Source organism: Zosterops lateralis (genome assembly GCF_965231275.1).
Source record: "Zosterops lateralis genome assembly, chromosome: Z".
NCBI lineage: Eukaryota > Metazoa > Chordata > Aves > Passeriformes > Zosteropidae > Zosterops > Zosterops lateralis.
In genome coordinates, this window is record NC_139800.1 from 19,629,857 (window position 1) to 19,701,945 (window position 72,089).

At 42.1% G+C, this 72,089-nt stretch overlaps 1 protein-coding gene across 1 annotated transcript; it reads left to right on the forward strand.

Moving 5' to 3' along the window:
- Positions 1-14,678: 14,678 nt before the first annotated feature.
- On the forward strand, positions 14,679-59,132 carry NPR3 (natriuretic peptide receptor 3; the record flags this gene model as incomplete). Its single annotated transcript, XM_083883079.1, has 8 exons — positions 14,679-15,384; positions 19,941-20,063; positions 23,975-24,141; positions 40,813-40,948; positions 44,756-44,850; positions 48,540-48,675; positions 50,143-50,230; positions 53,123-59,132. The coding sequence occupies 8 exons, from the start codon at positions 14,679-14,681 to the stop codon at positions 53,232-53,234; spliced, it is 1,563 nt and encodes a 520-aa protein (XP_083739205.1). The 3' UTR covers positions 53,235-59,132.
- Between the last annotated feature and the right edge of the window lie 12,957 nt (positions 59,133-72,089).

Genomic DNA, 72,089 nt, shown 5'->3' on the forward strand with positions numbered 1-72,089 from the left:
CTATGTTGGACGAACTCCCAACTGCCTTTGAGAAAAATTGGCTACACACATCTGCCTAAAAAGATCTGTCTGATGTTGGAAGAAGAACAGTATAACAATTGAGGTTGAAGACAAAAATAATTAAACCCCAATATTTTCTGTCCCTTTTTTAATGTGAAATCTGTTAGGAAAATTTAAGAGGAAAAAGGAAGTGCAGAATTGCTTACTTCTTCAGAAAGATGTCTAATTTCTGCTAACATTTCCAAGATTGTGCATGTTTGCTCTTTCTGTCTGCTTTGGCAGCAAAAGACATGAAGAAGTGTATTTTTTAAAAAATACAAGGAATGCTTATGTCCTTTTGACTGTAGTGTACATACAGGAGAAGAGTTAAATATTTTCAAGAAGGTTTTTTGTCTGCATGTGTGTCATAAAAACACACTTGCGGTGGGCGGCTTCTGCCCAAGGGAAGCGGCTCCGGCCAGCCCTGCCGCCACCACAACCCGGGGGCCTTTTAGCCAGAGGGCCGAGCAGACCCAGCAAGCAATCGCGGGAGACGTGGAGAACAGAAAGGCGGGACTCTCGGAGTACGTAACCAAGGGGTGCGAGATTCCCAAGGCTGCGTCCCAGAGAGACAGCAACCTGGGATTGCCACGGCTTTTTATTGATGAGCAGCAAGGGGTGGGATAAGGGGTGGTCTCTCTTAGAACGAATCAACAACTATTAACAAACTTTAACAGTGGGGTGATCAAACTTTGGACCAATGGGGAGAAGGTGGTTACATAACTGGGGGTGGAGGGATTATATAACTTGGAGATTGACAGATAACGAAAACTTGGTAAACAACTATTCTGGGATGTAAGTAGCTATAGCAACGGGGAAAGGCGGGAAAGCATGAGGGAAGGGGAGGCCATCTTGAATAATAGAAATACATGTAATTAATAAAACACAACTTCATAACATTAAAACAATAAACATTAACTTCTGGTCGGAATCGCAATGACACGCCACCACATCTCCCCCTTTTTTGTTTTTTGATGTTCGGTCTCAGTACTGCCGGACAGGGGGATAGATTTCATCAAACCACTCCCTCTGTGTGGGCCACCTATCATCCTCGTCTTCCGGGATGAAATCTTCTGAGTCCAACTCTTCTTCTTCTTCCCATGGCGGCAGCTCGTGCATCTCGATTTCTTCCGCCGGGGGAGCGGAGGCCCAAACATTGTTGACACTCAAAGAAGATGTGGCTGCGGTAATTGCTCGTTGCGTGAAACGTCGTATCAGTCCGAAGGCGATTCCAATCAGGAAAAGCAGTAGCAAAATTAACAATGCGGTTTTCACGGCTGAGTTGACCCAGCCGGAGAGTCCCCAGTTACCAAATAATTGGTCAAACCAATCCTTAGTCTCTTGCTTTATGTTGTGCACCATGTCCTGGATCTTTCTGATGGATTCGCGGACGTTCTCAGCCCTGGAGGACAGATTGAAACAGCAAAGACCCTCAAACTCCTCGCACGTGTGGTGATGGAGGAGTAAGAGGTAGTCTATTGCTGCCCGATTCTGCAGCGTCGCCTTTCTGGTTATTTCCTCATCTGCTAGGAGGTCGGCTAAGGCGGAAGACGTAACATTTGCTTGCTTTGCAACCCAGCACTCCAAACGACCTAATTCCCCCATAGATTTTGCTATGGCGATCCAAGGCAGAAAAATAGTTATGGCAGTTGCCTTGGCCTTGGACCAATGAATAACATCCGATTCACAATCCGGGTCGAGGTCGGTCAGCTCTCTTTTTTGGATTGTGTGACTTGATGAATTTTTGACAATCCAATCCATAATCATCGTTTTGTTTGGGGTAAGCAAGCTCAATCTTCCGAGAGTACATGGGCCTCCTAGAAGGCAAGAGGGGATGCCGCTGAAAGCCCTGTCACCACAGATTAGGAACATGCCCTTAGGAAGGGTAAGGGGCTTATAGGAGAGGGTGGAGGCCATTTTCACGTGGGCAATCTGCTTGCACCACGGAGTAGCGTAGTACGCTTTCTTGATTTGCAGTAAGTTGTAAAACCGCTTGGCCTCCGAAGGGGTGGGAACGTAAACAAACTGAATGCAGTTTGGGGCAGGGGAAGACCCCAGGAGTTCCAGCTCCTGGGGCTCGTCGGGAGAAACGGGAAGGACACCGGAGGCTATCCAGTCCCTCCAAAGAATCAACGGGTTGGTGATGGGATGGGGAAGTACGCGGTCAACGCTATACTTGCGGGTTTGTGGTGGAAACGGGTTCTTGTTAAACGTGGCTTTCCACTGCAGGAGCTCAGGGGGGAGCTCTGACTCCTGAGACGGGATCCCCACCAGACACGACGCTATCGGGTCCTTGGTCGAGCCCTGGGACAGGCAAATGTGATCCTGTCCCATGGCTCGAGCAAGTGTCCTCCAGACGTTAGCCTTGGGCTGAGGGACGACCCAGGACACAGCCGGACTAAGGATGGCGAGGACGACGACCAGGTGGAGAAGGCGCCGTCCTCCTGGGGCTCTCAGGTGGAACATAGCTGGGCCAACCTGTAACTTAAACATAAGATAAATAAATTAATCAAAAAGCCACTGAGGAATGGAAAAAACAGGAGCTGACCTCTCCTTCTCTGCCGGGCGAACGGGCCTCTTTCTTTTTCTCCTCAGGGCGACGTTTTTCACCTGCTGGCTAGGCTTCTCGGAGGCCTTGGGAATATAAGGTCGCACCCACTTGGCCGGCACCCATTTAAGCCCGGTGGGTGTCGACACGCAGGCATAGCCGCGTCCCCAAGTGATCAACTCGTGCGGACCTTCTATCCTCATGGTCTCCGGATCCTTAACGAGGACAGGCGGTTTCTTTTCTAATTTTACATTTGGATTCCCTCCGAAGTGCCGGATGATCGGAGGGTTCATGGATTCGAATGAGCAATTTAGAAAATTGAGGGTGTAGAGTACCCTGGCGAGTCGAATTTGCGGTGTCTCCAATTTTAAAATTTGGTTCTGTTGGTCGAGGACTCTTTTGATGTTTTGGTGAGTCCTCTCCACAATTGCCTGGCCTGTCGGGGAGTAGGGGATGCCGGTTTTGTGTTCTACTCCCCATCGCTGCAGGAAGTCGCGGAATTCCCATGAAGCATAGCTTGGCCCGTTGTCCGTTTTGATCTCTCGCGGTATGCCCAGAAAAGAGAAGGCCAGGAGAAGGTGTTTGATGACATCCACCGCCTTCTCCCCTGTGTGAGCAGAAGCAAAGACAGCGCCGGAAAAGGTGTCCACTGACACATGGACGTACTTCAGCCTCCCAAACTGGGAGACGTGAGTAACGTCCATCTGCCACACCTCGTTGCTGCTCAGCCCTCGGGGATTGACCCCGCAAGTTAGAGAGCAAGTTAAACAAGGCAATGTTGGACACCTCTTGCAACACTGAATTTTCAGCCCTGGAAACTACACCTGTAGCTTGAGTCTGTGACCAGATTGAAGGGTTCAGAGAACCTCTCGAAAGCCCTAACGACTGCGGCCAACTCAGCTATCTGAGGGGATCCTTCCACCTCAGCAACGTCACTCTCCCACCGCTGAGTCTGAGGATCCTTCCAAGTCACTACGGACTTGTGAGACCCTCCGGACGCGTCTGTGAAAACAGTCAGGGCATCGAGCGGTCTTTTGCTCTGAACGCTTTTTAAACTTAGTTTAAATTGGACATCCGAATTGAAAATTTTGTGGGCAGGCCGAGTTATTGAAATTTGACCAGGGTAGCTATCCAAGGCAAATTGCAAGGCTTCGTTGTCTTGAAGTAGATGTTCCAACATTGCTTTGGAAATTTGGCCCGTACTTATCTTAATTGGTACATGGATCACTTCAAAGTCGCAGCCGGCTAGGTCTCTAATCCAGACTCTAGCCTTCCGGATTAGCTCCGCCATGAGCTCCTGTGGGCGACTCATTCTTTTGGACCGATGATGGCTAAGGAAGACCCACTCAATGATAATGAGAGGATCCTTCCCGCCGCGGTCCTTCCGGGGCATGCTGGTCACCCCGCTGTCCCACTGGAAGATGACTCCATGGAGGTGCGGCAGATTACCTAAAATGACAAACCGAAATGGCAGGTCAGTTCGACATCGGTTTGCCTGTCTAGTGGACAACAGTTCTTGGACCTTTTCCAGGGCTTTCCGTGCCTCCAGGGTGAGTGACCTAGGGGAACTCAGCCCCTCTCCCCCTTTCAATAAATTGAAAAGAGGCGCCAGGTCCTCGGTGGTCAGACCCAGCCAAGGCCTCACCCAATTCAAAGCCCCACACAGCTGATGCACATCCGCGAGAGTTTTGATGTTAGTATTAATAGCCAATTTTTGCGGAACAATGGTCCGCTTGTTGATTTCAAGGCCAAGATATTTCCACGGCGGCATCTTTTGTATCTTACTTTCCTGCAACTCGAAACCTGCAGCGACCAGTGCAGTCACTGTCAGGTCAAGCGCTTGTGCCAACAGATCGTCGTTGGGGGCGCACACGAGTACATCATCCATATAATGATAGATGATGGCCTGGTGTGCAGCTGCACGGACGGGGGTCAGCAAAGAAGACACATACCACTGGCAGATGGCGGGAGAATTTTTCATTCCCTGCGGAAGCACCTTCCAGTGGTATCTCTTCCTTGGGGCCTCTCGGTTGATGTTAGGCACCGAGAAAGCAAACCGTGGAGCGTCGTCAGGATGCAGGGGAATTTGGAAGAAGCAATCCTTGATGTCAATCACAGCCAATTGATAATTTTGTGGCAACATGGCGGGGGAAGGCATCCCTGGTTGCAAAGAGCCCATGTCCTCAATTACATTATTAATTTGACGGAGGTCCTGGAGAAGCCTCCACCGGGTCTTATCCGATTTCTGGATGACGAACACTGGAGTGTTCCACGGAGAGGTGGTCTCCTCCAAATGACCTTTGTGGAGCTGCTCCTCCACGAGCTCGTTCAGCGCCTTTAATTTTTCCTTAGACAGCGGCCACTGCTCAACCCAGACTGGAGAATCTGTTAGCCAATTCAGTTTTTGGGTTGGGCGCTGTTCAATGGCCGCAGCATAAATACACTTTGGGGAGTCCGGTAGCTCAATTGTGGCTCCCCATTGGGACAGGACATCTCTACCCCACAGGGGTGTCTTATATCTCAAAACAAAGGGCTTTACATTCGCCAATCGCCCCTTGGACCCCTTAATTTGGACCATGTGCTTCGATTGTTTTGCCAATTGGAGACCCCCTACGCCCTCCACTTGCTCTGCTACGGTTTGCAGGGGCCACCGTGACGGCCACAGGTGTTCTGGTATGACGGTCACGTCCGCCCCCGTGTCAAGGAGACCTTTGATGGTGGTGGTCTCCTCCCCCACTCTGAGCTTGCACACCTCCTCAGGTCGGCTTTGAGTGATACGCATCACTGGTCTTACCTGGGGGTGGCACTTCTCACAATCGCCCTCTGGACATACTCTCTCCGGCAATGATGGAATCGCTTGGGCGATGATCTGTCCCTTTGACAGATAGGTGGGTGGGGCCGTGCAGCGAAGCCAGAGTTCAAACCACTCGGGATCCGCAGGAGTGGTTTGGGGCACAATCTCGATCTCTGGCGGTGTAAATTTGCAATCCCCAACGACAACATAAGTAGTGCCAATTTTGTGCCAGGTACCTCTAAATTTTCCAACCGCCACGCGGCGCCATTCGTCATCTCGGATCCACATGCCTTCTGTGATTTGAAGATGGAATGGGACGCCATCGCTCGTGGTCGTTAAGGATCGATCTGTAACGACAGGTACAGTGGTATTGGTCCCAGCAGGTGAAAGGCTCCGCAAATGGGAGTCATCCGTCACGTCCGGTGAAATTTCCTTCGGACACTGCAGAGTGCCACTCTGCTGCCCTTTAGGAGAAAAAGAAGAGTCCGTTATAATGTCATGTCCGGCTATGCTCAAATCTCGTCTTTCCATTCCCCCTCCCCCGGCTCGGACCGCCCGATTTGGGTCCACGCACTGGGCGGCCCCGCGCTCTCTTTCCAGTTTTTTGATAGAGAGCCTCCTCCCCTCCCGCCTTCCTCTTCTCCCCCTTTTATTTGCTTAAATTGCTGGAATTCCTGCCGCAGCGGGCAGGCTTGCCACCAATGTCCATGCTTCCCGCAAAGGGCACATGTCCGGTCTGCACCACCCCTCGATGTCTGTCTCCATGGCTTGGGTGTTTTTGGCGTTTTGGGCGCGGTGGCTGTGTTGTTTGGCTGGGTGGGTATTTCTGCTGCATTAGCGTGCTTTCTTTTTATCTCAGGTTTTTCTGTTTTACTGGGTGTCATCAGTGGGGCAACTTCTGTTACTACTTCTATGTAGTCCTGAAGGGACGGCCTAGGCTTGCGAGGCAGCGTTAGCATAGCCTGTTTGCATACATCATTAGCATGCTTAAACGCTAACAAAGTCACCAGCTGTCGCCTAGCCGCTTCGTCCTCTTCTTGTTGTTCAACGGCGATCGTTAATCGTTCCACAAACACCAAGAAGTTTTCTTGTGGCCCCTGAAAAATATCTAGGTACGATTCCATTATACCCATAGGTTTCATTGTAGAGAAAGCTTTCACAGCCAATTGAGCAATTCTTTTCATCAGGGGTTTTGGAAGGCCCTCTGCCTGCTTTTGGGGCATCTCCCAATCCCCTTCACCCAGCAAGTGAGATAACGTAATTAAATTGCCCTCATTGTCCACGCCTGTGTCCGAGTCTTCCAACAAACCTGGGAGGGCGTCCTGCAAGCATCTCTTCCAGGTGGCATACCAGAGCTGAAATTCAGTTCTGGAATGTAAACACCTGAAGAGATGCTTGATGTCGTGGGGGACGACATCACTCCCGGTGATTTGGCCATCTAACAAACCAAGAAAGTATGGACTGGTGCGTCCATACTCCTTGTAGGCCTTCATGAGATCTCGGATCACATTTTGGGACAGCTGTTGCCATTTTGTCTCTTCATGCCCTCCCCTACCCCTCCTATAGGTCACCGGGGCCAGGGAAGGAGTATGAGGGCCTTCATTTCCGGAATCCCACCCCTCCTCTTCCGGACCCAAAGCGTGGGAACCAGAAGAAGGGGCGTGAGATCCGGAAGATTGAGGGCGGGGCCGACCGCGCGTTTCCGGGGGGCGTGACTTGGTGGAAGTGGGCGTGTCATGGCGTGGGAAAGACACGCCTCTGGGGGAGTGGTCAGGGGCAGAGAGTTGGGAGGAGCGATAACTGGGAGGGTCCTGGGAAAGAGGTGGAGCTTTGCGAGATTTGGGAGGAGAGGTAGGAGGGGTTTCCGAGGGGGAGTGGCCTTCTAGGGGAGGGGCCCAAAAGGGATTATTGGGAGAAAGGTTCCAAGGGAAAGCGGCGGGCAGGGAGGACATAGAGGAGGACCGTGCCACGTGGTCGACGCCATCTTGTCGCCCCCTGGACCGGGCGCCATTTTGAGGGAGATCACCTCCACTAACAGAAAACCGAACTCTTGGCTTGTTAGGGTATGAGCGGGGAAGGGAAAGAGCCTCGGGAGCTTGGCCAGAGCTCCTTTGGACATCCCGGGCAGACTGCCTTGTCTGACCCGGGCGGGGGACCGGTTTCCTGAGGGGGCCAGGGCTGTCGGGCTGGGTTTTACCCGCTGCACCCCTGAGGATTCCGCGACGGAGAGACGGGGAACGGGACACACAACGGGATGAACAGGGGGAAACAGAACGAGAACGCGGAGGCTGCCCTTTTTGCACTCCCTTTAGTGAAACCATTGCGGTCCTAATCTGTTTGGACCAAAACAAGAATTTTGCCGCCTTTTCGTCCCCTGAGGCAGCCAAATCGGAAAATTTAGAAATGACAGGCTCCCAAAAACGGGGCTCTGTCACAGCCTCAGGGGTTGTTTTCGGGAAGTGTAAAAAGAGCTTGCGGACGAACCGCTTGAGCTCTCCGTTAGAAAACTTAACTTTATCAACTGTTAAAACTCCTACAAAACACCTATAAACGCCTTTCTGCTCAGCGCTTAACCGTGCACCCATTTTTCTTCACCGGAGCTCACCACAGAACGTAAAACCAAAGTAAAACACAAAACCTCAGCACTTAAAACCCCGGTCAGGCAGTGTCCCCGTCACTGCCCCCGCCCCGGGAGTGCCACTGCACCAACACAAATCCCGCCACAAACTAGAGCCACAGCAGACACCAAATCCGCTACAAACCCTGCCCGTGCCCGTGCGCAGACTGACGGGATGCAAACGAAGCACAACCAAACCAAAACAACACAAGAGCAGGAACCAATAAATCCCAAAACCCGGGAGAAAGAAACGCCTTCCCCCCGAGCACCGCGCGGTTAGCTCCCCACAGCCAGCCTCCTCTTTCGAGGGCGCTGTGGCTAAGCTCCTTAGGGTAGGGGAGGGTTCAGGGGACAGCCACCTACCCTTTCCCTGGCTCCTGCGCTGCCAACGGGTGAGTCCGGGAACCCGCGAGAGAAGAGGACCTCCCTGGATGCTGGAGGCTGCCCTCTTCGTCCTCTTGGGAGCGCACCCGCAAGGGCTGCTACCACCAAAGAGGCGCGACACCAGTGGTAATCCGAAAGGTCCCGATGGACCGGACTGCCACCGAGCTCTCTTCCGAGGGCCCGATGCCAGAGATGTCGCCGCTGGACCGTGAGGTTTTAGCTTGACCTTGGCTGCCCCACGTTGGGCACCACTCTGTGGTGGGCGGCTTCTGCCCAAGGGAAGCGGCTCCGGCCAGCCCTGCCGCCACCACAACCCGGGGGCCTTTTAGCCAGAGGGCCGAGCAGACCCAGCAAGCAATCGCGGGAGACGCGGAGAACAGAAAGGCGGGACTCTCGGAGTACGTAACCAAGGGGTGCGAGGTTCCCAAGGCTGCGTCCCAGAGAGACAGCAACCTGGGATTGCCACGGCTTTTTATTGATGAGCAGCAGGGGGTGGGATAAGGGGTGGTCTCTCTTAGAACGAATCAACAACTATTAACAAACTTTAACAGTGGGGTGATCAAACTTTGGACCAATGGGGAGAAGGTGGTTACATAACTGGGGGTGGAGGGATTATATAACTTGGAGATTGACAGATAACGAAAACTTGGTAAACAACTATTCTGGGATGTAAGTAGCTATAGCAACGGGGAAAGGCGGGAAAGCATGAGGGAAGGGGAGGCCATCTTGAATAATAGAAATACATGTAATTAATAAAACACAACTTCATAACATTAAAACAATAAACATTAACTTCTGGTCGGAATCGCAATGACACGCCACCACACACACTGCCAGCAAGAGCAAAATATAAAACTAATGCAAAGAACAAACAAGCTCTTAGGAAATGCATGATAAACTCCACATAAAGAATATATAAGTTTCCAGGTGTTTCTGTTATCAATATGCAAATAGAAGCCACATTTCCAAAAGACCTTTCTCTGTTTGCATAGAGCTTGAGGACACCTCCATTTCCTCCCACTCTGCCTCTGGCAGAGGTGACCACTACTGAGTTCCTGCCTTCTAGCAGGAAGTAGAACCTGTGAAGTGCTATTCACTTTATTTTTTGAGCCCTTATCCATCTTGGTATAATAAAATCATATTAACTGATGTGTGAAATGGCCAGTTTGGTATTAATTGTAAGATCTTCTTTTTTGGTCTGCTTTGTTGTATCTCATTGTTGACTATTGGCATTTCACTCTGCTCTGTACTTTGTCTTCCTCCATCCACTCATCTTTTCCTGGAGCTTTTGTCCTCACTCAGCAAACTTATTTGTTCCCATTCCTGTGAAGTGATGACAAATGACAACTGTGTATTCCACCAAGACCTTATTTTTTTTTTTACCACATTAGTGCTTTAATAAACTAGAAATTACAGAACTCCTGAAGCACATTCTTACTTATTTTTTTTATTTAATTAAATATTTTAAATATTTTTGTATCAGCTCATTGGAATAAGATCTTCAATAGTATTAAAAATGTTTTTTCCATCCATTCTCTGTGATTTAATCATTATCTAACATGCAAGAGAAAAGACATACAGAGATCTCGGTACTGATTTCCACTAAGGAGTTCCTGCCTCTCATCTTTAGCATCTTGGTGCACTTATTTCAGATCAATTGCTCCACTGCACCAACACAACCGCAAACCATATCAATGAACTGATTTGGTTTAAAAAATAATTCACATTTTGCCTCAGAATATTCCTAAAGATCAATCAGCTCCTGAGATGATATTACTGTGTAAACTGACACATCCTGCAGAGCTGAATATCCAGATAAAGCATAGATGTCTGGTTTCTTTGTGTTTTGAGACTTCTGTTCCTCTTATATGGGAATATATGTGAAAGTAGACTTTGGAATAGCTCCTGTCTTGAGATTACATGTAACAGCAATGCAGCTCCTTGGTTGTCAGTGGACTGGGATATCTGATCCCAATTCTTTCTGAGAGACACTGATAGTATTTCTTACTTTTCTTTTACAAGCAATATAGGTATCTATTGTAGGGTTAGTAGATCTCAAGCAGAAATGGTCTTTTAAATCCTCTGGACCTTTTAAATCCTCTGGACAGAAATGCCATGATATTGGTAAGGCACAGCTGATGTTTTTGTTTATCGCTCTTTATCTCAAACTACGATACAGTTGTTTGCTGGAGGCAGATGCACACAATGAATAAGGTGTCCACCATCCTGTGCACTCCAGTGACCATCCAGTGCTGACCTTTCTAAGACATGGAAATGAAAACAAAAGTAAAAATCACAGGAAGAACTTAGATCCAAGACAATTTAGTTTAGTTAGAGCCTCCTAATTTAGTTTAGTTAGCAAAAAGTCTGTTCTATACCCACACATTATCTATATTCAGATATTTCTCGAAATACAGAATTTTGTTGCCAAAACAAAGTGAGTATTTTATAACATAGTCCAGTCAGAAGAGAATTTAGCAGAGGCAATGAGTCAAAGTAATGTATAAGGTTACTCTGTTAAAAAGAATGCAACTGTTGCATTCTTAATATTACTTTCCTGACTACAAGGCCTCCAAAATAGGAAATGTAGGGATGCTTTTTTAAGTGCAAATAATTGCAATAACATTGTTATTCTTAGAAATAGAAGTTATCTGGAAGGTTGTGATGTCAACATCTGATAATAATGTTATTTCATAGGCTTCAGTGGAATCACAGGTGTTCTGTAAAAACACTAATGCAACTAGTCTTTGCTGTGTATAAAGCTGCATTTTGCCCATGTTGCATGTTGTCTGGAGTGGCAGCCAGAAGAAAAGAAGTATTGTTCCTCCTTAAACATTCATGACAAGAAGTTTAACCTTTATTATTTATGGAAAATAGTAGGGGCAGTCTTTTAATCCTAGCATCTCATTCATAAAATCAGAATTACATCTACCTGCCTGCCTTTATTTTCTGCTGTGAAATGGAAGCTGTTCAGAGAGCAACAGTAGCAAAATGTTATTACTATGCATGTGGGCGTGTATATATATATATATATATATATATATATATATTTGTGTGTATGTATATCCATGTTTTCTGTGCACTTTTGTGATCTTGTGGTTCTTACATGTCCACAGAATTTGGTGTCATCAAAAGAAAGAAAAAAAATTCCATTTCCATCTTTTTTTACCATCGGATTGGCTCATCTTGGGTTTTCATGCTGCAGTATTTTCACCTGCAAACCATATTGATTTTTTATGTAACAGAAGTATTTGAAGGTAAGGTCACAGAACACAAAAAGGATTTTTAAATGATGCACTTAGAAATCCTTTAAGTGCACTCCAAAAGAGTATAGATTCCTTAAAAGAAGAAGATAAGATATTTCTTGAAAAACAGGGAAAGGGTTTGAAAGTCTGAGTGTCAGGCTGTTTGCAGTATGTTTGCAGTACAGACGATGTTAAAGCATTTCATCTTTTCAGCCTGTAGGTGGGACTGTGTTTTCAGTGAACCCATCTGTGAAAAAAATTCTGAATTGGCATCAGGCAGCTTAAGCTGCTGCTAACACTAGTTGGAGTGAGTCAAGTGATTTTTGTGTTTGAGTTATTTCTGGGGAGAAAATAGCCTATGTCCGAAATTACTTTAGTCCTAAAGGGCTATTCTGAAATCTCTGTTTTCACGGCAGTCTGTGGGCATTCTGCCTGCTACAAATCCACAACTACAGGATTTGTTCCTATTAAAAAACATTTACGTAGCTGAAGAAAATAATGAATGTGGAGAAATGTTGAATTTATAACTATGGAAAATGCTGTAAGTGAACTGATGATGGTGTATTAAGTGACATTTTGAATCAGGATTAACAAGTAAATTCTCATGCATAACTTTTTGGCTCAGAAAAGTAAGTCAATCACAGGCTGGGATTCTTCTTTATAAAAACACTTAGGGCAAAGGGGAACAGAAATGTTTATAGCACTCTAGGCCCATAGAGACACTGACTCCCATAACACTGAATGCAGTTACTCAGGTGAGCAAGAACCACATACTGTGGGCCAAATATTTTTATGAAAACACTGAAATTAGACTCTGACACAACTACTGCTACACACTACTGGCTGGATGTCTTTTGTTTCTTGTTTTACCTCGTGCTGGCCCTGCTTTGTCCCACTCTTACTCATTCCAAGCAGTACTTTACCTCATGAGGAGCAGCCCGTGTAAAGGGGCAGCAGCTCTGTGATGTACAGGCTTACTATCTCTTCTGTTGTGTTTGCACAGCTTACACTCAAATAAGACAGCTAGGCGAGTATGGAGCTCACATGTAAAATGAAAAAGATATTCTGCTGGGGAAAGAAGGAAATCAAGAGAGATCTGACCAGATTTTGGTGCTGTAAACACATCTGTAGGGTCACCATAAAGCTGTGACTACAAAGGTCAGCATTTCAAAATGTGTCTTAAGAAAATGTTTTTGCAAGCTTTGTGGTAAAGATGGCTGGCATGTTGTATATTGTAACATCCTGCTTAATCTCCTCTATGTTATACGGAGTCATTTACAACAAAAAATGCCTGACATAACTTACAGCACAGGAACACACAAAACCAGCTTCACCAGGGTGGATGTTTATGTAATCTTCAAGAACACTCTGAAGTTTGATTCAGTAATCAAATAAAACTATGAGAGGCACATTTCTCAGAGACACTACCCATCTTTGAATTTCTGAGCTTCTTTATTTTACCGAGCCTTGTTAGATAAATGTTGATGATTATTTCTGTACATCGTGTTATCTGCTGTTTTCATTCCACTTCTCGGTTGTAATTGCACAAGCGCTTTGAGCTTTCTTTATTTAATTGAGGCATCTTAAAGGTGAGCAGATGGTCACCACAGGAGTGCAGGTTTCCCATTCATAGCCTTTACTGCGAAGGCAACAACAAAAGTTAAGTTTACACATACTGCCCTGGCAATGACCTCTGTGCTGAACTAAACAAACCCCTTCTGTAAAGCCAGGAGCAGTTCTCTTACCTTTCAAAACGCAAACCTGGCACTCTCTAGCAACCATAAAACATCAAACCATGCAGCCCTGCTCTGGCTTTCAGGATGCATACTGCTACAGGGCACACCAAGCTCCACAGACCACCATCCTTTAGGATATTGCAGTCAAAAAGCATCAGGTGTTCCAAAGCCTCTTTCACAAAACATCTTGAATATTTCACATCACTTTATTCCATAAAAGGCTAACAAAGTCTGAAGCATAGCACTTTTAGGCCAGTGAGTATAACTGAACAGGGATTTTCTTAGGACTAGGCAGCGTTGTCCCAGTAATTCCAAAAGTTCCTTTTTTTTCCCCAATAAAATAATCTCAGACCTCACCTTCACTGGGGTTAACCTCTGTTGCTTGGGACATGAAACTGCCTCTCAACACAATGGGAAATGACAAAACCTGGCATCCAGATCTTCTTGCCACGAGGGGCTCAGAAAGATCCCAAAGGGGCACAGCGGGGGTCACAGATCCACTGTCAACTTCCCCATCGACTTATGCTGTGCACGGGCATCTTTCTGGGTGAGGAGATGGGAGCAGGGCAGCCCTGCCTGTGCCCTGCCGCAGCGCCCTTCAGGCTGCCGCCTGCATCCCCTGGTGCTGATGCTGCAACCCCTCCTTCCCTAAATCCCACAGCCCTGCCGAGCGCCGAACCCCTAAGCCCTCTGGGTGCCTCAAAAGCCTTCCTCATGCAGCAAACAACAGCTTAAGCGGGCTGGAGCAACCCCCAAAAATATTTAAGAAAGAAAATAAATTGCAGTGGGATCCTTTACTCCCCGGGCCGGACTGCGAGGACTCGCTTGGCAAGGGAGAGGGCAGCAGCCGAGCAGGAAGGTACGCGAAACACACACATCAATGTTAGATGTAGGCGATAAGGACACCCCCCCGCCCGCCCGCGGAGGTGTGCGGGGCGGGGGGGCCGCAGGGAGGGGGCGGGCGGGAGGGAGCGCCCGGGCCGGCTCCTCCCTGCGCACAAAGCCGGGCGTGCGGAGACGCCGCCGCCGCTCCCGCGCTACTTAAGCGGGCAGGGCGCAGCCCGGCAGCCCCGCGGCGGGATCCGGCGTGGGGTGGGGAAAGTGATCGTAGTAATAGTCATCCATCTATAAGAGAACGAGAAAAGCGGAGCCGAGATGCTCCGTCCGTGACCCGCAGGCGGGGTGGGGAGGGGCAGGTTGTGAATCCGCCAAACACCTGAGCAATAAAGCACGACCGAACAATTTCGAGGCGGGCGGGGAAGGGGGGGGCCGAAAAGTTTGCCGGAGCTCGGGCGTCTCCGGGGGGGCGGGCGCGATGCCGCCCTGGCTGCTCGGCAGCCTCTGCTGCGTGCTGGCGGCGCGGGCGGCGCTGGGCGGCGGCCCCGCGGGCGCGGAGGAGGAGGAGGAGGATAAGCTGATCCGGGTGCTGGTGCTGCTGCCGCAGGACGACGCCTACCTCTTCTCGCTGGGGCGGGTGCGGCCGGCCATCGAGTACGCGGTGCGGAGCCTGCGGGAGAGCGGCGCGGGGCTGCCGGCCGGCTACGCCTTCCAGCTCACCTACGAGGACTCGGCGTGCGGCAACCGCGCCCTGTTCAGCCTGGTGGACATGGTGGCCCTGCAGCGCCGCCGCCCCGACCTGCTGCTGGGGCCGGTGTGCGAGTACGCGGCGGCGCCGGTGGCGCGGCTGGCCGCGCACTGGGACGTGCCGATGCTGTCGGCGGGCGCGCTGGCCGCCGGCTTCGGCGCCAAGGGCGGCGAGTACTCGCATCTCACCCGCGTCGCGCCCGCCTACGCCAAGATGGGAGAGATGCTGCTGGCCCTCTTCCGCCATCACCAGTGGAACCGGGCCACGCTGCTCTACAGCGATAGCAACCCCGAGCGCAGCTGCTACTTCGCCATGGAGGGCGTCCATGTGGTCTTCCAGGAGGAGGCCTTCCACATGGCCGTGCACAGCTTCGACGAGACCAGCCGGCACCTCGACATCGACGACGTCGTCCGCGCCCTCCAGACGGGCGAGAGGGGTGAGTGGCGACGGGGTGCCCGGCCGGGCTCCTCCGCGGCGTTCGGTGGCGGCTGGGGCTGTGGGGATCCCGCGGAGGGAAGGACCTGTCGGAGGGGAAGAGTCATGGCTCGTCCCCGCCCGTGGGGAAACCCACTGCGGTGCTGCGACGGCAGCCCCGGGCCAGGCGTTCCCCGACGGATGGGAACAGCAGCCCGCAGTGAAAGCTCTGCACGCAGAGTTTTGCCTCCTGAGGGCGAAGAGAGCGGTTTCCCCTCGGGGACCACCCCAGGAGGGCTTTGTGCCGTGGTAAGAAATCAGCTTTTTGCTGGCGGTCTGTTTCACCCAAAATTATCCACGTCTGCAGGGCAGCAGATCTGTCGCTTACTCTGCAGTGACTGAGTTCAGGGACTAAGCAAAGATGTTTTCCTCTCACCCCGCTGTGCCTTGCAGCAGGAGACTTTACGCGACTTCTGCCATTGGGAGCCCTGTGGAGTAACTTGTAAATAACAGATGCATTTAAGGGAAATGGCAGTTTCAGGGGATGTGTGCATGTGAAACACCTGAGTGCATGTTGTGATATTGCTACCAACATTTAGCAAGACACCGTGGAGATAAACGGCTTGTAAAACACCTGGGACAGTCATATCTGGGCTGGATGAGCTCACTTTGCATCATGAAGCAGCAAAGCAAAGTGCTTTGGAAAGTGCAGTTTTATAGTTAGATGTGCTTTAAAGTGAGATCTTGCCTAGCACTGTGTGGGAGGATACATGGGCTTATCAGAAACAGTTTTTCTGTGAGAGGGTTTTACCAGCCACAGGCTTCCCCAGTAAGTAATGCAAGAAGAAAATTTGTATTCAAGGAGCGAACTGCAGGATGAAGTTAAAAGACTTAGGTATTTTCCAAGAAAGCTATGGATGTACAAAGCCCTTTGTATAATTCTTGCATATCATGTTGTAGAGTGTTAAAATAGCCTCAGAACTGGACAGATAAAGATCATACTGTGTATGGCAGGCAGAACTGGTATTATGGTGATGTAGGCTGTAAATGGAGCAGCCTTGCACTGCTGATATTATGCTGCTTTGAAATCATTGACATGCCAGGGTGTGAGATAACTGAGATCTGACAGTGTAGGGCTCTTTAATTCCATATTCACTGAAGCAGGTGCTTAAAACAGAGCTTTCCTTTTAAGTACGATTTGAGGAAATGTAATGAATGGAGGAATAAATGTGTCAGTGCTGGAGGAAACCACATTGTGGGGAAAGATGCTTGTCAAGTGTGTGTGTGTGTGTGGCTTTCCTGATGCTGAGGGTGTTACAGCGTGCTTTTAGCAGGAAAAGACAAGTGTTCACCCCAGCCCCACTCTTCACACCATGCTGATAGTCAGTGAAGAGAGCTTTCTTTCAGCCTGGTCTGAAATGCTGTGCTGAGCTGAGACATTTGATCTTTCACGATTTTTGTAACTTGGATTTGACTGAACAGAAGCAGCCCTCTTCTGTCTCCCCATTGTGCCCTGCGGGAGTGCTTCCTTCCATGTGACCTCTTCATTTGTCCTCTGACTCCTGCCACTCGAGTGGGGCCTTCCAGCTTCCATTTGTGCCTTTCTGACCTTAAAGTCTGACTGCAGGAATCACTTGGCAGGTTCCTTTGGCCCTGCTGCTCATGGCATCTTTCAGGTTACCACAATATTTTAAGAGTTCTGTACCATGTGGAGGGTGCACCAGTTGAGGTCTGAGGATCAGTCAAGATCTCTCTTTGTCCTGGGGACTCATTGCAGATCCCTTGAGCAGAACAGCAGGGCTTATGGACAACAGCACACTGTCCAGTGCACTTCATAGAAATGTTTCACTTGGTTGGTTTCCAGTTTTTAACAACCCCTGACACCGTCCTTGGCTCTAAGACCTCACCTCTAATTTTCAAAGGCTGCTACTGCTTGGGGTCCCACCTGAGTGGTCAGCCTTCACTGAACTCCCTCACTGGGAGTGGGCTTTCAAGCAGATACAGGATTCTTGCTTGAAACTCTCCCAGAGCTGGGACAGAAACTGTCCCACCAGCTGTCCTGTGGGAAGCAGGACAGAGGCTGACCCCAAGGGTTAGGTTGCTGCTGGCTGGGGGTTTGCACTGAGCTTGCAGATGCCTGGAAGTAAGATGCACACTCAGCCATTCACCTCTGTGTACCAGGGACTGTGTGTTCAGTCCCTGGAGCCACATGAAATGACTTAAGTCTTGGAGCCACAAAAGAAAAGGATAATATATGATAATAAAAATTAAGTGCTTGTCTACAATTTGATTAGTAGTTCAAGCTTCTCTATAGGCTTAGGTAAGCCTGCTGCAGAGTTCATGTTGTAGGCTCAGGTTTACTGTAAGATTCACAAACGCCAGCCTGTCCTTAAATGTATTATCATCTAGTGCAAAGGATCTGTGTAGCAAAGGGAACTCTTATTCCTTTAAACTCGAGCTAAACACTAAAGTACTTTCAGGATGAGTCAATAATCCTGGTCAATAAATTCAGCATATTAGTATTAGAATTACTGTGGTCTGTGCATATTGTGGTGCAGGGAGAACATTTTGTATGGGTTTGCACGTACATGTTTGTACGTACACAATGGTGAGGTACAGATGCAGATTGAATACATAATTTACATTTTTGGAAGATTGTGAGAAACATATCCATAGCTTATTTGCTTCAGAATCTTGAAATGTATAATCTTTGCTTTCCTGCTGGGTTAGAAACCTCTTCCAAACAGTTAATACTACCTCCCTTACATTCCTTTAGAGGCTTACAAAATATGATTTAATGTATGTTAAAGTAGTTCCCCACACACTCTCTTTCTTTTATTCCTTTTGCTCAATGTCTTTTATTGGTGGTGTGGGAGTCCTTTTGATTCCATCTACAGATTACAGTTTTATGATAGAAGTAAATTACAAAGGCAAAGTCAAGGAAGAATTGAGAGGGCAGCAAGGAAACATTTCAAAAGGAAATCTCTCACCTATACTGAAATTAGGAACAGTGAGACAAATTCATTCCTGATGTGCATCTGGAAAATATTTAGTCCAAATTTTATTGTAAGAAAATTTTTTCTCATTCGTTTTCCTTCATGCTAATATACTTCACAATGGTCATGAAATATGTCTTACTCTGTTGCTCTGGAAATTATTATATTACTCTGCCATAATCAGTAGGACAGAGCTATGCATGGTATAATTCTCCTGAAGCGTGGGGTTGTACTGAACATGAGTCACCCCAGCAGCACATCTGGAGGTTTATGCCTGTGATGGCATCCAACCAGAAAGGCGATGGGAGAAGATTCATTGTGTGCGAAAAGATTTGGCCTCTTTGGCGTTTTCATTTCTTATAATAGAAAACACTTCCACCCAGAAGAGCCGAATGCGGTTTTGATTCATTTTTATTGTTGGGTTGAAAATACTTGCGTACATTATTGTAGCTTTTGAGTCCTGCCATGCGTGACAGCATTCTTGGAAACATGCGTGCAGTTGGTTTTGAATCATCGTCCTAGCTGGATCTCTTATGCCTCTGCTGCAGGATACAGTCCTGAAGCACACACTGACAAGATACTTCGGTCCTCCCTTTGGTATCAGGATCTTCATACCTGTAGTCTTGGGAACCTGTGTAAGAGCTTGTACTGTAACTTGCCCTGTGTGAGAGTTCTCTCCCCATTGCGGAAGATCTCACCTGTTGGGATTCTCTTTTCCTTTTGCAGAAGGAAGGAATAGCAAAGAGCAGTAGTCCCCCTGCCCAGCAGATCTGGAAAGGGACCTGCCAACCACAGTCATCACAGTGGGGGTCATGGTGTCCGCAGGAGGCACGCCTGTGGCCTTTTAGGTCTCATGGTAGCAGCAGAGCCTCTGCCTAGCTATAGGCCCATGATAAATGGGGCTCTGTGGTGTTTGTACCCACCTTTAATCTTCATGCTTGTAAAATGGTGCTTCGTTTTTCCATTAATTAACATTAAGCATGCCATCACAGGCTATTGCTTAGGCTTGTTGTATGGTGTGTGGAGAAGAAGTTCATGTTCTGGAAAGATTCCTACCACTGTCCCTGCTGCACAGGTGATGCTCTCCCTTAGCTGCAGACAGACAGCAAAATCTAGGCCAGAGACCTAAATATTAGGTAGCTGAGGTGTACGCAAGTTCAGTTTACATCAAACTGTTCAGTGGAATGGACGTCGAAATGGTAAGGTCATGGTATCTTCATCTTATGTCCACTTAGAAATAATAGTAGAAGCTTGTGATTGTGGTCTAGTCTACAAATACATGCAAGTAAAGAAATTTGGAGCCAGAACTTGCCACATTTTGCAGGGGTAAAAAAACCAGATCACACAGAGGCTATATTTAATTATCTTCAGAGGAGACGAGGAAAGAGGAAGCCTCTCTGTGTTCACTACCTGTCTTGTCAGCCCTTTGGGAAATCAGCTTTGTTTGCAATCCGTGTTTTCATGTTTGTTGCAAAACTGGGAAGGCAGCTGGGGTCACTATCTCTGGCAGCATTCTTGCTTCACAGGCTGTTCTCTGAAGTTCTTGATCTGCTTCTTATCTATGTTTCTCATTTTTTTCCAGTTGTAATCATGTGTGCCAGCGGTGACACTATCAGAAACATCATGTTGGCTGCTCATCGGCAAGGAATGACCAACGGGGACTATGCTTTCTTCAATATTGAACTCTTCAACAGCTCATCATATGGTAATGTTTTTCTTGCCCAAGTATGTTGCAAAGTCTTTTGTAAGCTTTGGTAGTATTTTTAGATTTGTTAGCCTCAAAACATGCAGCACTGAGTCCCAGAAAACACCACGGTCTCTCCTTGTTGCAGTTACCTTCCACTTGGGCTATGGTGTTGCAGGAAATAAAACAGACTTTGTAGCTATAGTTGCTACTGAGTGGGTCACAAGATGCCAAATATGCTACAGCAATTACTTATTTAATTACTTTTTGGGGAAGTAGGACCAAAGACATTGGTTGTGGTGTGGGTACCTCGTTCTGCATTGTGTGTGCTCTGCAGCTCCAGGTAGGCGACTTACACCATTCCCAGCCTTGTGACTGCCAGCTCTCAGGGCAGGGACATTCCTGGCAGCCTGATGACTTGTGGGCTGAGCAAATGGCTGAAAGAGTTAGCAACAGCCAGCACTGTGGGCAGCTGCAAGGTTTGGGTCTCCAGAAATTCTTTCTGTGTTGGGATGTCTACACATCTAATTTATTTATTTTTTGATCACAGAGTCTGTCTGCAAAAATATTCAGCCATGCTGTGTTAGAGGGAAAGCACTGGATGGCACACAGGCAGTCCAAAGTTTCTAGAGCAAAGTGATTAAAAATGTCTGTTTACACCCATAAGTGAAAAGGGTAATTTTGTCAAACATGACTTCAAAATGTAAATTAAATGTATATTCTTTTTGAAATATACCTAATATACCTGTATGCCCAAATATAATTGTAACTGCATGTTACATCAGTGCATGACCAGCACTATACCTGCTCTCAGCTGGTGCAGCTGTCTCACATTCAAAGTAGTATTGGAGCAATATGTTTGCTAAGATCAAACATCAGATGGCTGAAGGGGGGCAGGTTTTGTTGAAGTATAACATGGCTCTTGGAAGGAGCAGATTCTTTTGCAGATGTAGAGAAAATAATTTCCTTCATGCAGGCTGCTTTAACTAATCCACTACAATAACAAATTAATTTCAAGTTAAAAAACAAGTAGAAGTTGAAGAAAAAGGCAAAGTGTGGTGGTTTACTTTCTTTAAGCTGCAAAGGCTGGCCCACAAAAACAACTGAATTTTAAAAAAAGGTATTTTTTTAATTAATCTGTTAATTGGAAGTTCTTTTGAATAAACTTTCTGTTACTCATCTGCTACCTCTGAGATTATTTCACAGTAAACAGTACTGTGTTAAAGTGGCACGCTTTATAATGAAGGTATGTAACTATAAATTCAGAGATTTAGATATGTGCAGAAGTACAGATACTGCTACATATATCAAGATTAGCTAAAGGATGCCAAATTTTTCCAGGTAAGAAGGAAATCACTGAAATTTCTAAAACATAGAGTTGTAGATCAAGATCAAAGCCAATGTGGAAGCCTCATCACCACCCTCTTTGCATTACAGGTAGTCCAGTCTTCTTGTAGCTTTTCTGAGGGATTAATGAGAACTGTCTGACTTCTGATGTAGTGTAGTTAGTGTGGCATTTCCTGACATTTGTTTTAAACCAATTTTTCTGCTGTGGATGTGTTCCTCGTGTAGAATGAAATGACCGTGCATCAAAAGTTGACTTTTGAGCAGATGGTCATTGCATGTGAAAAGCAAACACAAGCGAAGTGTAGAGAAATTCCAAAAAAAAAAAATCCTTGTTCACAGTGCCTTAGGTTTTGTATTTCGTAAAACCTAAGAATGGGTGAGATTGGGTAATTGGCACTGTCTTTGTGTTCAGATGACTTTATTGCCGTTTGTTGTTGCCCTCCGTTCTGAATATTTCTAATTTTTCAGAAGAGCAGGCTTATTAAATGCCAAGACTGCAATAATTGTACACAAGTATTGTAACAAGATGACCTCCCACAAAATAATCCATGAAGGAATTTAAATATGTAAATTATTCTAGGAACGCTGTTAAGCAAGTGAACCTTCCCCAGTCCCAGCATCGGGATTTAAAGAAGGAACATGTATAGTGTCCAGGACAGAAGGTTACATTCTACTAGAACTACCTTCTTTTTATTTTTAATTTCTTTTTTTATGTCTATAGTCTCATGCTTTTTAGCTATTTCTGTTTGCAAATGCAAAGCTATAGCAAAGTCCTCTGTGCTGCAGTCTCTGCTGTACTCCTTGAATCCAGCACCTCCAAAGTGCAGGTGCCCAGCTGGGGCAGAAGGTGTTCAGCTTTGAGGCTTCTGCAAGGCTTATACTCTCTTTTGGGGAAGGTAGCAAGATGTGCTTGCTTACAAATGTGCATTTCTTTCTCTTTGAAAGCAGTAAAGAGGAAAGGTGCTAGCACTGAAGGGGAGAGTGGAAAAACCAGACAGTGGTATGTTAGCTGCTATCCAGTATCTCCACTGGGGGTGATGAATAGGGTTCTGTGTGAGTGATTTTGACCTTGTATTGGGAAATAAATCCCTCAACCAAGGCATATTTATCTAGAGCTCTTTCCTAAAAAAATTAAATCATTAAAAAAACCAAAACCAACAAAGTTCATGGTATGTCTAAAGATTACAGTCCTAGATGGTGCTGGACTGTGGTAGATAAGGTTTTCCTGGGGTGGACAGGAGAGGTGAAAAAGCTTAGGTGCTCCTATGCCTCTTGCCCTTTATGAGGACTGACAGGAACTGCCCTGGACCCAAAAGCTGCAGGAGAAAGGGCTTATCTCCCAGAGAAGTGAAGAGCCTTTACTCCTTCCCTTGTGCTCTCTGAGGAAGCAGAACAAATCTCCAGTTAAGTCCCAGCAGCAGTACTGGGAGGACAAAAAACAAGCCCTGTTTACCTATTTTGGTCCAAGAGTTTGTTCTTGCAGCTGCATGATGCAGCTGGGAAGCACTGTGCAAGGAGCACTGTGGGGTTTCTACCTGTACTGCATCTCCCATAACATCTTTACGACTTGCTTCTCTTGGTCCAAATGACACTGTGGTCCTCAACCCAAGCAAAATAACCACATTATCTCTGATTTCAGGTTCCTGTGTGCCTCAAGGTCACCTTGGAATATAGCATTAGTTTTGTCTTGGATCATTTACCCATAATGGGGGTTGTTGCTGTTGTTCAAAAAATAAAGACTGTCTAGCTTTTAATTAATTGTAAGCCTTTAAAGACTCACTGCTTGGGGCTACCACTGTTCCCTTTAGCCCTTTAAAGTTATCATTTACATCAAATAGCACAAAACTTGCTCCAGAACAACCTTGCCGCTGACCTTCTGAAGCTTTGGATCATGATCTCAGGGCCTGCTAAGGTCAGGATCTGTTTGTCAGAAGGATTTCTTTGCTAATAAACAAGCAGTCAGCTATCCTGCTTTTTAAAAATGTGGTTTCTTTACTGGTGGTCTGAGTTAAATTGTTCCCTTGCTGCAGCTCAAAACACGTGTAAACACAGCGTAGGCGCAGGATTCAATTTTATTTCTATGGTATTCCTTTCCCATTAGAAGCAGGGCTGGTCTGGCAGCCATGGCACACATGGTTTTGTCCTTGACCACAGTGGGAGAGCTGCACCATCTGCCTCCCATTCAGAGTGATGATCATGCTTTTGACTTTACTGGTGCCTTTCTGACTGTCCAAGAGGAGTCATGTGTAACAAAAATTTTCTGCTTGAATCCTCCCTCACTTCTTCTAACTTAAATATCTCAGCATTTGAGATCTGACATATATATTTGGCTCCAAGATGCCATCTCACACTTAGGATTTATTCTGTCCTTTTAAAATAAGCAAGCACAGTATGGGAGTAAAGTTGTCCTTTGGTTTGCACATTTTCTTCTTAGCTATTTCTTGCTGCCTGATCTCCTGCACACCTTGAAGAAGGGCCTGTTTGTACTTTACCATCTCTCCAATGATCAGAAAAGGGGACTTTTGGGTGGAAAAAGGAATCCCATAATGATACCTAGTTTGGAAATATGTTGTTTCCCTCTTTAGGAAATGGCTCTTGGAGAAGAGGAGACAAACATGACCTTGAAGCCAAGAAAGCATACTCATACCTCCAAACTGTCACTCTGCTGAGGACTGTGAAGCCTGAGTTTGAGAAGTTTTCCCTGGAGGTGAAAAGTTCTGTTCAGAAGCAAGGTCTTAATGAAGATGACTACGTAAGTACTTGATGACAGTCTTCAGATCATAGCATCTTCAAAAACATGCTTCTAATTAAAGCAGAAGTGGCAGTGAGACTTTATCAGGACAGAATCACCTGGGCTCAGTTGCAAATTTGTCCTGTTGCAGATTTTTTTTTTTTTTTTTTTTTTTTTTAAATTTTTTTTTTAAATTTTTTTTTTTTTTTTTGGATAATAATACAAATTACAAGGATAGACTTGGTCTAGGTGCACTATATCTATGCACCAGCATCCATGATCGATTGTTCTGTGCTCATTTCCTAGTTCATCAGCAGAAAGGTTAGGCAAAGGCAGGTCTCTCTCAGTCTACCACCAATAAGTCTTCTTAACAGGCAAAGAAATTCTGCTTTCTTTTTTGTTTACTCCCAATAATTAATTTTTTAAAAAAAATCAAATCTCAGAAAGTTACACTATCTGTATTGCATGCAATGAAGTCATTCATGATGTGAATTAGAAAAGTGGTCTTATTTCTCAACAAAGCAGTTCCTGTTTTTTATTTTCATCTGTCTAAAATATCAACAGAGTCATTGCAAGCACTGTCTTCCAGAGGTGGACATGGAAAACCATGCCTTTTTTTAACTTCTCAAAATGTAGGAGGAAAATGCCTTTGAAAATTGCTTTTGAGCTAGTGCTAAGCTAGTTCATTAGACATTTTCATAGAAAAGTCATCCATGGAAGCAAGAATGTATAGACATACCTGCAGGGATTTCTGCATGCTGATACAAGTACTTCCCAGACAGTTAGCCTTCTCCATGGTGCAGTGTAAACTTTCCAAATACTCTTATAGGAAAAGAGGCTGGAAGAGAGTTTGGTCAGTCCTTAGCTGTAGGAAACAAGAGCCTGAAACTCAAGAAAGTAACCCAAACCCTTCATTTTCTACCTTCCACTTAGACTTCCATCTCATCCCTTTGCTTTAAGCATTGTGTCTTGTCTTTAGTTATCAGCTTGCGGTTGAATGTTGTGTTGAGGAATGCATCACCTTTCCTGAAGTTTATTGTAACTTTGGCTACCTTTAGAAAATTTGTGCTTCTTAGAACATGAATGTATTTTATTTTAATATTTTATCTAAAATGTTAAATTTGGATCACAACAGTGGTTTATATTATTCCTGTGATACTTTTAAAATCTAGTCATAGTCTTTTGTTGGCATGTTTTTTCTTGGGTTAGTGGAAGAATACCACCTCACAATTTCAAGGTGCTGGTCTCTGAGCAGCAAATTTAGCAAACCTGCTAAATGAGTTCTGAGGAAGACCATGGGCCTTTAATTTGTGCTGCTCCTCCCTTTTCTCTCTGTGTGTCCTTCTGCAGATGTCACTTAGCAAGCTATGTCCTTTGAGAACCTGCTATGTGCCTTTGGTTGTGGTTGGTGAGAAATGAGATTTAAATACTTAAGATCCATTCCTCTGCAGTATTGCTACCTTTTTTTTATTATTTTTTTTTTTTACTCTGGGCAGTGTGAAATCTCCACAGATTAAGAAAAGCGTTATACTGCTGAGAGCTCAGGGTGCTGTCTGTGGGCAATTTGAAGGCAGGCAAGAGGATGCTTTTCTCTTCTTCAGGGTGGGGACCCACTGCAAACCCTCTGCAGTGTTGTTTGGGGCTGCATAGATACAAGCCCTCTTCTGGTCAGCCAGAATTGGATCTAGGGGAGAGCAAATTCCACCATGCCAGCATGGGGGAAGATTTTGCAGGCTAATGTGTTTGCTGGGGAGACTTCCTCACAGCTGCACACCTACTGCCAGAAGTCCTCTGTTGTTTTTCTTCAATTCATGGCTGCTGTGTGGGCTGTGAGTGCTCCTGGCCGTCCTGGGGCAACAATGGGGACTGGCTCCCTACCGTCTCATCCTTCACATTCTGCCTGGCTCTGAGGGCTGCCTCTCCCTGTGTCCCATTTCCACCTGTGATCCAGAGTCCTTCACCTTGTTCCAAGCACTCCCTCACACAAAACCTTGAGCTTTTGCTAGGACCAGGCAAGTTGCATAAGGCCCCTCCTGCTGCTGCTTCTCCTACTCCTCTCCCTGTTCTTCCTTTCCCACTTTCTTTCTTCTTGCTTCCTGATCTGTTCTTGCTAGGACACAGAGAACATCCTGTGATCCGTGTACACCTTCCAGAGATTCCTGCCATCTGAAACATCAGCCCTTGGCTCACAGGGAGCCTCCATGATGGAGGCCACTGGGATCTGGAGCTCTCTGTAGAGGAGATACAGGTCATGGCTATGAGGAAAGGAGGTTTGGTTTCAAATGCAGAATACCCTGGTATTAGATGGATGCTTAACTAAAATAGACTTCAGCAGAGCCTCCCCTACCTGTTTTTTCACTTTTTATGGTAAAATAAAATGTCTCTAAGAAAGAAAGTTTCTGGTGAGTATAGCAGGAAAAAACATAGCTGTGTTTCTTCATTAACAGTGTAGGAACTTTAACTTTCTGGTTTGCTTTGCATTGTTTATGATGAATTACACATTTCCCCACTTTAGACACTGGGAAAGAGGTGGATCATATTCCCCTAACTGATTGTCCTGCTGCCCTGTTCAGAGGAGAAATGTTTTGGGGCAGCCTTTGGGATTAAAAAAAAAAACATTCTGAAAACTAATGGGAAAAAATAAAAAGCCAGACTGAAGGCAAATTCACTCCCCTCTGAAAAATTTCTGGGTAGTGGGCACCCATTAAGTGTGCTTTCTTTGGCAACATGGGAAACAAGTGGCCAGGGTATGCATTAGGCAAAGCTGTGTCCTCCAAGGGAAGACAAGGAAGGAAAAGTCCTTGAGCTGAGTGGGTGGGAAGCGACAGAGATGGATTTTGCTCTGCTGGATTCTGCTTCTGAAAACAAAAACTATGTAGAAAGATAATCAATAGTACAGCCCATCTCAAGTCATATCCATGGGTGTTGAAATATAGTCCTCATTCTTTTCTGCAAACTGTGTCCCAAGAGGAGACGCTTAGGGAGGTTTGGATTTGAAGCATTCAGTGTGTCTGCTTTTCTGTGTGGATTTTTCCAATGTCATGGGAAAATGGGGCCCCAGGCCCATGGTCTAAATTATCTCAGAGTGACCCTAACTCAAACAAAAGTCGTTAGTGCTGCCATTTTGTCCTGGCCTCTTGCCAGCACTAATCCTAAAGGCATTATTATCTACCAAAAAAGAATATAATAAAAATGGAAAATAAGCAGATGACAGAAGGAGAGATAAGGGAGACAGAAAGGGCAAAGTCCTAAAGCAGCAGCTGTCCCACTGCCAGATGCAGAACGCATACAGCCCTTGGAGGAGTAACAGGTCAAAGAGTGTTGGCTGTCTTCATTTCCAGCTGTGAAATCACACAGAAAAGAGAAAAATGTGTTTTGGGTATGTCTTTTCTAGCTCAGAAGTTTCTGTTTTTTCTGCATGGGTGTTATGCTTTGGAAATGGGGAAGGTGGAGAACCTATGCCTTATGAGGGAGCAGGAAAGTGTGGAAAAGAATTTCTCCAGGAATCTCTTGTGAAGTAAAAAAGCTTCCATAAGCACCTTTTAACTAGACAGCATTGAAAGTGAGAGTGGCAGAGAGATTCTGAGAAAACATCTTAGAAATATTTAAGTTGCACAGCATGGGGCAGTGGTGATGTTCCCTGTCTGCAGCGTCCCATTGTAGCAGCTGCCTGAGTCCATTAGCAAATACTGTTAGTTTGCCTGTTCACCAGTCCGAGTGTGAAAGCAGTTACTGTCATGTTAATGTAACCCAAAGAACTGTGGGCTGAAGCAATAAATCTGCTTAGCCATCATTTCAGCGTTGAACAGTCTCATGTTTTTTGAAGAAACATCCTATAGTTTTGTAGAAAGCCTGACCATTTTATTCTGTGCCTACCTGAAGATCGACTACTTGGATAAAATAAGTAAAAAGGGAGGATTTTTTTTTTAAAAATTAAATCAAAATTGGGTTTCAGGCATGCAGTAGAATCGCTTTAATGCTTTTCTACAAATTGTGGCAGTTTTCCTACTTTTGTAATGTTAGTGCATTAACAAGACATTAACAGCAGGGAGTCCTGTTCTCTATAAACCAGCTAACCTTGGTTTAATTACAAAACACAGGGCAAGCTCTGCTGCTTGCAGACCTATAGCCTAGTTGAGGCAGACAGCAGTGGGAATTGCATGCAATTACTTGAAGGAAGAATTTAAAACTGCCTCTAAATGGGTGTGTGAATAATTCCCAACACATACTGTAGTTAAAAATGTTTATGAATAAACAGTGTTTCAGTTAAAGTATATGCATAAGCCATTTTTATTAAATAATGCTGAACACTTAATGAATTGGTGGTAGGGTGCAGTTTGGAAGTTCTTAATGCACCTTCTGTTCCTGACTCAGGTCTAGGACTCAATAAATGCTTTTTTTATGTCCAACCCAGTATTCTGAGCTCAGATGATTTTACAGCCAGGAATATTTGCTCTTCTGAGGTTACAGACCACCCATGGCTTGTTTTTTCTTCTCATTTAAAAGCTGAAAATGTAACTAATTGGACAAATATTTCTGCTGTGTTAACTACATGACAGCATTGTTCACAAGGTAGATGCATGGGTTTTTTCCCTGCCCACAGCCTTTTTCACCCTGAAAATGAGCATTGGGACAAGGGAACTGGAACCTGATTTGCCAGTAAAGTTATCTCAGTGAAGGAATGAGCTATATAGATTAATTAGATCAGCAAGATGCCACTCCCTATTAGAAAGGGGAACTCTGTTTTATTCAACATTTTCAGACCTCTGAAAGAAGAAACAGTGAACTCAAGAGCAACCTTTCTAGCTCCAACAGTTGACTACAAAAGCTTCATGGGAGGTAGCTGTGCTCATAAAGTTTATCCTCTCATCCATAACATCCGTGCCAGACTCTTCCCTGTGTGTATTCCTTACGTCAGCCTTTTAATTAGGATTGCACACCAGCTAAGATAAGACTGAGAGAAGTGAGCAATTCAGTCTTGTAGCTGTGATACTGAAAATGTAACTTATTCAGCAATGTTCTTCTCACTTGTCTTTATTCAGGCACAGGCAGGCGAGATTAATGTCAGGCAGTCTTTTGTGTCTTCCGACTGCATAAGGATGGGAGAGAGTTTCGAGGAGATTTAGGAAGGAAAAAAAAAAAAGAAAGAACCCCCAAACCCTGCCAGGGAATAATTTGTTCAAATGAATGGGTCTATTCAGCTGCTGGAGTGCTTTGCTAATTGTGTTTGAAAGAATAAAAGCAAACCACAAGCTGCTTTCAGCAGCCGGAAAAAATAGTTTCACATGCCAGCTTATTAACAAGATGAATTCTATTAGTAAAACATATTTAGGATTTTCACGATCAACCCTTCACCCCTTGGAATTAATGAGAGTGCCTTTATTTTCTGTAAGAGGAGTGTTGACCTGTGGACCTCTAAATTTGGTGAACACAGCAGACACTTATTTTTTTTCCCTGAAGTTAGTGCTTTCTCAGTGGTATGAAAGACCAGTGTGATCCACGTCAGGGCCTTAGGCAAAACTACAGTGTAATATTAATTTATTTGCCAGTAACAGATGTCATAAAAAACAGTAAAAGAAATTATTCTTCTCTCTTCCAGTGGATTTGTTTAGCCTGTCTAAGCATACTTTTGAAGCTGCCTTAAACCATGGAGGAGATAGTGTAAAACTGTATGTATATCTGGAAATAGTGACAGCTGAACTTTTTTGGGAATGTAAAAGTTTAGAGCTGATCTTCATGGATATGTTCTATCTTTTCCATAGTCCCATGTTTTTACTTGGATTTCACAGGTATTCACGTTCCACTTAACTAAACAGGCACTCAAAAATTTATGAGTAAGGCCCTCTTTGAAATACTTGCTTGAAATATACCTTATTTTCCACTAATAAGGTGTGAAAAATATGTCCTCCTGCAAAATTCATAGCTTGTTTCTGGCTTTAGTGCTTCTCCATGCTGTTTGCATTGCAAGTAAATGAAAAGCTAATTTGTCCTACTGAGGTATTGTTTTAATGTAAATGCATAGGATTTTTGACACTGGTATAGAATAGTCCTCACGTTGGGCTCTGAGATGTTTGAATGAAGGAAAAGGTAGACTGTCTGTCCCATTTTGCATGAAATGTCACTTGAAAAATGAAATACCTTTGCTTACCAGACTTTTTAGCAGCCATTCATTCCCTTTTTATGTGAGTTCTCTGGGTATCTCATGAAAATAACGCTGAGTTAGAAGTTTCCTTATTTACTAGAAGAATATTCAGCTCAACAAGGCATGAAGAAGAGGTTTGGGTGAGTCTGTCCCATGTCAGGATGGTGTTGCAGCCAGCAGCAGGGTCCTGGCAGGCAGTTGGAAGCTGTTCTGCGATTGCTGGATGGCTGATGGGATGCTCCAGCCTCAGTGCCTTGGGTGCTGTGCAGGATTCACCTCACCTGGGCTGGTACCTTCACACTGTGCTCACACAGATTGGGTTAAGAGTCCAGTGCTTGAATTCTGTCTGACCCAAGCAGTTTAATCTGAGGGTTTGATTATGAGGATGGCAGGAGATGTGGGGAAGGGGCCATGCTTTGTTTTCTTTAGGGATGTAAAGGAAGAGCAATTCTTCAAGGCCAGAAATGTGATTTTCTTGTTTGAGAGCACCAGAGCAGAAGAATTGTTGTCTCCACACTGAGATGGTCCAGGGAAGCTTTTTTGCACTCTTTTTGAGGTATTTGCTTGGTGTAAGTGGTTCTGAATGACTGCAGGGCTGGGTCTAACTTTGTGATACTCACAAGTGACAAGTCTTCTAAAAAAACAGTGTAAGTGGCAGTCTGTAATACCTCAGGTCTGAGATCTCCTGCTGTGTCAGCACACTCATTTCTTATGGCTAAGTGCTTGGAGGTGCATTAAGGTGAATGTAGCTCTGGGAGTCTTATTCTCCAGAGGAAAAAAAAAATCTTTTAATAGAAGGGCAGGCCAGTGCTGTGGGTGAGTCAGGTCACCCTGGTGTATGAGTGTTGGCAGAGCCAAGACAGGCAGCCGTGCTTGGGTGTGCTCCACTCCATTGGGCTGTTAGAAGAGGTCAGTGTACAATGTGCCAGCTGATTTTTTTATTCTTTTTTCAGGGGATATTTAGCAATTTTGCTAATGCAGAGAGGGGGTAATGTAGTCATCCTGTGAGAATGGGCTGTGTGAATAAAGGCTGTGGTGTTCTTGTGTATGCAAGGAGGCATAGGAACCCGCAGGAGGAAACTCAAAACTTTCCTTTTCTCTTTAGTAGATACTTTTTCGTTAGGAAGAGAAGTCTGGGACAAAAATGAGAAGGTCTAGCCCATTCTAAAAAGAACTAATATATCAAAGTGTATTGAAAAGACAAGGAATGTCTCTGTCCCAGAGCAAATGAATTAGAGGGGCATGAGAAAGGGGCATGAGACAATGGGAGGAGGGTAGGTGAGGACGCCCTTTGCTCTGTGGCTGGGAACAAGGTGACATTCACTGAGCAGGACATTTACATTTGATGGGAAATGCATGTGTACAATGCATCCAGTTAACCCATCAGCCTGCAGAACAAAGTACCTTAGAGAGCAAGAACAAAGAGGATCTCAGGGATCAGACAGTCAATATGGGTGCAAGCAGCTATGAGAGTAAGTTTTTAGTTTCTTGGAGTGGCAGCAAATCCTCAGATTTAGAGGTATTAACTACCATGCTGCTACTGAAGAGTGGGAGAATGTGTTTCAGGTGTGCAGAGGGAACCTTATTGGCTGCTGACAGGTACACACAAATATCTGCTGAGATAGCAGCTGTACCTCTCCTGTGCTAATGGGATCCTCGCAGGGGTGCCAGCAAAGGAGTGATTAATCAGCCACCTGAACACCTTTCATCACATATCCACTATCTGAAAGAAAATAACAAAACCAAATAGTTAAAATTTAAGTTATTTGGAATGGAAGCATGACTAATAGCAGCCTGAGGGTTTGCATTAGTTCCATGCCATTAAAGTTTACAAGTTCATATGCCCATTTACCCTTTTAATAAAAGGATCATTTGTCATGGCAACCACAGCCTCAGGTGGGATCTCCTAGCAAATTATTTACTCCCAGCCCAGAGGTCCCCCAGGTCTTGGCAGGTCATTACTCTCCTCCAGCACCTGGATTTCGGTTCCAGGAGTGCCTCCACCTCAGGATGCCCTGCAGACAGGGCAGGGGAAAGGTGGAATTCAGATTTTCTGAAAGCAGAGATTGGACCCTGAAGTTCTCTCATGCAAACTTAGTAATAGGGGGCCTAGGGCTTTTAGATGAAAGGGGCAGGGAATTTAAAGGGATTAGTGCCCTGTGGGGTTTTGTCAAGGCTTTACTGCAAGTTCATGCAGTGGGGAGTTGTTACCTGCTTGTGTGAGAATAAGAGGGTCATGTCATCCCTCATTCTCTCCCTTTTCTGCGGGCAAGGGTGAGGCGGGATACTGTTCTTATGAATTCTGGTTTTGTGTGCCTAATTTTTGCCTGGTACTGAATAAGGATCTTAAATGACTAATTCCAGCTCTAGGCATACTTTTGAGCTAAGCACCACTTTTGGCTGTGTCTAAATAATTCATGTTTATCCAGCCCTTAAGACTGTAAAGCAAATGCTTTGCTGGGTCATCTTTGCTAATCTGCTGCAAAGCAGAAATCAAATGGTCTTTTTCATCAGAGGTGGTTTTTACCCCATCCAAGATTTTACCAGCCCACCAGCTAGTGTAGCACAGGTAAATTCAGAAAGTTTGAACATGAGTTTTCTCCAAAGTGATACAGTGATTTTTCTGAGTTTTGCGTGAGAACTTATGTGGTTTTGACAGTTTTTAATATAAAAATAAAATACGTGATTTTTGTGGTTTGGTGATAATTTTAGTGATCCAGAACCCAAAACAATTGCATATTGTACAAGGATAAACATTTAACAAAAAAATTCCTTCCTGTTTGTCCTAGCTCTGCATTCATTTAAACCACTTCAACTTATTTTAACAAGTGGAACTGATTTTTTCAGATGAGTGACTGTCCTCCTGAAAACCGAGATGTTCCTGCTTGTAAAACATTCTTGCCTGCTGACATTAAAAACTTAATATCTAATGAAAGGATGGGGGTGGTGGTTTTTTTTGCTGCTGAGTGTTTATCTGCAATTAAAATATCCCAATTTAAATGCCAACTTAAAATGTAAGCATTCATTACAACTGTATAACAGATTATCAGACTACCAGTGGGGATTCTTAGAAAAATCCATTTAAAACAAGCATATTTTAGTTTCTCTATGTCTGTGTGTTTTCAGCTGAAAAGAATAATTCCTTTAATATCTCTTGTGTTTCACCACTATGACTAGATATATAATTTCTGGACATAGTTTCATAACTCATCACGTGACTGGCCACATAATTTCTTCAAAGGGAGGAAATCCTAAAAAAGATGGAAGGTTAATTTTATAAATGATACCTCTACTTTCTGTGGTTAAGATCCATTCAGGCAGTCACAGTATGTAGCAAAATGTGCTAGAGATCATTTCCTTTAGACGTTTATCTGGTGTTAGAATTGTATTATAAACATGGGATATTTCACCTTAACTGCAGGATGAAAATAATGTATTCTCAGAATCTATCCTGTTCCTTCATAGGTGACCCGGAGCCCTTTAGAGCTAAATTATTAAGGTGTATATGTGTAAATCGATACATATAGGAGAAATTCTTCTAAATTATTATTCTGTAGTTGAGTTCTGGTACAAAACGGTTCTGCTCCTCAGATACATCAATTGCACCCTTTGAGGGCAACATTAAAAGGTAATTCAGGAACCAAAACCACAGAGGGGTAAAAGTGGCTGGTGACAGCTTGCAAAAGGAAGCAGTGAACACAATGGATAGAGCCAGAAATAAATCCCACGTGGGTTTTCAAGGGAAAATCCGGTCTAGAAGAGGATCCTGTTTCTGGAGTAGGGCAATTCTCAGCTCAGCCTGCCCCTGCTTTGGCTGTGCCAGTGGAGGTCTGGGGGGAGTCTGAGAGCCCAGTGATGTCAGGCCATGAGTTGAGTGCAGCAGTCAGAGCCCTTTGATGTGAACTGACTCTGGGTAAGGTTCTAACTCTGCTGAGGTGGCAGTTCCTCTTTCTGTGTTTAATGGAAGGAGCTCATTTTGGCTGTGGCTGGAAATTTCTGCCCAGCCTGTTAGCAGCAGGCACTGGGGGTTTACAGCTATTTTTTAGATAACCATAGGAAGAGTGTTGCAAGCAATAAACAAAGAATGGGCAGCTTTTGCAGGCAGTGGGGTGGAAGGTTTTCTCCACGCCTTTGTATCTCAGTTGTCACTGTAGCCTGACATGTTTTAGCTGACATTTCACAGCACAGCTGCCCTGTAGTCTGGAACTGAATAGCTTTTTGCTTCAGTGCACTGTTGAGACAGTAGAGCAACTCATGGCTGCCCCAGCCAGATGATTGTGAGTAAATCTACTAGTTGTTCAGGAATGGAAAATTAAGAAAAACAAGGAAGAAAGCTTGAGAATGAGATGAGATACAAGAGCAAAGGAGCTGGCTTTGTGGTTAGTTTTCTTCCCATAGCAAGAAAATAACCTTCACTGACAAATAGCCTTAACTCCCTGAATTTGGCTGGCTTTTTTCAGTAAATCACAGTTACTGCTGTAAATTGTTAATTTACTTTTCTTTTCCTTTTGTTAATTTAATTTATTTCAGCAGACCTTTTCTTGGGACAAAGGGATAGCTTTTGTTGCACAATTGGTTTTAAAGTGAATGGGAGTTTGTCACTAGTGGTACTTTGGTCCTGCTGAAGTAGGACTCCTCTTGTCTGAGTGGAGCAAAGGCAGCAGTGGTTTGGCATGCCTGGAGTGCACATCAGCTCATGTACCAGCTGAACAGTACAGGCAGGCAAGAGGCATGGTCTAACCCTCTAAGAAATGGGCTTAATTGCAGCACAGCATTTTTGTGTCCAAATCAAACAGAAAGTGCAGAAAGAAGCAGGGATCTCACTAAACATCTTGTCTCAAATGGTGCATGCAGGCTCTTTCATGGTGGAGATGGGTGGCTGATGAGCTGCCAGCAATGCTTGTGCTCGAGACTCTCTAAACATGGGCTTCAGTTGCAAATTCCTTATGCCAGAGACACATTGCCTAGTATGCAGAGTGCTTGGGTGGAGCACTCATCTCCTCTGCTCTCAGCATCACTGCTGCTCGGTTGAATACTGGCAAGGAGATGAACAGAAGCAGGCAGCCTTCTTGGAAGAAGCCTCCTTAAAGGGAAGTGATGCTTGTTTGACTAGTGCTGAATTTTTAAGCTATAAATTTTAGAGTATAAGCTTCAGTCTGCAGAATCCCACTAATAAAGTCACATGCTTCCCTATAAGAAAAATGTCTTATGGGTTTTATATGTAAACACTGTCTCCCTATGAAACATGAAATTGATGCAACAGTACTTGAATAAATCTCTCTTAGATAGGCACAAGGTTTTACTGTTGCGCTCTTCCTCTTTTTCTAAGGAGAGATGGGAGTTCCAGCCCCAAGTAATAAAGTGAATTTGATATATCCTTTAGAAAACCAAGTCCTGAGCTCTGCCTCATGTGTTCTTGAGCAGGTGCCCATTTATATATTTATAGAGACTGGATATCAGTGAATACAGTCTGAGGCTGTCCTTGGCTACAGCTGTGTTGCCCAGAATTTGGTGTAATGCCATATATTCTTTTACAGTTTTGAATTAAGTATTGTGGAAATAGCCTTCTCTGAAGAAAGCATGTGTTTATATTATTTTTTTCTTTTTCTTGCTGTTTGTTTATTAAGCAACACTGTCTAGTAGGGGAGCAGTATGGTTGCTCAAGCAAACAGTCTGTCTATTTAGTCTTCAGCACCTAAACATGCAGATTTGATTTACAGTCTTACAGCTTTATTCTCCTTTCCAGTTCCTGCTTTGGTTCCACAGTAATGCATCCCTGTCTGTGAGCACCCCAAGACGTGCTGTTTATGACAGCTGACTATGGGTGTATCCCATGACATTTGTTATTTGCATTTGTTATGCTTGGGAATCCTTGAAATCACAGTCTCAGTGCAGGTTAGCATTACCCAGCTGTTATCGATAGGTGATATTCATGAGCTCTGTGAGTTTCTATTGCATAATGGAATGGAGAAATCCTGTGAGAATCTGAAGAGATGGATGTGGTTAGTGGGTTAGTGAAAACTTTGATAATCCTGTTAGGCTGGGTAGCATAGTGACACATGGTAGTGTTAAGGCAGTAGGACTAATACATTACTGTAAAGCTGGAACTGCATGTGACATTGCTGGTTTGAAATCTTTACCTTTTCTCAGGTAATGATCAGGTGTAAGAATATTGTTCCCTCAGCTTCATGTTCTCAATCTACATGTCAATTCTACCCCAAGTTTCACACTGGGATTATGGAAACTAGAAATTTAACACAAAATCAATTTATAATAATAATACTTTATCTTAAAAAAATTAAGGATTAATCATTTCTATATGTTGGTCATCTACTGCATGGGAGTCATGAGCACCTTGTTCCAGATTTGTGCAGCTCAGAGCAAGGTCATAGCAACTCATCCAAGAACTGCTGAAGGCTGCTGACCATCTCAGGACCATAAATAAGTACTTAGAACATCATGGGCTGTGGCAATGTCCTGAATGGGAATATACAACATCAACAAATGTTATTAAAGAAAGAAGTCCCTGCTATAGAGTGAGGTGAATAGTGCTGTATGGTGAATCAGCAGAAGACAATTGATGATATGTGTCAAGAATGCATGTACGAGAAGTTAGTTATGCCAGGGCTTCTTAGAAAAGGTCGTAAAGAAGGGACCATAATTATGATTGGCTTGGTGAAGGAGGGTTAAGAGGGCAGAACTGACAGTTTATTGCAACTGCTTAGAAAAATATGTTGAGATACATTGTAATGGTGTGACATAGTAGGAACATCCTGTCAAAAACATAATCTGGTAAGATTTTTGTAAAGTATCTGGGTACAGCCCTCTGGAGTTCGCTAGGGTCCTCACTGAATGGGGTTGAAACTGTAGTTTGACAATTTGAATATCACTATGGGTGTACTGGAAGGTAGATGTAGAGACCAAGTGTGGGAGATGTTGCTTGCCTTTTCAATAGAAAAAAAGTGATGATGCTCCCCACTAAGCATGGAATTGGTATGAATTGCTGTAATTGCTGTGATTCAGAGCTGGGCAGTTCCAGATGGGGGAAAATAATCTTATTTTACAGTCAGTAGGCAGGATATGGAAAATTCTGGGTCCTGCATAGCTGTATCTTGGCTGTCTTCCACATCAGTAGTATTTTGCATTGCTGTGTATGCTGTTAACACCTTGGTATATATGAACAGTGTGGTCACAATATAGCTGCTTGGGGAACTATAACTTTAAACTGGGTAAAATTTTTGCATGTGATTTCCACTGAGTGGGGTTTTGGTTGTTTTCTTTTTTCTGATAGAAGATGATTAACTAGAGTAGAAAGGCAGGAAGATAAAAGGGGCATACCTCTTCTCTTATTCTCCTCTGCAGTTAACAACATACTTGCTTTTTAGGTGTATGGTATTAGAATAGGATGTGAAAGTAATACAGAAGATATCTTAGAAAGAGATTTCCATGTATTTGTACTACAGCCTCCAAAAATGTTCAGCAAACCTGGCAGCTTCTCTGCTGCCATTGGTATTGCTGCCACATTGAGGGGGTGGCCCTGCAATATGGGCCAGGGACAGCAACATTTCAATAGATCTGACATGCAAATTGTGATCACAGCATTTGGAGCTCTGCTCACACCTGTAGTTAAAAGGCAGCATAAATGAAAATGGAAAACACTGCAATAAAAAGACTCTGCTTTGTATTAGACCTCAACTAAAATAACTTTCAATTACCTATAAGATTAGTGGGCCTTTAATAGATTTTATACTCTGTTCAGTTTTTATCCTGAGGGGGTTTAACGTTGAACTAACACATTATTAATTGCTAGGGACCCCTTCAAGCAGCCAAAGACATCTTCTTCACAGATGAAGACATCTTCACTGTTACTCTCATTCCTATTTGAAGAATTCCTGGAATATAAACTTTATAGTCTAGCCCTTTATAATGCTTTTCCTTTAGCAAAGAGGAAACCCTTCAGAATTTTTTGCAGCCTTACTTCACATTTTAATATTCCTCTGTCCTACATAACATGCAACCCATGGGCTGTGTGGAATTGTGGCAGCTTATGAATGATTGAATGAGATGATATGCAGGAAAATTTAATTCCCTTCATGGGATCCTGTATCACCTTTCAAGAACTGCTGCTTAAATGTGTTCCTGGATTGATGAGAAAAGTCTCAGGTGTGCCCAGCCTCTTGTTTGGCTGGGGAGTGTAAGTGCAATCCCATCTGCAAACAGTAATTACAACTCTCAGAAGATTTTAAATGGCATAAATTATCCATAGTTTCAGCTTCCTTGACAACATGGAATGAAATGCTGGGGTTTGTGTGTGACCAACTGAGCAGTGGCATAAATGACTTCCTGATGATTTTTTTAATGTGATTTTTCACATGTAATATAAGGAGTTTTGGCCAAGTGGAGCTTTGGCAAGAGGCTGTGGCAGTAACCTCCCAAACTGCCAAGTGAGTTTTGACAGGGCTTATCTGGCAAATCTGCAGCGTCTACAGAAGTGTTTTCAGGCCAGTTGCATGAGTAGATCTTGGGTTGAGCAAATTAGCTGATAAAATGGATTTTGAAGGTTGCTGTGTTACACTGAGAGGTCTTTGCCATGGACAAAAAAAGTGATAAATAGCTTTCCATTAAACAAATGCCAGCCACAAACTGTAAGTCAGCCAGCAGGGAGGTATAACTACTGGACAGTTGATAATTTCTCTCCTGAGAGAAAGAATGTCACATTAAGAAAGCTGAAGTTTGATCATCCACAGGCTACTTGGAATCTAACACTGGCACACGAAGCAGTTGTCAGGCTTTGTGGTTTCTTGGTTTGGTTGGGTTTTTTTCAATTCTGAAAAGTTAAAGCCCTTGCTGGCAAAGCCTGTCCTAGTATGCACTCTGTCCATCAGACCAAAAGTCTGACTTTCACCTCCTTTCAGGCTTTCTCTTTACTTCAGAATACCTGCAGCTGCCCTTCAGTCTGTGGCTCTCAGTGAGCTGAGCTGAGCTCTTCTGCACCTTCTGTAGCACCCATGGACTCTTTCCCCTGATTGATGTAATGCATTCAGCTGTGGCAGAGGTTACTGAAAGAGTACTGAAAGTCCAGTTTTAGTGTCAGAGCAATGTAAACTTTTATATTATCAGTAAATAATTCCAAAATTCTCCTTACTGTTGGCAATTGCTTTAAGAGTGAAGGAATGTCTTGGATGTAATTACATTATCAGGGTTTGATTAGTTCAGCTTAGCCAATCAACTATGTAATACTTTTTATCTGTGGAGCAGTTATTTAGTTAACTGGCCACATGTTTTGTCTTGTAACATTTTTAATGTCCAGCTGAACCTGTGAGAGTCAGAGTAGCACTTATTTTACTGGCATTTTAAATTGTTGAGATACACTGAAGTGGAAGATAAGCTAAATGTTACTTCTGTCCGGAAGAATATTGTAGAGGTGAGTTGTTCACTGGAAGTGGCAGCAAGACAGCCCTTAATGTGGTTACACTTTTGCTAGGATGTCAGGAGTTTTTTTATTGTAGTGAAACTCTGAGTGGATGGCAATGTCTTTCTTGCAGCTGAAAAGATAATTAATTCTGAATTACCGTGCATTGAGGCAGTACATTGCACTGCTGAAATGCGAATTGCTGCCTACAGAACAGGAATACCTGTGCTGCTCAGGTCATTCTGCATCAGCTTCTGCTGATGGATCACCATCTGAGCTCCATTCCTGAAATAATTATTGCTTCACCACTGAAGCATGTCAGACTCCTGAGAGCAAACTCGGTAATGTTTCTGCAGCACTCAGCTGTTAACTGTTTTTGTAACTCACAGACCAAAAACTGTAGGTTGCCTATGGAGGTTCATTGGCATCAATCTTCTTTTGTGTTAGGGTTATAAAGCAGGGTTAGGGTTATTAGGGTTATTTCATTCATTTTGTATAACCTACTGAGAAAACTGTAAAGGACAGGAAAAAGGTTCTCCTGGCAGTTCCAGAGAACACATTACTGGAGACAGTAAGTAGTTTTCTCCATTGCTCATTTGCTAGTGGAGAGATGATTGGCTGAACAAGCGCCAGACATGGAAGTGGTAATCATTAAACAAGCAAATCCACCAGTTGTGCTCTCCAAAAAAAATCATGACAGAACATACTTCCCAGTCCTGAGAGATGCTAAGTCCCCTGTGCAGAGGGAGGGAGTTATACTTGCTGCTGTGGGATGAGAGTGCTCAGCACCTGACAGAATCTCACATTGTCAAATGCAGAATTTGTGCCTCTGGGCGTGGGAACTGGGATCTGCAAATTTCTCTCCTATCTGCAGAGCTATTCAGACACAACATTATGAATGTCCAGAGTAGCAGATAGTGGTTAACAGTTTTTGAAAATGGGCCAGAAGTTGCTGTTGTCTCCCTAAGGTTTTTTTGAGATATATTCCTTTCTGTTCCAGCAGCTGATAAAGTAACTCTCTAAATTAATCACTTTAGTTAATTTGTAGATTCTCTCTAGTCAATCAACTACCTAGCAAGGAAAATTTTTTTTTATGTATTTGTTATTGCAACTGGGTTTTTTCTTCTTTCTTTTTTAGGTGAACATGTTTGTGGAAGGATTCCATGATGCTATTCTTCTTTATGCTCTAGCTTTACAGGAAGTCCTGAAGATTGGTTTCAGTAAGAGAGATGGGGAAAAAATAGTTCAACAAACCCGGAACAGAACATATGAAGGTAAGAATTAATATGGAATTCTAGCTTTCAAAGTAAAAGAACTTCAGGTCTTTGTTCTGTGCAAAGTAAAGACTAATGCCTATTCCACTCCTAAGAGAGAGGAAAGCAACTGTATGAAACCATGTGTATCTTTAAGGCTGGCTCACATATCTCACCAGTCTGACTTTTTTTTGCACCAACTGTTGAGGTCTTGACTCAGTTCAAAAAACTCTTAAAAATTTAATGACCCTCACTGATGTTGTAAAGAAATACCAATAATTTTCTCAAGCTCCTTATTTGTTTTTGAAAAGATTACAGCTGCTCAATTTGCTCACGTTAATCTATTAGCTCTGAGATTGCCTCATTTTTTCCATTTCACTTTTTTATCTTGAAAGTCTGGGAATGGATATAAGCAAGCAGGTGCCAGAGTTGGGGTTATTTTGTGTTTCTCAATGGGATTCCTTTGGGCCCTAGAAGGATTTCCCCCAGCCTCCCTCCAGGAGCCTTATGTATTGTCTCAGAGGCAGCAGCTGAACAGCACTGAGCCTTTCTGTGCCTAATCCTTGAGGATGCAATTCTGCAGTGCAACTGGCACTTGTGTGCCACCTTGCTGATGCAAAGCAATGCAAAGGCTTTAGCCAGGTAAGAATTGCAATAAAGAAACTGAAGATTATTGGTTTTATCTGTCATCTATTAAAATATTTCCATCTGTCTCATATAGTAGTCCAACCATTTGATGTAGGACTGGCAAGATTTCCTGTGGAAATGCCAGAGAGAAAGAAACATTTCCCGTAGATAAAAAGCAAACATCATCTGAGTGTGTAAGAAAAACCTCAGTGGCCAGATTCTAAGCTCTAAGAACACATTGGACATAGTGTGGGAAGGCAAGAAGGGCAGCAGCTCCAAACCAATTTTCTGTTCTCAAATTGTGGTGTGAACAAAAGACAAAAGGATACTCAGGGCAGCTTAAGAGAACACTTAATCACATTAAAGCAAGGGATTGCTTTAAATTATCATGGTTGCAATCACCCCATAAGCAGCCCTGCACCATCTGTAGGTTGTGCTTGTCATCTCACTATATCTCTTCATATGTGTGGCTCCCCAAAACACTGTTTTAAAAGGGAAGGAATCTAATGTGTAAGGATTTGCCTCTCTGTTTGTGCTGTGCATGAGCAGATGCCCCAGCACAGCCTATGTCTTCTCTGCTCCTGTTCCTGTGCTCCAGGAAGCCACCAACTGGTGTGCCCATCTATCCTTTGTAGTACCATGTGCTCCACGTGGGCTACATAGTTGATTCTCACAGCTTGCTTGTACAACCTGGCAGGAGGAAAAAATCCTCTCTTTCCCCACTTGTGAAAACCAGATTGTTGCTAGTGGCTGACCTGTTTCATCTATGCTGAAAATGTAGCTGACTTGGGCTGTGAGGATGCAGCTGGTCAAAATTCTTGTAGGTCATATGCTTTTTCCTTCCTGTGACAGTACTTTTCTGGACATAAAATAGATTTTGAAAGAGGTCTTTAACTTTGTGTCTTGCAGTCCACTCCTTTAAGGAAGATCATGTCCCTTTATCCTGCCTGTGAGCCCCTCTTTACAGTGGGTGCAGCATCACAGAGCATGGTTCATGCGCACCCATCAGGTTCTGCTGCAGGACCGAAGCTTTGTAATTCCCTTTGACTTTTGCAGGCCTTGATAATGAGAACTCTAGTTTCACTAATGACATTAATTTAACTTCTGACATGTAGATACCTGATTGTTTGGGCACCTCAATTTACAGCCTGCTCTGACTTATCAGGACTCCCAAAAGAATGTAGATGCTGCTTCCTGCAGAATTCCATCTGCCTGTGACAGCTGCACAGACATTATGGGCTTAGGAAAGGATAAGGCTGAGGTGATCAAAGGATTTCTTAGTGGTTGGGTTGTTAGACAGCATGGTATAACTTCAGGGCACATCTGGTGGAGAATATTTGCTGTTCATTGGCATTTCCTCTGAAAAAATAGCAAATTTTTTGTATGTAGGTATGTCACATAAAAGAACAGAAATAAAGCTGAGATAAAATCATTCCATCTTCATGCAAATGCAATTCTTCATTAAGGTTGTTTCGAATTTCCCTATCTCTATTTCTTAAGGAAATTGCAGGAAATGTCAATTTTTCAAATTCTTATTTCTGATTCAGATGAAAAATTGAAAACTTAGTCTTTACTACTGAAAAAAAAAATCCCATAGGAACTCCAAGTTTCAATTTCAGTACCTATTTGCAAAAACTGACTTTTTGTTTTCTTAGGTCACAAAAGTATCTATTCCAATTAGCACTCCCTGTCAGATCCGGAATCCAAATTGATGTGTAAGCAGGGATGTCACAGTTCTTCAGAGTGGACTCTTCTTTCAGTGTCTCACAGTCAAGTGATTATTACACACATTTGATTTCCTGCAGTAATTGAATTGACAACTGCTTGATTACTGTGTTGTTATAATGAAATAGATGCTTGACAATAGATGCTTTGATTTTGAAAACCACAGTAAGCTGAAATATTCCTGACATCACTAAATCTGAACAGATACAGAATAAATGGAGGTGTGTTAAGTCTGTTGTATGCTCACTATCACTAGGAACGTTGGGGGAAAATTATGCTCTGAATATCTGCCCTCTCTTTTCTGATTGACTGTCACTGAGAGCCTGAATCTCCATGGCTTTGTGCCTGGTCTAGGCATGTAGTTGGTGTAACATGGATGTACAATGATGCTTGTTTGCCTTGCACAGGTGTAAATGGTTATGTTTGTTATCAGGCAGTGGAGGATCACATTTGAGAATATCTGAGATGAAAAAGTGTATCAGCAGTCTCAAGATGTCTTCGCCATAGTTAATTAATATTGTTTAATGTAAATTAACTATGGTGGATTGATTTTATGGATGGATTTTAAGAACCTGTTTGAGTTACATCTTGAGAATTTGAAGCCAAGCTTTTTTGTACCCAAGGACATACATTTAAAGAGGTTTATTGATTCCAAGGATGTGTTAATTTTCCATGACAGATCAAACAAGTTGTCCCAGTGAGGCGGTGCAGTTTCTATCCTTGGAGATTTTGGAGAGTTGATTAAACCTTGAGCATCCTTGTGGCTGATGCTGCTCTGAGCTGGAGGTTGGGCTCAAGATCTCCAAAGCCCCTTCAAACTTGAGATATCCTATGAATCAATGAGTCCAAGTTTCCCCAAAGTTTTCTAGAAATTGTAAAACAAGGAAGTGGAATGGGACTCTAAGAATGTAAACTAAACTGCATGTATTATATACTTAATCTTGTGTAGGTGAATGCAGGGCTCAATGCATGTGTAGTGCACGTGGTGCCCCTTGTCTGTGCCATCTCCAGTATCCCATTAGGTGGAAATAACATTGGACTGGTTGTATGGGTGCAGCAGTCCCTTCAGCCTGTGGAATCTAGGTCTGTGCCTCTGTGTCCTCTGCGGCGCATGAGCTGCACTCTCTTTATTGAGGCATCATCAGATATTTCAAGATTAGGCTCTCTGTAAATAATTCACATTAAATATATTTGTGGTTTAGTCTTACATGCTTGTTTTTGGATTAGATTTTTCTCACATATTCTCCAGTCTCACACATTTAATATTTAAAAAGGAGCAATGTTAAGAATTCAGGAATGCAGACATTGAGATGAAATTACAATTTCTTCTGGAATGCCAACAAAAATGCAGGGAGACTGATGAGATTTCCTGTCATATCAGTCTGTAAAAACCTGTCCACTCTTTTTGTGTTTTGCTTGGAAAGGCTTAGTATTTTAACTAATTAATCTTCTGATTCCTCACATGCCATTCTTTAGGCATTGCAGGGCAGGTGTCCATTGATGCCAATGGAGACAGATATGGGGATTTCTCTGTGATTGGAATGACAGACCCGGAGGCAGGCACACAGGAGGTAAGGAAACAAACACCATTGCAATTGGCCACTGATGAATTAGTAATTCAGTGTAAAGCAACATGATATCATCTCTTTACTTGGTGGCTTAATCTTATCAACTTAAAGACCAAACTGTTTCTGTAAAATAGCTATCTTGGAGTAGTTATAATAAGTTTTTTAAACTTTCTTCTTTTCTGTAACAATACAACTTCACATGATGCTAGCTTTTAATTAAAGAGTGAATTCTCACAAGCTGGCTAAGAACTGCTAATTTTGAATATGAGAAATTATTGTTTAAAAATTAGCATGGCCTTTTATTTATTGGTGGGAAGAAAGATTACTCTTACAGCAACAGTGATCCACAAGTTGTCGTCATGTATTAACACAGCAAGTACAGGTATTTAAATCTTGTGCTATGGTCAGCCACAAACAGGAGGGCAGACCTTGCCTGGCCTTATTTGTCAGGCTGCCATTCCTGAGTGCCTTCTTTTCAGTGTTTAAGAAACATTTTAATCAGATGATTCCATATACACCAGATAGGTTATTCCACTGGACACAGAAGGAGTGGAAGAGATGGACTGTGAAAAAGTCTGTGAGAAACAGCACCAGCTGCACACAGAGAATAGCATGTCTGGGCTGAGTTTATTAATACATGCAGTGCCCTAAGTCCAGCTGCAGTGTAATGCTTTTGTTAGTTGCAAAATCAGCATCAGCCTGGGCTTTGCTGGTCTCCCCGATTTCAACAAGCTCAAACAAAAAGTAGTAGTGTCTGAGCTGGACATTTGAAGGTGTGGTTTAGAATCCAGTGAAGTTACATTGTTGTTAGTACTGCAACAGAGACAAATTCAAAGAGCTCATTTAAAATTGTGAGGATGTCTCATGTGTTGGAGTGTGAAAAAATGATTGAAAAACTACACCAGTAAGCTGCAGTTGCTCCCAGGGGCAGAAGGAAGACAAAATGGTTGGGTTAACTCTGCTGTGAACAACCTGTGTTTCTTCTGTTTGTTCAGCCCAGTAGTTTTTATCTCACTTATCAATTTAACTTCCCTCTCTTACCCTTCTTCCATTCCTCTTTCACTTGCAGTTTAAACTACCTTTTTAAAAAATGTTACATTTATTCATTTAACATATTGTGGAATTTTCTTCTGTTTTATTAGGTACATAAATATACATGCAATTAACGTTTTACAAGTGACTACTTACTACTTTTGTCTGCCACATAATTTCTACCCTCATGCCTCTCTCTAAAAACATTTATTCTTTGATAACTTGCTCTATTCATCTGGATGATTTTTTCTGTGTACAAGAATGTTTCTCAGCTGAATTATGCCAGATGAATGGGTGTTTGGGCTGTTTTCCTAGGTCTGTTCACAGATTTTAAGCTGGAAGAAAACCTAGATTTCCTAGTTTGACCTCTGCTATATTAAACACAGGCAGATTTCTTAACCTTTATGGAGCCTGTAGTTTACACATGACAAAAGCTCGTTCTGTAACAGGCATCTATTTTTCCTTTAGAGACACTGAAAGAACAGGGATTGGTTTGCTGGTGCCCTCAATGTTTGTTCCACAGATGAACCACTCCTGCTCTTCAAAAATCTATATCCTTCTTCTGATCTGAATCCATATGGTTCCTGCTTATAGCTTTTTGTTCTTATAACATTCTGCTTATTTTCTTATTTAGTAGGTCTTGGGTAGAGGCCTCACCTGCTCCTGCTTGATAAATTACACAATCTCTTAATAAATAACCTGATGCCTGTGAATGGTCTCTATTTTTTCCAGTTTACTGATTTTGCCCTAATTTTTGGGCATATGTTGAACACATTCATTCTTCAAAGGATTTACGTCCCATTTGCAACTGTGAGAGTAGGAGTCTTTAGTGTAAAATACACCTTTGTGTAATTAACCAGAGAAAACATTCTTTAAAGTCATTGGCTTCAAAATGAAATTCAGGTGAAAAATTTGAAGAGGCTATCCATGCCTTGAATTCTAAACCTAGTGTATTAATATCTGGGTTTTATCTGTGGTAGGACAAATAGATCTGTTGATGTGCTTCTGCCATTGCTTCTGACTACTTCAGTAGTATGGCACAGTGTATGGTCTTGCTGCTGTACATAGAAGTTTTAGACATACTGCTCCAGTAGATTTAACATAGGTTACCTTGAATAAAGCCTGAAAATGCTGAAGACAGGACTGAAATTCTGAAGTGCCTTTATGATTGGTATGAAAAAATACTACCATACTACAAGAATAATGCATACAAAAATATCAGCAACTGCAGAAATACAAGATTTGAAGGTTATAACTTAACATAATGAAATACTTCTGAATTCTGCTAAAACAGAAAGCTCCAGCCTGGAGTGTGTAATTGAGAGTCTCAGCACTTGAAGTGCTTGAATTCCTGGAAGCACAGAAGGGGTTAAATTGGGAGAGAGAGGCCTTAAAGATCATCCAGTTCCAACTCCCCTGCCATAGACAAGTAGTCCTTCCACTGGACCTCTCGGATTGCTCTGAGCTCCACCCAGCCTGGCCTTGAACATTTCCAGGGTTGTTGAAGCTATAACCACAGCTTCTTTCTGCAACCTGTGCCAGTGCCTCACCACCCTCAGTGCAAAGAATTTATGCCTAACATCTAATCTAAATATCTCCTCTTTTAGTTCAAATCTGTTGCCCTTGTCCTGTCACTACCTGCCTGTGATAAAGTTGTTCTGCTTCTATGTTATAAGCCCTCTTGAAGTACTGAAAGGCTGCAGTGAGATCTCCTCAGAGCCTTCTCTTTTCAAGGTTGAACAATTCCAGCTCTGTCAGCCTTTCCTCACAGCAGAGGTGCTCCATCCCTCTGATCATCTTGATGGCCTCCTCTGGATTTGCTCCAACAGGTCCTTGTCCCACCTGTGCTGGGACCCCAGAGCTGGATGCAGAGCTCCAGGTGGGTCTCACCAGGGCAGAGCAGAGGGGCCAAATCCCCTCCCTCTCCTGCTGCCCACGGGGCTCTGGATGCAGCCCAGGACACGTTTGGCTCTCTGGGCTGTGAGTGCCATGGCTGGGGCATGTCCAGCCTCTCACCCACCAGCACCCCCAAGTCCTTCAGGGCAGGGCTGCTCTGGGTCTGTTCATGCCCAGTCTGGACTCATGTCTAGCTACTGATGCTTTCACTTAGCTGAGTGACAATCCTGAGCACTCAACTCACTGAGGAGCAATTTAATAAAAGCCCAGGGAGAGTAGGAGGAATATTCAGAAGGTTAAAAAGCTTTTGTAAACTGGGTTTATATAAAAGAGGGCAGAATCAGATAAGAGCATGTGAATATGTAAAGCAGTGTTTCAGAAAGGAAGAGTTTCTATGACCATTGACAATTTGGTGACAAGTGATGGATAATTACAAAAGAAGAATTTTATGTTACATACTAGGGAAAACAAGTGGCAGTAAGGCTAGCTAAATTCCACAATAATTGGTACAGAAATTGTCAAGTCTTCATCTTTGAAGGCTTTCATGAGCAGATTAGATAAACATCCGTCAGGAATGCTTTTGTTCAGCTGATTCTGCACTAGGGCAGGGCATGCACTACATTACCTCCCACAGACTCCTTCAGCCCTCTTCTCTAGGTTCAACATCATGCTGCAGGAGTTGAGTGAGTGATGCTTCTCTCCTGTTTGTTTCACTTCCCTAAGTTGATAGGGAAATCTTTTCATCCCTTTCTTGTTTTGCCTAGGTGATCGGGGACTACTATGGAAAGCAGGGGCGATTTGAAATTCGATCGAATGTGAAATTCCCATGGAACCATGGCAGGCTGCGGCTAGATGAAAGCCGAGTTTCAGAGCACACAAACAATACACCGTGTAAATCATGTAAGTTTAGTCACTTAATGTTTCTGTGCTAGCTCCAAAGAGAAGAATCTATGAGTTGCTGCAACATAATGGGCCATATTAAATTGTTTAGCACAGTTGTCCACCTGAGACATAGTGCGTGTCTCTCTCTCCCGACTGCTTGGGAGGTTAAAGTCTGGCAGCCGTGGGTAGTACATGGTCTGAATCACTTCCCTGAACTTAAACCTAACAGTAATTATGCACAGGCTAGAGCCTTGGAGGCTTTAGGTCTTTACAGGGGCCGTTTAGCCTGGAAGAGGGATGTAACTGAAACCCCAGTAGAGAAAAATCACACTGATAATTAGCAGCTGTGCTGGTGGGAGCACTGTTCTCCTAGTGCAGAATGATTTTTCAGTGTTAAGAGAAGGCACTGTGAGGGGCTCAGTAGGCTGAGGAGAAGTGAAGACAGTTGAATGGGGTGACATCTGTGAATTCAGAAGGCTGGGACTACCCTCGACAGGGCAGGTGTCCATTCTTTCCAGCTCACTGACATCTCAGACCATGTTGTGTGAGTAGGACATTGCAAGGAGATTGGGGTGGGAGGATACTTGTGTCTCAGTGACAAAGGGTGGTCTTAACTTTTCACAGGAGATAAATTGCTAGTCCTGCAGTGAAAAGCAAACTCCAGCCCAATAACTCTTGAGTCCTTGAAAGACTGATGTGAACACAGACCATCTGTGGTTAGCATAGTGTAGCTATGCTTCCTTCTGTACAGACAGAATCCCACTGAAGGGTCAAAAAAGAAGGAACAGAAGAGAGCAGCTTCATTTCCTTCTCTGTTCTTTTCCATAAACTTGGGTGGGAATGGAAATAGACTACATGCACCTGAAAATTCCATAGTTTTTCAGGAGCCCTGCACTTCCCAGAACCAGTCCCTCTTTGGGCTCCCCTTCAGCCACTGTCCCTGTTCTGCCTCTGTTGAGATTTGAAGCAAGTTGAAAGTCATATGGCTTTGACTTGAAACAACATATCTTCAGGAAATAAGAAAAAAATGGAGGAACTGTTGGAAAATCATAGTCATTTTAATAAAACCCGGGTGATAGAGGGTTATGATTCTAATCCAGGTGAGGTGAGTTTGCTATGTTACAGTGACTCAAGGCATATTCCATGCTGATTCCCATTATGGGCATCAGTGTAACCCTAGTCAGTGTTATGATTCAGACCAAGCTGTCCAGGCCAGTTTCCTAACAATATTCCCTTGTGTCACATCTCCAGAACTGCGTCTTCATCTGACACTGATTTGAGAGCTTTTTCAACCCCAGGGAAAACAAGGACAAAAATGTAAACATGCAGACACTGGAACAGGTTCCCATGGAGCCCCGAGTTCTGAAAGGCTTTAGTTATTATCTAATGTTAAACACTAATTTCATAATTGTGTGTATTTTTCTGTAAGTGAGTGCTGATAGTTCTCAATATAAACTCTGATTGTAAATTTTTCCCCTTTTCAAGCAGGTGGTCTAGGAGAATCAGCAGTTACAGGAATAGTTGTGGGTGCCTTGCTTGGAGCGGGATTGCTAATGGCTTTTTACTTCTTCAGGTTAGTCTAATTCATTTAATAGTCTGTAAACTTTTTATTTGTCATCCAAACTTCTCAGCTCCTGGCAGAACATCCTTGATGGGAGACAGAGAGGCACCATAACAATGTGTGGTAACATTTTCACCAGAGACAGTGAACACACTTGATTGTCCTTTTATGTTTATCCAAATAATTTTATTGACTTGGGTCTTCATCCTTGTAACTAGTTACATCTCTAAGTAATGTTACTCATGGAAGTAATTCCAGTGAGTTCCAGACATTCACAGTTGCTTCAGTAAAATGCCCTGGCCTTGAAAGCTGCCTTTGTTTGGTGCTCTTTGCCAGCACAGTTGTGCAGGCTGTGTTCTGCAAGAGATTTATATCATTTGCCTGGTATTGAATGGAATTGTACTGCAGAACAGAAAGAGATTTCTGTTTTGGTGTAAGAGAGCATTTGGATTCCAAAGCTGTGCATTTAACTTAATAAGCTGAGGTCAGTGCAGGGTGATCAGCATTTTATTCGTGTTTAAGTAGAGTAATTCTTACACTGCTAGTCAGCAAATGTAAAGTCTTGATAATTGATCCTATACTGATGGAATAAATTAGTTACACATGTTCAGCACCTTATGTATATAGTAATTTATCCTCCTGCTAAGGAAAAGCCAGATAGCAGAATAGAATTAACCTCTGCATACAAAAATCAAATAATTCTATCCAATAAAAAATAACTGTTTATAAAAAATGTTAGCAAAATAAAACAAGCAAAGCCTGTTTCAATTCGCCAGGACACTTTCAAAGATTTCAAAGAAGCAAGCTTATTCATCAGGTACTTAAAAACAAAATTCTGCAGAGTGATTTTATTCTTGCATGTATTCAGTGCTTATATAGTATGTTGTTTGGGTTTGAGATAATATTAATTTGGCTTGGTCTGAATAAAGATGGTCTTTAAAAGAAAAAGAGAATAAAAATCTGTCTTTATATTTTATGTCAACAGAGATTCTTGCAGCTTACATAGATTCTCAACCAGAGATGAAAGTTGTTAGGTGTGAGTTGTTGTCCCATTGCTGATACTGGGAAGTAATTGGTATGTAAGGACAAGAAATAACAAATATCCTGGGCTGGTATAAACCTATGCAAAGTATCATTATAAGAAGAGAACTTAAACTCCTAGTTATCTGACACAAAGATTTGAACTGGAAATCCATGTGAGCAAAGGGGGGTGTCTGTAGAAGTAGATGTAATACACATGAGCTCAACACTCAGTCTTTTTATGTATGGGCAAAGGGCAGAAATGAGCACTTTTCTTCTGTGCAGTTCATGTCATCTTCATGTAAAAGCTAAACCAGGTCTCTTAGAAGTGTCTGTTTCTCAGTTTACTGAAGAAAGTTGTGGGTGCTGTCAGATAGATCTATGTGTTGGAGATGTCTAGAGACCTGTGGATGAATTTTACTCTGGAGATCCGATTGCAATTGCTGAAAGCAGGAGCAGGGACAACCTCCTTATTCCACCATTAGAATAAATATCTGAAACCTAAAAAATCAGGGTGTGTGGGTCAGATTTTCAGAAACTATAGGTTTAGCAATTGTGTGCCTGGAAGTAATTTGTACTTCGTAATTTGTGTACCTGGAAGTAATCTGTGCCGTTTAAGCTATAAATGTACCCTTCTGATTAACTTTCATCTGGATCTGTAATTGTCCCAAACAAGCATGCAAATACAGTTTTGAGTGTGCATGCAAACTGTTAAAAGGTTTTGGGGGTAGTTCTGATAGGTAGCTTTGACCAGATTTTAGCTTAAACTCCTTTATATCTAAAATCTGGACCTGTTGTTCTGCATGAGCTACTACTGTGTGTGCTCTGACCCATGGAAAGGTCTGACTAGAAAATACATAAAGAAGGTAAACAACACTTTTTTTCAAGTTATTTTGATCTTACTGATACAGACAGAAGTATTGAGGGAATATTTTCAGAACTTTTAGTTTGCCACTTTCTATTCAGCCATACTGCTTGAATCAAAACCTTGGTGCGATGAAAATATTTCTTCCACTGCTGCATACAAAGCTGTGACTCCTGCTACCTGTGCTGGTGGAGCAGGGCTTTCCTTGGCATACAAGGTTTTTGCCATGCATCTCCAACAGCAGTACAAGCACATGGGGCTGGAGTGAAAAATTTTTCCTGAAACTGAGTAGAAGCATAAATGTATAAAATGTAAATGTAAATCATCTGATGGTTTTGAGGGGGAGAGATTTGGATAGTAAAGGGGAAACTAAAAGGCAGTCAGAGGGTTTGTTTGACGTACAAAGTAACATAGCAGAATTCTTCAAAAGGCCCTAGAGGAAGACACACAGGAAGAGCTGTGTCTGATACATGAGCATTTGTGTTTATTTCTTATCTGTCTTCTACATCCCTCTTCTTACTTCATCATGTTACCTCCTCTGACATTACAAACATAGTAGCTTTCTCAGAGGGAAATGGGAAGATTAGTTAGTTAATACATGGTTTCAGTGAGAAAAGCAGCTGAATAGTCAGATCTGTTGTTTGAACTCTCCAGAAAGTTCCCCTCCACCCAGCACACTGAAAAGAAATTTGCTTTGATCAATATAAAGCTGTGATGTGACACAGTTCACATGACACTTCACAAAAACTCCTAATCACTTAGATCAGAAATTTTCAAAGAAGCAAATGTCCAAGCCTTAGTGCTTTGAGACTGCCATGTAGAAATTAACAGGCATTCTTGAGCCTGGGTAAAATGTTCTGAGGCAAACTACTTTAATCTTTGACCAGGGTTTCACATTCTGCCACGTTTCATTTTTCAAATGGCACCCAGCTGTCCCCTACAGGCATTCTTCATAAGGGAAGTCTGTTAGCCTGTAGCTGGAGAAGGATTTCTCATTCTGTTCCTCTCCTTTCATGCAGAAAGAAATACAGAATAACTATTGAGAGACGAACTCGACAGGAGGACTGTAACATGGGGAAACATCGGCAGTTACGTGAAGACTCCATTAGATCTCATTTTTCTGCTGCATAAAGAAGAAGATGAAAAAGAATCCCATTCTTCCTAGGGAAAAGGAAAAAAATAGAGAAAAGGACACAGCCAAAGACATCAGTGTACAAAGAAGAGGCTCTTGAAGAACTCACTCTTTCAAGCAGTAATTTTGTCTTAATTTCTTTCAGAAGCTCAGGAATGATTTACTAATCACGTTATGCCGCATGGCCTTTCATCTCATGAGAAAAGAAAATTATGCAGTTTGATGTTATAGGATGTACTTATTAAGGCTAGAAGATCTTGGTTTAGTTGATGGGGAATGCCTCCATTGTTTGTTCTTTTTTTTTTTTTTTTTTTTAAATACTACCACCTCCTTCCATATTTGCATCTCACCCATGGGTATCAAATATGGTTTCAGAGGCACAGGTGCTGGTTGCTGTCAAAGAGGAAAAAGGAATATGTTTGGGGTATGATCCTGCATCACTAAATCACTGACATTGATAACAGGGGATATGAAAATTGGTGTACGGGCCTTAGTTCTGGGAGGGAACTGGCACTTGGTTGTAATTAATTACACTGAGAAAGTCAGGCAGGTGGAAACACACAAACCATTCTTTCCTTGTTTGTGTGGTGTCACAGTCAAAAGCACTGTTTCTCCTTCTTAGCTGGTGGGACTTTGGAAAAATTCCAGTGAAGGATGAGGAGTTCCACACACGTGAAACAGTGGCAGAGAAGACAATCAGGTCTCTAGAGAGGACTGATTAATTTCTCAGTCTTACATGTGCTTCGTCAGACTCTTTTTTTGTCCACTGCTGACTTTTCAGAGAGGCAGATGTAGTCCATGTCAAGCCTGCTCCTGTTCCCACTGAAGTCAATGGCAAAATCCCATTAACTTCAGTGAGCACAGGACTGCATCCATAACTGTAAATATGAAAGTGTTTGTATAGCTGATGCAATTCAAAAGGGGATTTTTTGTGTGTGTGTAAAAATGACATTCCATGCTACCATTTTATTTTTTAGTATATTTTTAATCTTGTATTTTTCTATTAAAGTATCTATTTTTGCTTTGGTAGGATTAAAGATTACGGAAGAGGATGTTTTGAAGACATATTTTTATGATAGGAGTAATATGCAGGGAAAGCCAACAGCTGTAAATACATTTTAGAACCAGTATTTAGGGGAGGAGAAATTACTTTGTGGATGGTAATAGACTTTTTGTCCCACTTTTTTTCTCCAGGCATGTGCAACCTTCAAATACTTAAACAACACAAATGCAGTTAGTGAATTGTCTATGTGATGATCACCCTGATGCTGTAAATAATGCATTTTTCACATGTTAAAGAGTCCTATAGAAGTCAGTGAGATTTTACTAGCCACGTCTTTGCAATTAAACACCCAAGAAACTACCTTCAGGAATTGTGTTAAAACGGTATTTGATGCTGACTTTAATCCTGCTGCCGTCAGTATCCCTGGATTTTTTTGCCATTTATTTTACCAGGAGCAAAATTGAATCTGTGTCAAATTAGCTACTGACAGGTTATTTTATACTAGATAAAGGAGAGCTTTGCACTTTCTAGTCAATAAATGGAAATGAACAATACTTTAAATGTGGTGAAAAAGACCCATAAAAGTATTGTCAGTGGGGATACAGAGCTATGACTATGGTTCTAAGAGTCCATGAAATATTTTGGTTTATTCTATTCTGATTACATAAGCAAAGCTTTCTGGTTTCAGCAGTTCTAGTCAGACTTGAACGCTAATCTCAAAACTGGCCCTGAAAAGCCGAATACCAATTCTGAGAAACCTCTTTGGGATACCTGGGAGAGAAGAGCAAAAACTTTCTGTGTCTGCTTTCTGCCAGCTTTTATTTGTTGTTGGACATGATTTTTTCCTTATATTTCACTTTATTCATAGCATATGGAAGGTTCATCACCTGCCCTTGTGATATACTGTCCTATGTCCCAGGCAACCAGAGAGCAAATCTTCCTGACTGTCAGGGCAGCTGCAGTACAGCAAGTTGATTTCCAGCATCCCATTTCCCAGTCTGGGCCTGTGTGAGTTCTGCAAAGGTGCTTTAGCCAAAGCAGCGCTGATCAGTGGACAGTTTTCTGAAGTATTCTCCTTATTTCATGGGCACCAAAGAAGAATGATATTCTCTTTATATCATGGGCACCAGAAGTAGGCTAGAGCAGCATTCTTTATGATATGGACTTGGGGAAGAAAAAGAAAAAAGACTTCCTGGTTAGTTTCTGGCTTTTTTTTTTTTTTTTTTTTTTTTTTTTTTTTTTTTTTTTTTTTTTTTTTTTTTTCCTAAGCAGTTGAGTTTGTCTAGCCCCTCGGCATGCTTAAGGTTTGGGATTTTTTTTTTTCTAGATACTTTCCAGAGCAGTTTTGATCTAGTTCTGGTTTTACAAATAGGCCTTTCAGTATTTTGACTTTCTTTTACCCATTTGACTACTCTTTTGACTACTCCCATTTGACTACTTTTTCTGCCACAGAAAAAAAGGCAAGAAAAATTTTTAAATGTGTAGAGAAAAGAGGGTATGATTTGAAACATAGGCTTTTTTGGAAATTATTTTTGTTGTGACTTGCTTTGCAGTATGAACTAGTACTCAAACAGTGGCTAGTTTGGACTCAAGACAATTGTGTAGATGTGGATTTTTCCTGGGCCACGCACAATTGAGTCACACCAGAAGATGGGAGATCTGGCTGGGACAATAAATTTTCATGACAGTTTATTTATTATGTAATTTTATGATACCTATTAAAAAAGTATAGTGAAAGGTCACTCTTTAATAATAATAAAAAAAATAATTCTGATCCTTTATGCAGGGTTTTGAATCATGACTTTGGGAAGTGTTCCTGTAAGAGGTCCGTTGGTGGGATGCTGACCTAGTCTTGGCCAAAAGTGTGCATCCCAGCACTCCCCAAGAAAGGTGAACCTTCTTTGCACCTTAGAGCATTTTAGATCAATGGGCTTTAATGTTTGCAAACCAATGCACACAAATGTATGTGTTTTTCCCAGGGGAGTGTGAAGATCATTTCAGACATTTCACATAAGTAGATTCCTCTATAGCATAAATAAACTTGTTCTTCTTAGCTGCCTTTCATGGGCCCCTTGCTAATAGTTCCCAAGTCTTCCATGGACCATAGATCAGAAGCTGCCTTGAGTTTAGATTATTCAGCAGAGAGATTCTTTACTGGCTAATGCACTTTTCCCTTCTGGTTCGTCTGCATTAGCTCAATGCCACAATGTTTAGGCTCTGAACTCTGTAAGGGAATGTCTAATCAAAATAATAATAATTGATTATCAAAAGAGGTTTCAAAACCTACATTTTTGGCTTCAACAAGTTTCCCATATTACAAACATACATCTGTATTACACAGAAGCACAAGGAGACCCTTGACTCAGCTCAGCACTTCAGAACACACTTAAAGTATGCTCAACTTCAGCTTCTAAGTGCTTTGCTCACTTGGGACCAAAGGGCTGAACCAGAGGGAGATTTGCCATCTACTTGAATTTAAGAAAGGCTGGCTGTGTAGGCCATATTTATTGCTAAATCTTACAGTTGTGCAGGTTAAATTGAAATTGAACTAGTGGCTTCCTACTCTGTCGAAGTTTGAGAAATTCTGCTAATTCAGTATTCATTAAAATTACTATCAGTGGTCAGCTTAATATCTGGTTCATCTTGGAATGCTCTTCCTAAGGGTTCTATGGACAGTTTTCCTGCCTTTTTGCACTCGTAACTCCAGCACTCAGGCTTCTACTACAAGTGACAAAGATGAAGCAGAACTTTCAAAAGTATCTGTGATTTACTTTCCTGAAACCCACAGCTTCAGAGTCAGATGTCTAGGTGCTTTGTCCTGGGTCACTGGTAGTTCGAAACTTTTGTTTCAGATGGACAGTTTGTGTGTTCTGAATTGTCTGTGACTACCACCATCACCAGTTAATTTCCAGTTCCTCCTCTAGTGTGCTTCATTGAAGACCACACCCAGCTGAGTTCTGAAAACATTGTCTTTGCTAAAACTTGTGATTGAGTGTGATTGAGAGCACCTTGGAAGACTGTAGCCAGAATTCAGTTTATTAAAGAGTTGTATTAATTAATTTCTGAAAATAAACCATGTTGATCTATTTTCAATTTGTTCTTAAGCAATGTGCCATTGCATTATTGGAAGTATTTTGTTGGGGTTTTTCAGTTGAGAGTTATTAAGGTGTAGCTAATGCTTTGAAAACATTTGTGCTGGACAAAATAAAGAGTGTTCTCCCTGACAACATGTTTTACTGGGAGGTTGATCTCTGATTCATTTTTTGGCTTGGAAATACAATCACACATTAAGCTGACAAAAAACTCCGCTTACTGATTCAGTGGAAGTAAATTTGGACCCTCAATGAGTGTCTTCAGGCTTGAAGCAGTTCAGGGTGAGTTTCTCAGCTTTGCAATAGAACAGGCTGCATCAGCCTTAGCTGACCTTGGCTCCAGTGAGGTTTTCACCTCATGAATGCCATAATGCTCCTGGAAAGCCAAGAATAGACATCAAAGACAGGAAGCTAATAGCCCTGGTCATAAATTTCTTTGGCAATTCAGTCCACCTTTTCTGGAGCTCGACAGTTCCACATCCTTCACTGCCCTTCTCTGTGCTTCAGAGTGTAGCCTTGTGGGCATTCTGGTTCTTTCAGCAAAGCAGTTAAGGTTATTTTTCCTCATTTTCTCCAACAGTAGAATGAAGTGTCTTTAATTACCCATTTCTTCTCACAGTCTTTTGTCTAAGTTCAGAAGTACTTTGAAAAGAAGACAGCCATTTTCCATCATTTAGTCAGAAATGCTCCTTCACTGTGTGTGTTGGCTTTTGTGTAATTTCAGACATGTTTCATTGCTGAACACTGCTCAGTTGTCAACACATCTCATGTTGGCCCGTGGCCACACCAGCCGCCATCAGAGTTCTAGACCTGGAACTACCTGTTGGAGTTTTTTTAATCTTTCTTTTAATCCTTCTACAAAATGATGTCAAGTCTAGCAATCAACCTTCCCCACAGCAGGACACATGGGAACAGAAATACCAGTTTCTAATGGTACATTACCTTTTCTGTCGGTAACACCTCCTAGTAACTCACCCTCACAACAGTGAGCTGTAAAGGGACAAATTTCAAAGTGCATGTTTTGTAGGAGTCTTTTTTTAGCCCTTTTTAGAAACAAAGAAACATAGGCGTTGCTCTTGGAATTCATTTTTAAGGACATGCTGGGAAAAGTTTTGCTTTCAGTTATGTTGTGTGTTTGTCACCTCTCCGTCCCTCCCTTTCCTTCTTGCTGTTGAAAGCACAAAAAGATTTGTGTGTGTGTGAAACCTTCCAAAAGAAAGAATGGAAGAGTATGCACTGTGAATATCCCTGCTTAGAGGCAGAAATTAATTCAGATGGCTTGAGGGCTGAATTGTTTTCCATTCTCAGATACCTTTTAACATCTGAGCTCTGAGACTGATGAAAAACGGTTGTTGAAATTAAAACAAATAGCAGTTTGTGAGAGACCTCAAGACCTGGCTGTCTGCAGGTCAGCAAGCTGTGCAGCAGACATTGAGTGTCTGTTCTCCTCTAAAGAATAACAGCAGAAAGCCTAGGCACTGTGGTTTGCTCCAGTGAAGCTAAAGTCTGTCATAAATGCAGCTCCCCCTATATCTCACACATAGAGGAAGAAAGGAAAAAGGTTAATGACTTTTTATGGAGTTACTGCTGGTTTTAAATAAGATGATAAGGGTGCCACAGTTTTGAGGCTTTCTTGGATTAGTGTGTAATTGTGCCCAGTGTATCACTATATAGACTTTTATTATGCCATTACTTCTCCCAGAATTTACCTTCTAGAAGTTCCTAACTGACATAAAACAAATTTACAGCCAAAAAATAAAAAAAAACTAGCAAAAAGGAGAGGCTTACAGTTCCCTCAAAATTTCTCACTAACCACTCAATTAATATTCTGCATTAAAGACAAACTACTTGGAATAACCTGACACATAAAATTTGTATGTTAAGCTATATTCAAAAATGTTACGTGGATTCATTACATGAAAAATCTTTGAAAGGTTAAAATCCACTCTGTGTGAGCTCTTCCTTGGTGTTTCTGTCACATGAATGTTTCTAGAGGACACTTGAGCAAGCGGCAAAAATGTATCAGAATTGGTATTTAAAAAAACCCCAAACAACTATTTCAGGGGTTTATTTTGTAATGTCAACTGGTATGCACAGGGAACAACAATTCTGCCCCCCATGCCCCAACAACTAACAGAGGTTTCACTGATGTTGTGCATCAGCCGCAGGCACAAGGAGCTCTGCCGCACTGCTTCCTACCCCGCCATGGTCTGGACTTCTCTTTCTCTCAGAAAAGGGGGTTTTTACTGTGCAGGTCTGTAAGTGCTGAGGAAACTTGGAGAGGCAGGATGAAAGCAATGAGTAGAATTTGCTGTGTTTCTTGTTCATAGGGTGCAACAATCAAAAACTAACAGGACTAAGGAGAGACACAGTAGACAGAAACTTTGTCCCTTTTTTATGGTAATGGTGTTCCCTATTAATGGAAAAATACTGGACAACAGAGAAACCTAGTGCCAGTTGAGCAGAAAACAAGTGGAAAGCTGCACAGTATATTGTACTGATGTAAGTAGAACTATCTGCATATAATGTGATTTTATTTATTGTTGTTTTTGTGTAGAGGGGAGTGTGTATTCATGACTGTGGATATAACCTTTGTTTATTTGTGTAATGTTTCTTCTATGACTTGGTCGTTTAAAATATCTACATTCACTGGTGTCCTTTGACTTTTTATTCTGTGCATTTTCTTTCACACTTTTTAAAAATGCAAGAATATCACATACTCTAAATTGTAACAAAATGTTTCCATTAAAGATGTAGGAATATGTTATCACCTGTTTTTGTGGTGTCTTTTGTCATATATTTACTATGTTTTTGTCTGTTCCACATAAGAGAGTACATAAGAGAGTACTGTCAGATAGTACAGAGTTATTAACAGGAGGGTTATTCTTGGTCTAAGAAACTCTATAAGCCACTGATTTTAATAATGCTTAGCAACTGATTAAATCAGGAATCAGTCTAACCTTTCCTTGGGAAGAAAGCTCACCTATTGTATTTTAAGATCTGGGAAAGGTTTTAATCAGTGGAACTCAAAATGAACTTTGAATATTTTTGTATTTATTCTCAGTTGTCTAGAAATGCAAGCAATTGTGAACCAAGTTATTGAAATGTATTGGCACTTTAACTAGCAAGTATTAATTTTTATAACCTGCAGAGGAGCAAAACATGTATTTCACTAAGCTACAAGTTCATTTCTTAGCAGCAATGTTATCAAATTTGGGTAATTTGATTCTTTTTCTTTCCTGTGTTATGAAAAATAGTCTTCACATCATCCTGTTTTGTCTAGCCTTCTGCTTTATGTATGCATGTGTCTGTTGGAGCAATGTTGCCAGATTTAAGATCTGTGCTTGAGAATATGCCAGGCCTTTATAATCTGAAATAACTGGAAATGAGTGTGAGGAAGGAGTATCTGATCACACTTGTATCAAAACTTCAAGTATTAAGAATTCACTGGAGAGTTGATGGCGAGATAAAAATATCTTCTGGGTTAACTGTGGACCTTTCTACAGCCCAGGAAAGAAAAAAAAAAACCCAAAAACAAAAACCCAGAGTAAAAATACAGATTAGGAGAGGCCCATTCAGTTAGGGGAGGGTTGCACTAATATCCTGGCAGCAGTGCCTTTCACTGGTAAATCTCTAAATATGTCACTACATTTAGTTAACTCAATACTGAAGAAACACCAAAACCCACCAGTTTGTACAGCTGATTAGAAGTCCAAAGATATTAATCTTCTGAAATCGTAGAAGATATTCACAATATTTATTAAAATCAAGCTTATTTTAGATCTGCCTCCTTATAGATACACTTATATCCATATTTTACAAATAAAAATTTCTATTTCTTCTTCTTTTGATTGATGATTATGCTTTTATGTCTTCATCCCATTACAGACAGGAGTCCTCTGGAAATACCTAGAAATTTTCCAGTATTTCTTTATAAAGCACCATAGGAAAATTGTACAAATAGCCTTTTGTGTTCTAGATAACTGCAGTAACCATTAAAGGTGTTTTGGGAACAAAAATATGTATTTTATGTGATATATCTCCAGTTTCTTCCAGCAATTTAAGATTCAGGTCAGGATAAGATAAGGATTAGTTTACTCCTATTTGCTAATTTTCTAAATTTTCTAGAACTGAGAGTAGTAATGGTTAATGCTTTAACTCTGCTTACATTGCCGGGACACATCTTCAGGAAAGACAACAGGAAGACACACTTTTGACATCTTGCCTTCCTTGATAGCAATTGAAAAAAGTCTCATCAGCTTTTCTAAAATGAAGTTTTCACTAATGCCTGGGAATATTTTCACTCAGGCATGAGAGATCAGTGGCTGAACTTATGTTCAGGATATGACCCTCAGGCCAACATGTCACTGCTGTCACAGAGACAGAACTGTCTTCAACTGTCAATAGATTGATAACTTTTTTTTTTAATAGCTTATCCTTCAAAATAGATGTTTGAGATGGGTGTGATGAAATATGTACAGTTATACATATATCAAAGTTTATGAAACTGTTCATCCAAATGTGTCAGGGATCCCTTTGTCAGAGAGCATCAGCCAGTCTGACAGGTAAAAATGTCATTTGGTGAAATTACTTAAAGCAGTTGATCTTCACTGGTAGCAACTTATGGATATCATTTTAGATATCCTGAAACCTAGCTGGACACATTTTTGTGGCTTCCTTAGGAAACTATTTCTTGAGGAACATTCATCACATTTCTGAAAAATTGTGGTGGCATTTGAGCCAAATCTTGGTCTTGAACCTCAGCCAATGTTTTCTTGAGTTGAAAGAGCACTGCCAATAAAAAGTAATTGTACAACTGACAGAACCTCTTTTCTTTCCTCCTAGGAATAACCATAATTTACAGTCTGTAAAGCCTGTGTAAGCCAAAAAGCGTCTCCCTGTTGTACATATGTTACTCTTGGTAAGTCTTCCTGTGTCATTTTAGGGTTAGTTGGATGGTCTTTAGTCCTCTGCCTCAGAAAAAAATAATTGTATTCCCCTTTCTATAAGTAAGGACTCTGCCCATTAATTGTTCTGGCAGTGTGGCAGTTTATTATCAGCGTCAGTTACTTCTTGGCACTGCCATTTAATTCAGACAATAAATCCCTGCTCTCATGTTTTTGATACCTGTGTATATAGTTCAAAAATAAGCAAATGGCAAAAATTGTAACCATGTATTTATAAATGTTCTGGAAAGGGGACAGAGGAAGCTCCTGTCTATGTAAGCTTGGTTTTCTCCCACCTGTATTTCTGTGGTATGAAAACAGAAAAGGCCTCCAGCTGCTCATTACAGGAGCACCTCCAAAGGCCAGCAACCACCACTGTGCTGCCTGTAAGCCAGCAAGCTTCCCCTTTTGGGGTCTAGCAGGCTAAAAGCACACTTAAACCATATAAAGCACATAGGAGAAGTGGTGCTTGTGCCTCTGCCTCCTGTCTTGCCGAGTGTTAGAGCAGTAATAGTGTGACTGGAGGAAAACAAGCATCCTGTATTTGGATGAGATGTAGAACTGCAATCTTCCTGCCTCCTAAGAGAAAAGATATGCTATTTCTAGAACAGTGTGTACTCAATTAACTGTTGTATAAAAAATGAGAATGCCTCAGGTAAAGGCATTTAAAAATAATTTCCCATAATCTGAATGCCTAGACTACGAGGCTACAGCAGACGTTTCTCACTTTTTATTTCTCTTGCTGCAGCAGAACGATTTTTTATTGTTATTTAACCTTCAAAGGAGAAGAATGAGAAGGCAAACTTCACTGTAGCACAAGGGCCTTCTTGACAGCAATGTGGATTTAAATCCCTCTTCAACCCATACAGAACAAAGGTATGATCTGGCACTTACTGCAGTCTTGGTAACTATTAATTGTTAAAATGACAGTAGTAGGAGCAGTCCCTATGACTGTAACTTAACGTGTCCTGGCTAAGTTAGATGCCTGAATCAAGGAGTGGAATAATGTCTCTGACATCTGAACAGGAAGGAGCCTGCTTCCGTATTGAAGAATTTCAGGTAGTGAGAAAGCCCTAGCAGCACTGCCTGCCACTGGCCTTGCACACATGTATAACATGCCCCTGCTAAACAGGATTGCCAGTAATCATTAAGTTGGATTTTTGCTTGGGCATCCTTAGAACGTGGAGTACCCTGAGACTCCTCTGCAGCATCTGACTCCATGTGCAGGATGGAGAGTCCAGAGGAAGAATTCACAGCCCCTGACTAAATCCAGCTGTGCAAGATTTCCTCAGAACAAATGAAGGGATCCCGCTGGCTCCCGTTTGATTACTGCAGAGTTTCATGGGAAATCAATTGAAATAACAGCTTAAGAAATACCTTTCTTTCTTAAGAAAAAATACTTAAGGAAGTATCCCTTGTGCTCAGACATCAAAGGAAGCAGTCCAATAAAAACAGATTGATAAATACCTCAATTAGCTAAGGGAGTACAAGAAGCACAGCAACATCCTGATGAATACTGGAAATTAAAGTGGAGGACTTAGGCTACTGGATAATGACGAGAAAAAGGCATATTGTAGATTGAGGAGATGAGGTCTTCACTCTCTGTTCTCAGGATAGATTTCCCAGACCAGGGGACTGGCCAGTATCCAACCTTCTACCCTTCTGGGATAGAGAGAAAGGGGGCTTTCTACTGGATCCTGGGCAGTTTCAAGGAAGAAATAGCAGAGCCTGTCAGGAAGGCACCAAAAGGTTTAAAGAATGTGGAGTAGTCTCTGGCTTTTTGCATGCCTTCTTAAACAGAAATAAACCTCAGAACCACCTGGGATTCACCCAGCACCAGTTATAAATATGAATAACGGAGTGAAGACATCAAACAAAGGAAAATGCAGGCTATGTATCAGGAAAAATTGCCTAAGAGTGTGATGTATTAGCCTTCATCCACTCCTCCCAAAGGGAGTGGAGGTAGAATTTCTGTTGCTCAAAGCATTAAAACCCCAGGCCCTGGGGAGTGTGCTGCAGGAACAATCCCACACTGACTGGAGGGATGAGGTGATTTAATGGGTGGTCATTTCCACCTTCAAGTCTCTTTTATGTACATGCCAAGGTGCCTTTAGTGACAAGCTGCAGTTCAATGCCAGAGCTGAAAGCAGCCTGGATGTAGCTCGAGAGAGTGATTCAGAAGAAGTAGACAGGAAAGGAGGTATAGAAAGAGGGGTGGGGGTGTTAATTTAACTGGGACAAGCCAAAGTGCATAAAAAATTTTCCAGTTCAGTTTGGGATGGGAACTGAGGCTGAAATGAAGGAAGAGTGGTTAAGTGATCCCATCGTTCCTTAAATATTTATAGACACGTGTCACAGGCCAGTGGCAAGCATGTTAAAGTGTCTTTAATATTGCTTTATTTAGTCAAGGCCTGACAAATTAATACAGATATTAAGGGTTTCTGCCTTGGACACAGATACCAGTGTCTGTAACCCCTCACCTGGGTCTGACCAGGGAAAATTCTTTCTCTGCCTGAGCTGCAGCTGAAACAAAATTTTCCATCAGCACCAGCACCAAACACTTAATTTCCTTCTCCCTACAACTCTGCCTTCTCTGCCAAGGAAATAAAAATGAAAGAGAAATAACCTTTCCTAATCGTGAATGTCTGCATAAGAGATTATGTTTTATTTCGCCCCTTTACATTTTCAGTTGCTTCTATATTCAATCCTTTCATTACTTGTTTACACTTTGTTATTTTTTCCCTTTGTTTCCTCCATCACCCTCTCCAATCCCTCTACTCCACACCTAACCTATGCCCTTCCTTCTGCCTGCCAGTTTTCCTAAGTGCTTTCTTTCTCTTTCTCTAATGCCATTTAAAAATTTTTGTTGACTTACACTAAAGAGCCCCTCTGGAATGTATACTCCTGGAGAAGTGCCAGCCAAACTGGAAGCCTGACACAGCAAATCTCAGTCCCAGGGGTCTTTCCACCGTGTCCTCCAGGCTGTGCTGAGGGGTACTGCATCCTGCTCCTTTGTCACTGGCCTGCTCTGAGTGTTGCTCTACCCCCTTTAACTGCAGCAGGAACAGATACTGAGGGACTCTGCTTCTATGGGGCTCTGATTTTATTTCTAGCCCACAGCAGAAATAAAATGAACTAAAACCAACTCCATTCCTTCAGGGGGCATTCTTTCTGTCGCCTGTCCATTCATGGATATCAGACAGTGTCACGATTTTTTTCTTTCTCCTATAAGAAACAACACAACTTTCCTTAGGATATTTTGATTGTTAATTTAGTTTTTACTCTATATAAATGGTTTTGCTCTGATTTCTCAGATTGTAAGAATGACTAAAATCCAATTGCAATATTGCAACCTTCAATCTCATATGGACCCCCTGTTGGAAATAAAGTTTGTTGTTTGTCAAACAAATATCATTAGGAGGCTGTGTCCTGCTAGAACATGATGTACCTAACTTGGCAGACTAATGTTAACAGGATAGTGCCATCAGAGAGGGAGGAGGCAAAGACACACCCCTACACAGCCAATGGTGCCAGGCACAATTTTTTCCTATTGATGCCTATAAAATTTGAAGCTGACTTTGTTATCTGTAGATCTACAGCCCTGTGTTTGGGCAGCAAGGACTGCAGGAGAAGCTCTCCAACCCTGGTAGTAATTATGCCTTATACAAGACTTTACAAGGTTAGGAAAGTCCTATGGAAACATCAAGCAGCATGCACCATATGGCCTTGGCAATCAGCAGTGCTGCCTCCCAAGGAATGTTTTAATCTTCTGGCTGAATGCCAGTGTGGTTTTCCTTGTGGAATAAGTTCTTTAGCTGAAACTCTGCGTAAGTTGATCTGCCCTGTGACAGATCAGGCACCTGATGCAGCCCTTGCATTTCTGTTGTTGATTTGGCTAAATATTGAAACTGACTATTGTGCAAATGCCACGATTTACTTGTATCAGAATAGGGTGGTTGGGTCAAAATGCTTCCAAATGTAGCAGCCAAGTCTTTGAAAAAGACCTGGTAATTTTAAATCTCTCAGTTCAGAGGATGCCTAATTTGAGATACTTTGATGTAACTTGACTTTGTTAAAGCCTGAGAAAATATCATCTACTTTGGATGATTCAAGCAGACCCATGTATAAACAATGCATCCAAAATCACCTAATCACTTGGAAAACAGAAGTATTAAAAAAAAAAAAAAAAAAAAAAAAAAAAAAAAAAAAAAAAAAAAAAAAAAAGTCAGTTCTCACATCTTCTTAAATCCCCAAATCCCTACCTACTACATAAAAAATTAAGGCCTTTTTTGCTTGCATGTTTTTTCTCAGTAGTAGTTTCACAAATGCACATATGGGAGAAAACACTGAAATAGCAAGAAAAGTGTATAGGAAAATTCAAAACATTGGAAAATAAGGAAGAAGCACCAGCCCTGTGAATGTAGCAAGCCCTGAGTCATTGCTTGACTAACACCTGCCTTAGAAATGCAGTCTGAAGCAGGGTTTTCAATAAAAACCATCGCCTTTCAGGTCTGCAGCTCTGGTTACTTTAAATGCCCACATATTTACATTACATTGACACTGCTCCAGTGCTCTGTGTTTCGTGTGTTGCTTGAGCTCCCTTGTGGCTGCAAGGGTAACTGGATTACTTCATGATTTTCAAGAAGGTTAGTATCCTAGGTGGGAAGCAGGAAGCTGAGCAGTGTTGCAAAAAAATTGTTTCCTATTGTAGTTCCAGTTTAAAAATCAAGGTGGTCATGTTATACTATGCCGTTAGTTAAAAACTAATGTTTTTAACTGCAACTTATTAAATGTAGGCAAATTAGATTGATGTATTCTCATGCACAACACATTGTCTTCTGTCTGACCATGTCACATAAATATTGGAAACATTACAAGCATACATCAAGTAGATAGTGCAAACAGAGCTAGGTTGTGTAGCTCTGTAGTTTCTTCAAAAATCAAGCCTAAATGCTTCATGTGCCATAAAAATCATTCCTCATCCTCACAAATACTTGTATGTAATTCTATCAAAGTAAAATACATTCAAGGATGAAAAACTTTTCAATGCCTGCTTCAATTTCTTGTTTTATTTTCTATTTATTGCCATTCTTGCTCATGATTTGGTGATTACATCTGAAAAGCTTTATATGTGAGCTTGCCTGAAAAATGTGCATACACTCAATGAAAAAAAGGAAACACTACTGGGCCCTGGTCATAATACTCTTTACTTTAAAATCTTGGAAAGGCTGTTACTTCTTGAATTAAAAAAAATAAAATATTTCTGTCAGCTCATTTAAAAGAAAAATCAGTATTTTCTGCAAGAGAAAGAGTCCTTTTACTTTTTTTCTTTAAACAGCTCTGTTTGGAGCATGGAACACGTAAGAGTTACAAAAAGGTAAGGTAAATAAGTAATGTTACCTTCAATATTATTTGCTGAAAAAGAATCAAAGGTTCAAGCAGGAGTTTTGTAGCAAAGGTTTTCTGTAGTTTAAGGGCATCTTTATGCTTTGTCCTGTGCCTACCTGGTTTACTGAAGGAATGGGATTATGCGCTCCGGTAGTTTGTCCATCAGTGGGAAGTTTTGAAACAGTTGTTTAGATTCAACTGTATTTAACAGACTGGTGGATGAGTCTTAAAGATACTTGGCGTTCAGAGATTTCATGCAAATGCTACGTACAGGGAGGGGACAAGAGTGAAAGGCAGAGAGAAACAGTTAAAGTTCTGTTTTAATGGAAGGAATCAAAGCTGGGTTCAGCATTTATTATCTCTGTTGTCCTGGTGCTAGCCAGGCCAAATCCAAGCACTAAGCTGGTGGTCAAGAAGCTATCCCAGGCTCATTTCACAATAACAGTTTTGAATGGTAGTGTAAGTTGGAGTCGTTAGTTTTCATTTGGCATTAAAATAAACAGAGGAAAAAGACAAGGAAAGGGAAGGATAAACATTTTTGCAAAACACATCTAAAACACTAACGAACATTAAATCATTTCTATGGAGAGTTTGCAAATCAAAGGAAACAAGGAAGAAACCCTCCTAAGTTCGCTAGATTGGGAGCAACTACTCTTATTTTTGTTTTTTTTACTACTATCTGGAATTTTCCTTCTTCCTAGCTTTATCATTTTTACCTTACATTTAAGCCTATGCAATGTGTGATTTAACACAGGAGGCAAGGAAAGTTGTCAGCTCCCAAATGTTGCCTACACTGCATAGATCTGTGTACTTTGGCAGGTTTATAGCCCAGAATCTAGCTCCCTGGAGACTTGCTGCAACCTGTAAACCCATAAGGAGTTTTTCAGGGCAGTTCTAAACCTAATTCATTCACTTATGAGAACAGTTTCATTATAAGATTTCTAACAGAGATTTTCAGATAATTGTTTTTCTTTGTCATTCGTGCAGTTTGAAACATGGATAAAGATGTCAGATTAGATTTCTGAACCAGATCTGGGATATCATGGTGGAATTCCTTAAAGTTTGGGGTTGTTATCTGGGATGCAGAAAAACAGAAACGACAAAAAATATTGCAACATTTGTTCTTGGCTTTTTACTTGGATTTATTTCTAAGTGCACTTCTTGCACTCTAGGTCAAATGCCTGTATCAGCTGTGCAGCTGGACAAAACACTTCTAGCTGTAAAGGGTAAAAAAAGTGAACCAAGTAACCATCAGAAGAAACACTTTATTTTATGTTTAGCAGTAGACTTCAAATAACCTGAAATATTTTGGTGCTTTTATTTGTTCTGTGCTGGAAAACAACCTGGTTTCATTTAATTTTGCTCCGAATCTGTTTTCTCTGTCTGCAGATATTTTCAGATCACTTAATTAATTACTAAAGAAGAAAAAGCATGAAATGGGCTGTATATTACAAGATCATTTAATCCTATTCTTTCATTAAAATTTAAAATAGTCGAAATTTCTCAGAGGAGAAAGAATCAGCTTCTTTTTTGACTAGAGATTGTGCATGGAGCCTCAGTAGTATGACAACTTAGCTCAGTAAATTACTTTACACTTTGTCGCAGAATTATAGCTTCTTTGTATGCTTGGGTTGCTTGGCTGGATCTTTTATCTGTTCTTCACATCAGTGGCTTCTAGTCTTCCTCTGTCACTCTTTCATGTTTTTTTCACTCTCTCCACCCTGTGGGACCTTTTCTTTGTAATATTAAGGCACAGATACAAATTGTTTTTTCTGAAAGATTTATCAAATCTCGGTTGATTCTTGAATACCAGGAGTAAATTGCAAATTATTTCCGCCCCCCCCCCACCCCCCCCACCCACTCCACCTCCCCCCGTTCTAGCAGGTTCCTTCAGCACAGAGATGGTGTTTGCATTCAGGGTAAGATGTATTTCATGGCAGAAAAGAGGACACTGGAAAAGTTTAGGGTCATGGTTTGTGTACAAGTTTTCTGTACTCTAACAATCCCTTGGGCTATTGCAACGAGAAAGCAAAACCTTGCAGTGCACCTCTATCCCTGCCCAAGATGAGAGGAGATGTTGATTTACTGATGCAGCTGATCCTTTTGCTGCCCTGTGGAGCTCCAGCACACCTGGAACTCTGTCCCACTGGGACCACAAGCAGCTGTGGAATCAGCCTCTGGGGGACTGGCTGCCAAATGGTTCCAGCAGCATTGTACAAAGCACATTTCTGATAAAGTATTTACATACTAGTTTGAAGTGTTTTCATGTAACCCATACTTCCTCCTATTCAGTTCTGGTTAATTTACCATGTCCACATCCATAGTGAGTAAGAGTGTCCAGAGACAGTCTGATTACATCTGTTTTATCAATATGCACCATTCTGTGGAAATGGGAGCAGCAATTAAAATTGAATTATGTTGCTTTTCCCCTTTGAAATCATTGATGAAAAAATAATCTACAAATATTATCTTAACCTTTTGCTAATATCACTGTGAACCCTTGGTTTAAGGTCTCTTTATTTAACTGTTTAAAAGAGGAAATGATAACAAATGTTTCAAGGAACATTGTTCCCAAAGACGTAGGAACTCTGTCTCCAAGCAAAATACTTCACCACTTCTTGTTTACAAGAGATATTTTCTGATCTTCTTTTCTGGAAATTTTCAAAACCTATGTTAAAGTAAAGGAGAAGCAGAGAAGCACCTCTGTGGAACTCACAAATAAAATCCTTCATTTGCATCGTAGCTGGGCTGATAGAGTGATGCAAGAGAAGATTTGAAAAGTACCCAACAGGGAATTTTCTCAGAGGACCACACTCTGGAGTACATAAGCACAAGGGAAGTTAGTAACACCTATCCAAGTTAAACTGCAATTAAGTTAGAACTTTCTCTTATTGAGAAATACTAGTTGATATTTCTAATAGAGATTTTTGGAACTGGATTGAAATAAGCATTTAATGATGCAAAATGTTTGGGATATTGTTAACTAAATTAGGGAGAAAAACCACTACACACCTTGCAAAATGATTTTTGCACAGTGCTGGACATTATTTTTATCCTCATTCCGTCCTTGAAATTGATGGAGCTGAGTGGGAGTAACACGGCATGTAAGAGAAACCATCACTTTAATTTGATTTTTTTTATCAAGGCACATCTAGAAACCTGCAGATTTGAGAGAATATGATCACCAATCTTCAGTTTCAGAAAGGAGAAGCAAGTGTCCCATGGGCTTTTCTGTTCTAAGGAGTGCATGCTGAAAGAACTCAGCACTTCTAGAAGGGATAGAATTTTTGAAATCTCTAAGTATTCAGTTGAAACGATTTTTAAGATTTATGCTGCTGATGTAGAGAATGTAACCTGGCCTGCAAAATTCAGTGGCTTCCTCAGTTTTCTGCAGCTGTCCTGGACAGTTGCTGAATCTGGTCTCTTACAGGACTTCTCTGTTGAATGCTTTCTGACCATTGGACACAAAGACTCTTGTTTAGTTGTTTTCTTCTTTGCAATGGTAAGAGAATTCACTCTAGCAGCTAGTTTGAGAGAATCTTGAGGTGAAGGGCAGGAGGAAAAGTTTTAGAGTGTGATACTTAGCATTTTTAAAGGTAAAGAAAACATGCCAGCCAAACTTCTGACCACTCACGGTCAGCATTAAAGACAAAACTAAGGAACATAAATTTGTTTGGGGTTTCAGTTATTCCCTTCTAAAAGACTGTAGAATAATTAAGTGAAGTTGATAAGGTCACTCAATTGACTTGACACAAGGTTTCATTTTTAAGCCTGGATGTGGATATTGGATTAATATAGAAGAATTTCTATTGCTGTAGATGGAAAAAGACACCAGGGAGGCTGATTCTTACTGATGAGGAACATTATGACATCTTGGATAGTGAGAAATGTGTACATTACTCGGGAGAATAATAATAATGAGAAAGAACTCAGATTTTCCAAGGCATCTTTAATTTCATTGTAGTTACCCCATGTTCTGCAATGCTGAGATGGAAAGCTGAGAAAAATCTCATCATGTAAAACCTTCCCAAAGGAGGAATTGTACAAGTTAGTGATTATTTTTTGTCCTGAAGCAAAGGATTCATACATAAACATAAGCTATAATTCCTATTTGAATTAATGCAGTTATCTGTCTATGAAAAGACAGCTGTTTTTTAATCGCCTTCCAGAATACTTGTGTCAGATATTCCTGTGCCTTGGGTACTTTAGAAAAGCAAATTAAGCCCTATTATGTTGTGAAACTGGGAAAATGGCATGTGGCACAATTTAAAAATGGGCTCTCTGGACATTTTTTTCTCTGCTAAAACACCACAGTGAGTCTAGGTGAAAGTTGCATGGTACAGTGCACACCTAACATGAAGAGTAACTAAAGGAGAGTTGCAGGCTGTACAAACCTTTTACAGCTTTCCTGAGAGAGGCACTTGA